We start from the raw sequence: 72,089 nt of genomic DNA on the forward strand, positions 1-72,089 counted from the left end.
ACAATCAAACCATCATCTCACTACCCTATCTAACCCCACATAATGAGGAAGTCTATCCAATTTGTGCGTTCCTTGCCAACACCAATAAAAACAAAGCACCAACTACAGCAGGCATCTAGATCTCAGGTCTATTTCTGAAACAGGCAGGATATATATACATACAGGGACCTATTAAAATACACATAAACCAATTAAAACTAAAAGCAGTTAAAACAACAGTCCCAAGTGTCAGGCTTAAACCCAGGATGAAAGATGGAACAAAAAGAGCCACAAAAGGAGAGCAGAGGGCAATGAGGAATACACCAACACAGACAGTACAAATAGGAGGAAGGAGAGGGGATTCATATAACACATCTCCGTTTAAATAAATGGGGCAAAACTATTGCCCTCATTCAGACCCAGAGGTGTAATTGTATTTAGTAAAAAAATCAATTTTGTTTCTTTTTGGGCTAATGTTCTTTTCCAGTCTCCTCTTCTTGGGGAGATAAGCACTCGGTCGATACCCCTAATCCGTAGCAGTGTACCATCCAAGTCATGCCTCTCCTTAAAATGTCTCTCCAGGGTCTTGAGTTGTGTGGTATTCTTTAGCTGCCAGAATAGAGAGTACATGCTCCCTGACGCTTCTTCTCAATTGTCGAGACGTCAATCCCACATAGATGAGATCACAAGGGCAACTAGCCCAATAGATGACCCCAACTGTCGTACAGGTGATCGTGTGTGTGATCTTGAACACTTTATCCCCTGCAGAATTATGAAAGTGGAGGATTAGGAAGGCAGGTTAGACATGCCCCTTGAAAAAGCCAAGCGAAAAAAGCATCGGGGTGCGCTCTCCAGAGGTCCAAGGTTTCGTCCCCTATTATATTTCATCAGGTATAGGTTTCCTATTTGTTGTTATTGGGTTCCACATGGGTGGATTTATGCAAGTGGTTTTTCCATGCTATTATTTTTGCTACCTTTGTTGGCTGCTATAACTTCTGTGGCTTTGTCTGCATTTATTTACCTGGATCATTGTAACATACTCCCTCCTTTGGCTTGCTGAGGAGGTCTTTTTTATCTCCTCATGCATGTTGCTGCTAAGCCATAAGGAGTGGTTTTTAGGGGGTATTGTTACCTTGTGCACCTACTGGTGAGCTGCTGATTTGCAGCGTTAACTGCATTACTGCTATTTATATCCATACAAGCTATTTATTTATATATTGTCTTTTATGATGTCATCCCAAAAAATTTACTATTATCATATATGTGTGTTTCTGTTTTTCAGTATTGCTTGAAAGTAATGGTTGAAGAATTACTCAGACATAGTCGTCACCTGTGACCCGGTATCCACTAAGCAGTCGACAGGGACACCTTCAAATTTAGCTGGTATGGTGGGACACCCTGCGACCAGGTGTTCAGAGCCATGCTGGGTAACTTGGTTCTCCACTTCCCCCGCAGTACACCCCACTACTGCGGGGGCTGGAAGTTTAACGGTAGTTCTGGGTGTCCAACCGGGTCACTCCGACAAAGTGTCCCTCTGGCAAAGTGTCCGTAATTTCCACACATCCAACACTTGACTGACTGGCCTCAGTGGAGGATATTGAGGAACTTGGTGAGAAGGTAAATTAGGGTGAGGATATTCTGGTGTAGGAACCCAATGGGTCGCATAATAGGTTTGTTGTCGTGCCGGATAGGCAGCGTCAGGGGTATAGCACAACCCAATCCATTTTTCCAGGTGCGTCAACATTTTGTGCATAGCACTCAGGGATCTCTGCAAGTCTTGTACAACCAGGACCTCTTCATTATTTGTAACCCCGAGGGGTGTGACGGTCTGGGTCCGTATCACTCCGGAAGCATAACTTTCTTCTTTGTTTCGTGCCACAGCCTCTGTCAATATTTGTCGAAAGGTTAGGGTAGGGTCCACCCTGACTCGTTCCCGCAGGGCCTGTTTCAGGGGAGTGCTGTAGAGCCCTAGAATGAATTGTTCTTGCAGTATCTGGTCCACAGGTCCCATGCCGGTTACTCCGTCTGCTTATTTTTTCTGTACTTTGGCCAATACTTCCTGTAGCGCAGTCGCATATTATGAGACCCCTTCATCTTCATGCTGAATCTGGTAAAATAATTTTGCACGGAGGTGCCCTGCACTAGCTGTCTCACCATACATTTCTTCCAGGAATCGTACTATCTCTTTCAACGCATTGCTTCTGGTTGTTGGAACACATATCTTCAGGCCTCACCCTCTAGATCGGTCAAAGCGATTTCTAATTGTAGTTCTGAGCTGACATTGTAAATCCTAGCAGCGCTCTGTAACCTTGTCACCCAGTCCGACAGTGACATGTTCTGGCCATTAAATTTGGCCAGCAAGTTAAACAGCGTGCCCATAGGGAGGGCTCTTGCAGGGGTTCCACCATTGCCTGAGGTACTCACATTAGCATCATGCACATTGCCTTCAGCCGCCTCCATCTCTGTGACTGCACCCTGCTCACAGTGCCACTTGCAGCGGTCAGGAGAGGAAAAGACAGCAGGGCAGGATTCAAATACAGTACAGCAGACAAGGAGGCTGAAGCAGATACCGGCTTTATTAAAGGTCAAAATATAACGGCCGGAAAATCGGATTAACAGTATTGTGCCGATGCACCAGAGGTGCAAACGACAAATGACAGAAACAGTGTAAACAGGTTTACATAAATTTACAGGAAGGATAACTGAACTTTCCATCCAAACAAAATGCAGTCTAAACAGCAAACACATAAAAAATGCAAGCTACTCTCCTCTAATATTCTCCTGTCGGCCCCTGCTAACCAGGGCACATTTCTAAAATGCACTCACTAAGTCTCCTGCTCTATGTTCTATGTAAGGGATCAGCTCTTTTTCGGGGTCACCACGGACAACCGTGTTGCATGTCCAAACAGTGCATTTATTGGACAGTCTTCAGACACAGCACAAATAATACAAAACAATAAACACTCGCCCGGCTGGGCTGTAACTAAACATTTTACTTAATCCCTGACTCACCTATATAATGGTGTTTAGACACAGTGTCGGGTATGGCTTCCTCAGCCGCTTGTAGACCAGGCTGTAGCAATGTCAGTCCAAATAAGAGTCCCTTTGAGGGATTGTGGCCAAGCAGTCCTCCCGACTGTGGCCTTGTGACCCTTGAGCCCAGGTGTCATGGCGTCCCCAAACATTCTGGCTAGCGCCTAGCCCTGTGGCTCCTCAGACAGCCTGGCTGAGACCACTTGTACAGAGTATCCAGCAGGACTCCGTTGCACAAAGACTTTCTCCTTTTGACTAACAGTCTGGGCTGGGCTCTTATCCCAGACTGATTGCAGCACCTGGTGCTACCTCAGATCTGATGATTGCCAGGGAAGGCATGGAAACATCTGCCATAATCTCCCCTAGTAGTCATGAAGCATGTCACTGCCTTACACCTACCACAGATTAGCACAGGTGCACACTTAGTTCTTAGTTAACTAGCTTTATGTCCCAGTTTGCAGGGCGGCGCATGATGATGAGACACAGTTGCAAATAAGTCAACCGCAATTAGTGTCTCAAGAGGCTGATGATGAGGATGAACACAGTTGTCAATAAAGTAAGGAGGATGAGCAGAGTGAGGAAGTGGAAGAGGAGGTTGTGGACGATGAAGTCACTGACCCAACCTGGGAAGGTGAAAAGCTGAGCGAGGACAGCAGTACAGAGGGGGACGGATCCGCAGCACCATAACAGGCTGGAAGAGGTAGTGGGGTGGAAAAAGGGAGAAGGCACACCCCTTGCCAAGGGGTAGGTGTTACGCAGTCTGGCGCTTTTTTGAGGAAAGTGGGGAAGATAAAAGAATTGTCATTTGCAACCTGTGCCATACCAAAATGAGCAGGGCGTGAACACTAGCAACCTCACCACCACTTGCATGATCCGCCACATGGCATCAAAGCACCCTAATAGGTGGGCCGAACACCTGTGTCCACAATCTGTGTCTGTTTGTCACACCACTGCCTCCTCTTTCCCTGTGTTACGTGCTGGCCAATCCCCTGTCCAAGACACAGGCCCAGATGTCTCCCACCATGCACCTAGACATTTGCAAGCACCATCAGCTAGCGCATCCACTTCTGTGTCCCAGCACAGCGTACAGATGTCTATACCCCAGGGCTTGCAACGAAAGCGAAAATACCCAGATACCCACCCACAGGCCAAAGCACTAAATGCACACCTTTCCAAGTTGCTGGCCCTGGAAATGTTGCCATTTAGGCTTGTGGACACTGAGGCTTTCCATAGTCTGATGGTGGCGGCCTTCCCGCGTTACTCACAATTAAGGCAGACGCTTTGCATGTGGAAGAGGAGGAAATGGGGAAGACAGTACATAGGGTGATAGCCAGATCACCCTCAGTTCCTCTTATTAGCATGAATTGGATGATGATGATGAGGAGGAGGAGCAGGAGACGGTTGCCTCCGCTACAGAGGGTAGTACCCATGGAAGTTTTATTGCATCTGTTCAGTGTGGATGGGTAGAAGATGTGGAAGAGGATGAGGAGATTGAAAGTCATCCTCCTGATGAGGATAGTGAAGGCTTGTCTGTTGGGACTCATGGCTGATTTTATGCTAGGCTGTCTTTTCCATGACCCTCGCGTTGTACGCATTTTGGCCAACACCGATTACTGATTGTTCACCCTTCTCGACCCCTGCTACAAAGAGAACTCATCTCTCATTCCTGTGGTGGAGAGGATGAGCAAAATGGTGCAATACCAGAAGGTCCTTGTAAAAAAATTGCTCCAAAAATTTCCATATAACAACGCTGACTGCAGAGTACATAGTTCCTTGGCCAACCGAGGAGGGGAGACGAGGGGAACACACAGCAGTTCCAAGAGAGACAGGGCAACACTGTCCAAGGCCTGGGACAGTTTTATGACACCGCACCAGCACCCTCAACCTGATGCGCGGCCTAGTGTGACAAGGAGGGAAAAAGTTTGGAAGATGGGGAAGTAGTACGTAGCAGACCGTGTCAGCGTCCTCAGTGATCCCTCTGTGCCTTACAACTATTGGGTGTCCAAGCTGGACACGTGGCACGTACTGGCGCTCTACGCCTTGGAGGTTCTGGCCTGCCCCACCGCCAGTGTTTTGTCAGAGCGTGTATTTAGTGCTGCTGGGGGCATAATAACTGATAAGCGCATCCGCCTGTCAACTGTTAATGCTGACTCTAATTAAAACGAACAAGGTCTGGATTTCCCCTGACTTGTCTACTCCACCAGAGGAAAGCGGCTGAACATATTGGCACTCTAAATGTGGCTTTTATGGTGTATTGAATACACTGTATTCCCATGCACCCCTTCAACCACTAAAAAGGGTATATGGTTCAATCTCCCTTATCTCCTCCTCCTCCTCCATCATATCAACATGCCTATTAGGCTGCCCTCAGCAGCAGGTTCTCACCCATAATGTTTTAGAGGGTCAGCTCAGCAGCAGACCCTCACCCCTAATGTTTTAGATGCTCAGATCAGCAGCAGGCACTCGCCCCTAATGTTTTAAGGGTCAACTCAGCAGGCACTCGCCCCTAATGATTTAGATGGTCAGATTAGCAGGCCCTTGCTCCAATAGTTTTTGAGGGTCACCAGCAGGCCATCAATCGTAATTTTTCAAGGGTGTGCAGGATGCCCTCCTTTATGTGTAATAAAGGGTGTATTGGAGTGCCAGTTCTTTGTAATTTTTGGCAGCCCTTACTACTAGGAGAACATTGTTCCCAGCAGCGACCTGGGAGTTCCCGAACCATTTCAGTGGTGTTTCCATCAATTTCTGACCTTTTCATGTCAACCAGACACCCTCCCCTCTTCAGAGCAGGGGGTGCCTGATTTAATGCTCGGGTTCTCCCATTGACTTCCATTTTGCTCGGGTGATCGGTAGAGCACCTGAGCATCCCAAGGTGTTCTACTCGATCACCCAAGCACTTTGGTGCTCGACCAACACTAGCGGTGACATCACCGCAGGTCCTTTTGCAGGTCCTGAAGAAAAGAAGATACCGGCTGTGCGATCAAGTGGACGAGGTGAGTTTATTTTTTTATTTTTAACCCGTAATAGATATTTTATTTAGCATTCTGTTTTAAGAATGCTATTATTTTCGATTATAACCATGTTATAAAGGAAAATAATAAAGTGAAGTTCAGGTCCCGAACCTGAAGTTTGGCCGAACCCGGCAAACCTGAATTTCTAATTATATCCATTACCTGATGTGACCCATTGCAGTACCTAAGAAGTGACTGTTCAGGCACCACTTGTACCACATCAGTTATTTAGCATGGTGCCTTTAATGGTGCCTTTTTGCATAACATGTTCAGTTATGCAAATCTGTACTCCGCCCAATCTGGAAATTCACTCTATTGCAGTAAATGGTAAAATATCTTGTTAGAATGATTCCATTGTTGGGTTTTAGCGTAATCTGCCTTTCTTACTGTAGCATTATATTTCACTGAACCAAACACATTGGGGTCACTTACTAAAATCTCTATATCAGGCTCTGTTGTAATAAGTTTCAAGACTCTTCTTAATCGTAATGACACCTCAGCACACGTCTAATTTGAATGGCTTTTGTGGGTGCTCGTCTCTTGTTACCTCCTTCCACCCGCGGAGTGAGATTGTAGCTTTAAATAAATTTTTTCAGAAACAGCACACCGATGTAGTTTGTAATTCAACCTTTATTTACCAGTGGTATATTCTCAAGTTATTTTATGACATTTATTGCTGTCTGCAACGTTTCGGGCCCATTTGGTGCCCTTTGTCAAGCTGGATGGCCGGTCTGTATTTTCACGGCGTGAAAATACAGACCGGCCATCCAGCTTGACAAAGGGCACCAAATGGGCCCGAAACGTTGCAGACAGCAATAAATGTCATAAAATAACTTGAGAATATACCACTGGTAAATAAAGGTTGAATTACAAACTACATCGGTGTGCTGTTTCTGAAAAAATTTAAAAAAAAAAATTTATTTAAAGTTTCAAGACTCTGTTTTGCAACTTTTTAAACACCTGTATGACAATATTTTGTTGCACAGGTGTTTATATGTCATTCTCATCACTGGGAGTTGGTGTGGGCATGGCGAGGGCCGGACTCTAGAAAATTCATTAAAGAGGCTATGTCACCCGGATCACTCCTAATAACCCAAGCACATAGCCTGGTGATCCTGCAGTTTAAAATGATAAATTCCTGCTCACGATGCCACGGTTGTTGATACAATCTTTTTTTTATATTCCTTTGCTGGCAGGCAATTTTGAGCACCAGTAGGCGGGCTTTTTCAGTACGAGCACCACTATGCGACACCTACTGATGTCTAAACACCCCCTCCCCTTTATTGACAGCGCTAGCCCAAGTCAAAGTTATACTCTAGTGCTGTCAATCAAAGCCTCTTTAAAGGGGTTCTGCACTTTCATTTAACTGAGCTTCTGATCGGCGGGGGTCCGACACCCAGGACCCCCGCCGATCAGCTGTTTGAGAAGGCAGCAGCTCTCCAGCAGCGCTGCAGCCTTTTCACTGTTTACCGCTGTTTACTAGTCGTGACGTCAGTGGGCCGGCGGCCCGGCGGTAAACAGTGAAAAGGCTGCGGCGCTGCTGGATTGCCGCTGCCTTCTCAAACAGCTGATCGGCGGGGGTCCTGGGTGTCGGACCCCTGCCGATCAGAAGCTGATGATCTATCCAGAGGATAGATCATCAGTTAAATGAAAGTGCAGAACCCCTTTAACATTTACGCCTGCTTATAGGCACAAATGACATCTGAAATATATTAAAATCAGGGACTGGAGTTGATTTCAAACTAGACACACAGACTGCTGGAGGACACTCCAAATGTGCACGCCTCATCATAAATTAGATGCACCCTCTGACAGCACAGTGGCTATGAAAGACTGGTTTAAAAAGCTAGTCTTTGATAAATGACCACCATTGACTGTTAGCACACGGCCACGCCATCAGGTTTCTGTATGCAGTTTTGGAAGCCCAAAATCAGGAAGGGTTCAAAAAAGATTTTTTTTAAATTCTTTTCTGGTTTTGACTTTTAAAACTGCATACAGAAACCTGACCGAAGTGAACAGCTGGGGCACTATTTGAACATCACCTTTGCAGAGCACTTCGCATAGCTGTGTTCATGCTTGATAAAATACATTTTATTTGCCTAATGTTTTAGAGTTTTATTTGAGGTATGTAAGTAATTTTTCTTTTCTATGGTTCGAGTTAGAAAAGTAGATATCCCCATGCGGAGGCTGGCAATAAATGGAAGTAAACATCTTGAAATGTCCAAAATCTCAGTGGTAAGTCATATGGAACCATTTTAAATGGAATAGTACTCCCATAGCCAAGTTCTGGCAATAAAGGTTTCCTTTGGAGAAATCTGCAGGACTATGCTTTGTTGCTCTAATGGTTAACCCTTGCAACCCCGCACATAAAATCAACGGATGCCATACAGGCTGCTTTATCATATAATATATTTATTGTTAGGCACTTCATTGTTTACTTCTTAATTCGGTCATATATATGCATTTTCCATGTTCTTTACAAAGGACAATAATTTCTGTATTGCACTTTGTGAACTTATTAATGGAAATTACTGACAATCATAAGGGTATGACTGAATTTGAGTACCATGTCAACCGAAAAAGCTGCTGCAGGCTCTAATTAAACTAATGAAGACTGCATTTTTTCCGTGGGTCTGTATTGTTAATGGCTTTTAGGTACTGAAGGTGGAGCATGGCCATTAACAATAGAGATCCAACGAACGGTGCAGTCTGCATTAGTTTAATTAGAGCCCACTGCAGCCCTTTTTGGACCAAGACATGACTGTGCTGTTCTGTCGTACTCTAAAGGTCCCTTTACACAGGACGATACAGCAGGCGATTGTCAGGAAGGAAGTGTTCCTTCCTGACAATTGTCTGCTTGTCAGTGAAGGCGACCTCTTCATTTACATGTAGTGATCTCCTCCACAGTATGGGGAGGATTGATTACTAATGCTAACGCTTGTTCCCATACAGACTTGTTGTTTTGCCGGGAGCAGAGTGTGTTTACACAGCATGATCTGCTGCCGGCAAATGATGATTTTTGTGTGCGCATGAATTATATATTACCCAATGAATGAGCGTTTCATTTGTACATTGGGTAATCATTAGTACCTTTACACCATCAGATAATCGTTAACTAGCGTTCCTATGAACGGATTGTGGATTCTCAGCCCGTTTAAAGAGCCCTTTAGTCTGTGGCTTTAACTACTCTGTAAAGTCCTTTGTTGTCATAGTGCAAATAGAATACAACACAGATGAGAGACCACCTGCCATTTTCAAGTTTCATTATTGCCTATGACGGACTGGATTGCTGCTGTGACAAAAATGCACTAACCATTTAGTTACCACACAAATATATTCAAATTTTACAATAACATAACACATGTCTTGCTGGTAGATTTGTACAATTTACATAGCTACATGTGCAGTGAGCTGGACCGGGGTATGCACTCTGACGCCAAATTATGCAATGGGTCAGGATATGGATATAATAGTCTATAATTTTGTTATAAATTACGCCCCAGGTTAGGAATGCCAGAGTGGTGTAATGTCTCTTTATGGTAGTAGTAATGGTGTCAACGGTGTCTCCTACCTGGGTAAGGCTGGACTCCTGGATCCTGGCTCACTTGCAATAAATTGAGTGTAGTGCTAGCAGGAGAAATAGAGGAATGTGCAGCAGAAACTGAGATCCAGACCTTGGGTGAAGTTCAAACTTGTCTTTACTGAATGTAATTTTCATTCAAGCAAGATACAGTGCAGTATACGGGTGGGTTACCCGACACTGCTATATTATAATGTGTAGCTCCCTTTAAGAAAGTTAGGCCTGTAGCCGGCAATTCATATTCCAGCCAGCAGAGGGAGCCCCGAAGTTAGTATAAATAGGCTAGGGCCTAACCCAGGAAGGTGAGTAGTTGAAAGTTCCTAGTTCAGAGTGGGTTCTGAGAGATTCAGGACTCAGTAACTAGTGCAGAAATTGCACCACTGGTGTGGAGGATCATTCCCACCCAGTTTTCCAGGTCAAGTATACCTGAGGTACTCTAAGTAACAGCCTGTCCACAGGAGAAAAGGGGAACCTCTACAAAACCTTTGCTCAAGGGTTATCACCGTGATTTGGGTGTCTGGACCTTGAGAGTATTGCTTACAGCCAGGAACTAAAGCAGGAGAGGAAGTAAGTGTACCCCTGCAGAGAGAATAGTTGCCTGAAGTGTATTGCTACATCTAGAGTAAGAGGAAAGCCCTGATCCTAGGAGGCCTGTCTTGAAGATAGCTTTTTGCGGCTGCGCTTAATAGCCTGAACCACTGCTCTGACTGTTTTGTAACGTGTGGAATATTATGGAACTGTACTTACTGACTGTTCATCTATCTTCAAGTATCTTCAGTAAAGTTACCCTGTTATTCAAATATAAAGATTCCTCAATTATTCCGCCTGTCACTACATGGTGTGCCACCGTTCAATTGGCACTGGCGTCACGACATTCATCACCTGCCTGTTCCAGTGCTGACCCGTTTGAAGATGACAGTGAGTCCCAGGTTAGTGGGTTACCCTGCACTACAAAGCCCAGCATACCTAAAGCTACACTACTGACCCCCTGGGACACTGCATCGCTCTTTTTGGCGTCACAAACAGGATCGCATACTTCTGGAGTGCAGAGAAGTGTGAACTGTGTGCTTTAACTATTCCATCACCGTATTGCAAGGACTGTACCCTTTATTCCCAAGTCTGTGGATTATAATTGTGCCTGGGAAGAATCGGAGGCGCTGCGCTGTGTTGCGCTACCCCCAGAGAGAAAATCGTGTTTGTGGATTGCAATTTATTGACTTTTCAACGCCCCTGCTTGCTGTCAGGGGATGGTGACCAAGATGGCCGCCGGCCGCATAGAGTAAAGTTTCCCGCGCTGCTGAGGACCTTCGTGGGCGGATCCCTTCAAAGACACAGAGAATCCCGCCCCTCTTCATCATCGCACCTCCGCGGCCCTGCTTTTCCTGCGTTAGCAACGTCACCGCGTACACAGGACGTCCGGAGTCTCACGAGACTTGGCCTGCACAACCCCGGCGATACCGGTAAGGACTTGTAACCGGAGGGAAGGGGATTGTTCCGGCCCTTTTAGTCGCCAGCGGCCGCATCTTATTAAACTAATATGTCAGAGCCAGGAGTTCCCGAGCAGCCGGCACCAGGAGAACTTGCGGCTTCTAATCCTCCTATAGCCCCCAGCATGATGCCCTTTACTATGCCTTACTATTTTGGGGCCCCATGGTTTCCCCGCTATAAAGGGGAGGCCCATACCTTAAGAGACTTTAAAGAAAAGTTGCTGGCATTATTCAAACTGTACCCCATAAATGCCGAACAGCAGATGGAAATCCTGCTAGCACAATTGGAGGGAGCTGCCCGCAGAGAGGTATTATCCTGGCCTGATGCTGAGCGGAGTACTCTAGAGCAAATATTCACCCGCCTTTAGGACCATTTTTGGAACAAGGACTGCCTCAGAGATAAAGATGCACTTCTTTGGCAAGAAGCAGAAAATCCGGTGAGTCCCTCCGTGACTATGCCCTATCACTTCAGGAGGCTTTGGGGGCTGTAATCCAGATAGATCCCAGGGAGGCTGATAATCAGGACCAGACCCTGAGGGAACAATTTATTACAGGGGTGTCTAGTGAGCAAATAAGGACTCAATTAAAAATGCTGTCAGCCCAACACCCCAGCAGTACCTTTCTGGATTTTAAAGAGCTAGCTATAAAAATTCTGGGGTCAACAGTATCTACGGAGGTGAGCATCCCACCTGAGTCGCCAGTCTGCAGGCCAAAACCGCTTGTCCCTAACCAGGCTGGGGCCGGCCAAGCTGTTCAAGCTTCAGCTACTGATACTATAGCCATGCTGACGGAACAGGTAAACCATCTCACTAAAAGTTTAGAGAGAGTGTGCAGAAAGATAGAAGAATGGGAAAAACCCCTAATGTCAGAGGAAGAGTTCCTGTCACCTCCTAAACCATTCTCACCTCCATACCAAGAGACTCACCCCAGGGATCCTGGGAGGCGTAATAGAGATCGTTCCAAAGACCGTAAACGGCCCGTGTGTAAATACTGTAAAAAGGTGGGACACACAGAATCCACGTGCTGGCAGTTAAACAGGCTACCCTCGAGGCTGAGGACCACCCCTCGGGAGGTAGAACATTAGGTCCAAAGGATCCAAGTTGGATGCCCCGGTATGTAGGATCCCATCCTAAAATCAATATAGAGATCAACGGGGTCCCCTTTGAAGCCCTACTGGATACTGGGTCCCAGGCCACTACCATTCAGCTGCCCACATTTGAAAAATTCTGGGACGCCAACCAGTTAGCCCAACCGCCTGAATCCTGGGTGGAGATTATCGCCAGCAATGGCAAGCCAGTAAAGGTTCATGGGTACTGGGAACCCACCCTGCAGGTGGGAGAAGCAACCTTGCCTCAACAGGGGGTGATAGTAGTACAAGCCAGCGACAGAGGAGGACATCCTGTCATTCTAGGCACCAATGTCTTCAAGAACTGTTATTCTGAAATACTTGACGCACTGCATCAGACTTTGCCCACTGCTTCCTCTGCATCCAAGAGGGTGATTCAGAAGACTATTACCGTGTTAAGTGCTCAGCAGAGGTTTGCTAATGGGAAAGGAGAAATTTGTACTGCCAGGATCCGTGATAATAAGCCTGTGACTCTGCCTCCTAATTCTCAAACTCTTTTATGGTGTCGTGCTGTCCTGGGAGTCCAAGGCCAAGATTATCCAGCCCTGGTGGAACCAATCCAGATGGAGAACTACCCTTATGTGAGAGCTGCCAAGTGCCTGGTGAACGTCTCCCAAGGTAAAGTGCCTGTCCGTCTGATTAACCTGAGTGATCATCCTGTTGCGCTTACTAAGCACTGCCCTGTTGCCCAGCTTTCCCAGGTGTCCTTCCAGGACATCATTCGTCTGCCAGTGACAGAAAAGCCGCCAGCTGCAGTCAGCGGACGTCCGCCGGTGACCCAGCCACAAGTACCCTGGTGGGAAGAGCTCCATGTCGGGGACGAGGCTACCCCCCAACATCAACAAGAAGGGATCCTACAGCTTGTCAAAGAGCACCACCAGGCCTTCAGTAAACATGCTACTGATTATGGAGAGGTTAGTGCCATACAACACACCATACCTACTGGCTCTCATCCTCCTATCAAGGAGAGATACAGACCCTTGCCGCCGACTTCATATCAGACTGTAAAAGAAATGATCCAAGAGATGAAAGACTCCAATGTAATCTGGGACAGCCGTAGTCCGTGGGTTGCACCCCTGGTCCTTGTAAAGAAAAAGGATGGTGGTATCCGTTTCTGTGTGGATTATAGAAAAATTAACCAAATAACCCACAAAGATGCATACCCACTGCCCCGCATTGAGGAGTCACTAACTGCTCTGGGCTCCTCCGCTTATTTCTCCACATTGGACTTGACCAGTGGCTACTGGCAAGTACCCATGGCCCCCGAGGATAGGGAAAATACGGCTTTCACCACTCCCATGGGCCTGTTTGAATTCAATTGTATGCCGTTCGGGCTATGTAATGCCCCAGGGACTTTCCAGAGACTAATGGAGCGGTGTTTGGGCCACAAAAACTTTGAAACAGTGCTGCTGTATCTAGATGATGTCATTGTATATTCAAAAACATATGAGGACCATCTGAAACATTTAGCAGAAGTATTTGAAATCCTTATCAAATATGGCTTGAAAGTAAAGCCATCCAAGTGTCACTTGCTCAAACCTGCAGTAAAATACCTGGGGCATGTGGTAAGCGCAGAGGGCGTGCAGCCTGACCCTGATAAGCTAGCGGCTGTCCGTAATTGGCCGGTCCCCACTACCGTCAAAGAGGTGAGGAGTTTCCTTAGCTTTGCAGGCTACTATAGACGTTTTATCCCCCATTTTGCTCAAATAGCTGATCCTATTCAGGAACTCCTGAGGGGGCAACCCAAGAAAAGCCCTAGGACTCCTGTGCCCATTGAGTGGAATGAGGAAAGGGAAATAGCGTTCCAATTGTTAAAAAAGAAATTGACCGAGCCTCCTGTGTTAGGTTACCCAGACTACAGCAAACCCTTCCATCTTTATACCGATGCTAGCAAACGAGGCCTGGGAGCTGTGTTGGCTCAGATCCAAGAGGGAAAAGAAAGAGTGATAGCTTATGCAAGCCGCTCCCTGAAAGGGGCTGAGAAAAATGATCAGAATTATAGTTCCTTCAAACTAGAGTTCCTGGCATTAGTGTGGGCAGTGACGGAGAAATTCAAAGACTATCTAGCCGCCACCCCGTTTATTGCATTCACCGACAATAACCCTCTGGCGCATCTAAATACAGCTAAATTGGGGGCCTTGGAGCAGAGATGGGCCTCCCGCCTCGTCAACTATGATTTATCTGTAAAATACCGTGCTGGACGTACTAATGATAATGCTGATGCTTTATCCAGGCTTCCCACAGAGACAGCTCCTGATGACGGGCGGGATGCTTGGGCAGATGTAGAAATGCCGGCCTTCTATAACAAATTTGCTCAACAGGATCAGGCTCGAGCTACCAATGACAGAGCCACCGCCCCTTCACCCTCCAGTAAGCCCGAGCCCAAAGAGGAAAGATGGGTGAAATTACAGTCTGAAAGTAGAGTGCTGGGTGAGTTGTTGGATTTTATTACTAGTGGCAGAGCCCCTGAGAGAATTAGACGTAAGACTGCAGATCCAGAGCTCACCAAACTGTGGAGACAGCGCCATCAGCTCTTCATACAAAAGGGCCTATTACTACGGAGAAGCCTAGACCCAGTATCCAACGAGAGAGTGCATCAGATTCTCATACACCGACGAGATGCAGGTATGGTGTTGGAGATTTATCATAATCAATCCGGTCATTTTGGGGTCCAAAAGACTGAGGCTAATATCCGCCAGCGGTTTTATTGGGTGGGCATGAGAGAGGACATTGAGAGATGGTGTCGGGAGTGTATAGCCTGTGCCTTAAAACGAAGTGAGCACCACGACCAGAGGGCACCACTACGACCCATTGTAAGTACCCGTCCTCTTGAACTTGTCGCCATCGATCACGTGAAATTGGAGCCTAGTCGCTCAGGGTATGCTTATGCCATGACTATTATTGACCACTTCACCAAGTTTGTCATAGCAGTGCCTGTGAGAGACCAGACGGCCAAGACTACAGCCGAACTGTTCTGGAAACACTTCCTCTTGCCCTACGGATGTCCAGAAAAGATCCTCACTGATCAAGGCCCTGCTTTTGAGTCCCATCTATTCCATGAACTGTGCCGTTTACACAACTGCAAGAAGATCCGGACAACGGCCTACCATCCTCAAGGTAATGGACTGTGTGAAAAAATGAACCAGACCCTGATAGAGATGCTGAGGGCCGTGCCTCCTGAAACCAGAGGGGATTGGCCCAGTCTGTTGCCACAGCTCATGTACACGTACAACCATACCATCCATTGTTCCACTGGGTATACCCCTTTTTACTTGATGTTTGGGCGCCAAGGGACATTGCCTGCTGATCACTCCTTGGACATACACGTACCTGATTGCATCAACCCATTACCTAACACCGACTGGGTTGCTGAGCACCAAAGGCGATTGAATACGGCCAAAGCCATTGTTCAGGAACGTATGGATTATGCTAGAGACCGACAGCAGAGAGACTATGATCAAGCAGCCCATGCAGAACCCTTGACAATAGGAGATGTGGTGTGGTTGAAAAACAACCGTCGTACAAGTAAACTGGACAGTAAATGGGAGCAGATTCCCTATGTTGTCATTGCGATCCCAAATGCTGGGACCCACACTTATGAGATTACCCGAGAAGGCAGGGGATCCCAAATTGTGCACAGGAACCGGTTAAAGCTCTGCCTGATGAAAGAACCCAGTGCTGAGAGTTCTGAATCTGAATCACCTGTGTCAGAGTCATCAATACAGCCTGAGGATCCTATGCAGGCTGTCAGTAATCTAATGTATGACACCGAACCCATGCATTGGCTCCTGACACCATGGTTGAATTTGTTGGTGCCCGCTCCGACACCTATGGTGCCTTTACCTCCAGAAGAGCCGGTTCAAAATGCCCCGGATCCAGTCCTCCTTATAAGGGATCCTGTTGTTCCTGTTGTTCCTGACCAGGGTCCCACGGGTGGAGACCCTCCTGTTGCTCGTCTCTCTTCTACCTCGATGCTAAGGGAGGAGGAGACCCCTGTGTTGAGAAGGTCCACCCGGATGAACAGGGGACGTCCGCCAGTCCGGTTAGGGGACTTTGATTATGCTGGTGGTGTCTCTTCCCAGGCAGTTGCTACTGGAAATAGCTTGCTTGACGTTTGTGCGCAAGAATGGACTCCTCCACGTGAGCCCTTGCCTGTTATACACCCGCAGGAAACCCCTGTGTAGTTCCCTTATTATACTTTAACCAAGAAAAATGGACTAACCTGGTTCACCTTAAGTCCGCTGTGCCAGGTCGGCGGCCGTGTCTAAGAAGCAAGAAGACGCCCCTTTCCCTTGCGTCGTCTGTTCATTAAGTTACAAATGTTATATCTTCTGTGTGAAATAATTATTTACCATATTTATAATGTAATGCTTAATTTATGTACCATTGGATGCCAGTTCAGAAAGGCATGTGTGTGAGTACGAGGCCTTACTCACGTTAAAGTCTGGGGGTGTGCAGTATACGGGTAGGTTACCCGACACTGCTATATTATAATGTGTAGCTCCCTTTAAGAAAGTTAGGCCTGTAGCCGGCAATTCATATTCCAGCCAGCAGAGGGAGCCCCGAAGTTAGTATAAATAGGCTAGGGCCTAACCCAGGAAGGTGAGTAGTTGGAAGTTCCTAGTTCAGAGTGGGTTCTGAGAGATTCAGGACTCAGTAACTAGTGCAGAAATTGCACCACTGGTGTGGAGGATCATTCCCACCCAGTTTTCCAGGTCAAGTATACCTGAGGTACTCTAAGTAACAGCCTGTCCACAGGAGAAAAGGGGAACCTCTACAAAACCTTTGCTCAAGGGTTATCACTGTGATTTGGGTGTCTGGACCTTGAGAGTCTTGCTTACAGCCAGGAACTAAAGCAGGAGAGGAAGTAAGTGTACCCCTGCAGAGAGAATAGTTGCCTGAAGTGTATTGCTACATCTAGAGTAAGAGGAAAGCCCTGATCCTAGGAGGCCTGTCTTGAAGATAGCTTTTTGCGGCTGCGCTTAATAGCCTGAACCACTGCTCTGACTGTTTTGTAACGTGTGGAATATTATGGAACTGTACTTACTGACTGTTCATCTATCTTCAAGTATCTTCAGTAAAGTTACCCTGTTATTCAAATATAAAGATTCCTCAATTATTCCGCCTGTCACTACACGGTGTGCCACCGTTCAATTGGCACTGGCGTCACGACATTCATCACCTGCCTGTTCCAGTGCTGACCCGTTTGAAGACGACAGTGAGTCCCAGGTTAGTGGGTTACCCTGCACTACAAAGCCCAGCATACCTAAAGCTACACTACTGACCCCCTGGGACACTGCATCGCCCCTAGTCTTAGGTCCCAGCAGGTATTGGCAATGGTTGGCAGGAATTTATCTACTGCTCTATCAACCTGGAGCTCGCAGGAAAGGGCGTCTGCTTTGTAGCTCTAAACTGTGGCAGGAATTTGGCTTCTGCACTTTCTATCTTCTGCTGTATGGGGACTGACTAGCTGAGGAGGAATATGGCTTCTCCTGGGTCTCTGGACTTTACTCACAGTTATCTTCACAGGGTATGGTTTTTTCCTGTAACTAGAGTTTGTTTGCTTGCTTAGCATCCAGCTGAGGCTGCAGGGCTCAGGCTAGGGATGATGATCAATGTCTCAGCCGAGACAAGATCCTGGCTTTGTTGCCTATCTCTGGGAGCTCCTAACATGCACACCCTACCCCTAGCAGGGGGTGGGCTACACTAACTCTAACTTCCTTCTCTCCTCATGCTGCAGGAAATGGGCACAGTCCACTCTGCTCACAGAGGGGGAGCTAAACTGGAATGAACTATTCCAGCTTAGAAATACTAAACTGAACTTAAGTCCTTGCTAACACATTGCTGCCACCTGCTGGTGAACATGAAAATTACAGCAATATACATTTAACAAGGTTTACAATGCACAGTTGTGAGGATATAATGTAAAATTACATCAGATGACAAAGTTAATGCTCTTAGGAGATTGTAGCGGGATAAAAGAGTTTAGTAACGCAACTCTGGGGTGTTACACATGCACAGTTAATTCAGACCAGGCTCCAAATAAATACAAATAAAAAAATAAATTCAGAACCCAGACCAGATGCTTGAATAAATATAGACCTACACCATAAAATACAGACTGCAAACCATATTCCTAAATTCTGACCACACATCAAACCCCTTAATTCAAATCCTAGATCACACCCCTTTAATTAGTCCACTCTGCTTGCCCCCAAGTCCTCTTCCCCAAGTCCTTTTCGGAAGGTCCAACTCCTCTTTAGCTCTGGACATGTATGCTTTCTATAGGGCTATTTGTAGAGCCAGTGGATAATGCACATAATCACTAAAGGTACTTTACACGAGGTGATGAACCGATGTGTCGATTATCATTTACAATAATTTTGATCACATATTCTATTGTTTGTAAAGCAGACTGTTGCATTTACACTAATGTGATTGTAATTGTGCGTGCAGTGAACGATTCCCATTTACACGCATAAAATCGTTAACGTCCAACAATGACTTTTCTGCCCACACAAACAATCGAACCAACGAGAAATCTACTGATTGTCACTCTATCGTTACTTGCCTCTACACTGCCCGATAATCATTCAGTTTGCTCAATTTAACAATAATTTACAGAATAATCGGCTCGTGTAAAGGTACCTTAAGGCACATTTTTACTTTTTTGTTTGGTGAACAAATATAAATTAAACCAGGAGGCAACTGAATTAAACAGGGTCCATCAAACTGCTCCTTCAGTATAAATCAGCACTCCCAAACCTGAGGGCTAATCTAATCTGTACCATCCAATATCTGCCACACCATACACTTAATGGACTTAGGGATCAAAGTTAAATGCCGTGGACAAATCAAAAAAGAAAGAAGACCCTGACTGAACACCGTGTATCACAAGGACACTCAATTAGCTACACAGTGTCTAACTTCTGCGGTTTACAACACGCGCTGCTAGTTCAGGCATCTGGCGTCCGCCTTAACACTGGAACCTGCGCTTATGTGATCAGTCAGGGATCTTATGATGAGGCTGCCGATAACTGCAAATATAGATGACTGAATTCCTGGACTATGCTAACTGCTTAGGCTACTTTCACACTGGCGTTTTGGTTTCCATTTGTGAGATCCGTTCAGGGATCTCACAAGCGGTCCAAAACAGATCAGTTTTGCCCTTAATGCATTCTGAATAGATAAGGATCTGCTCAGAATGCATCAGTTTGGCTCAGATTGGCTCCGTTCCAAACCTTTGACTGACACAATATGGCACAACAGAAACCGGATCCGTCCCCCATTGACTTTGAAAGATGTTCTAGACGGATCTTGGCTATGTTAAAGATAATACAAACGGATCCGTTCTGAACGGATGCAGATGGTTGTATTATCTGAACTGATCCCTCTGTGCAGATCCATGACGGATCCGCACCAGACGCGAGTGTGAAAGTAGTCTTAGTGGTATTAGGCTCGACGCATTTCCTGTTAATAAACTTCATCAGGAGCAATGCATTCAGGCAGCCTAGAGACAAATAGATATTTCAGAGCAACATTGTGCTGCCCGCCCGTATCTAGAGGCAGCGCTCCGGCACTTGTGCGGCTGTAAGGCGGCCGCGGCATTCGTGGGTATTTAAACCTATACTCCCTCCCAAAGGTAAGTATGTCAACGCCCACCCAGCGTAACATGATCGGAGCCAGCGCTCCTACCTGCTACACTGGCTAAAACAAAGGGGGACATAACTGGGGACAATTCCCCAATGTTAATAAAGGATCATTTTAAAAATGGGCAAGCAGGATTGTTACTAAAGGGACAGAATAATGAGGATGTAAACAACTGATGCTCAAAGATGTATATATAGTTGTCAGTAGCGCATGGATGTAATATCCTACACATGTAATGTAGGCATGACGTCACATACGACATATTGTCCATTCATAACCAGTGCTGTAAAGTAATGACCTGAAGTCTAACCAATCTAACCAAAATGATGTCAAATAGTGTGCCTATATATTGATGTTCTAATCCATCATGATCAAGATGGCTCAAATGTATGCGCACTAAGGAGAAATATATATATATATATATATATATATATATATATATATCTCCATGTACATGGAGCTCATCATAAGAAAGCTATAAAATCACTAGGATATAAAAAAAAATGCAACACTAAGTAAAAATTGTAGTGCAACCAGTTATGCAACAACAACGGTTGACAAAAGGGGATACTCACATTGAACTCTAAATCCATTAACCTTAATGAAGACCCCCCAATAAGATCAAATTTCAAATGGCAATACCCTATTTACAGAAAATATGCAAAGGATATATGCTCGTTCAGACCATTGGGACGCACAGTTTTTAAACAAAAAATCCATTGTGCTTCCTTTCTGAGGAGACTTTGGTCAAAGTCGCCTCCTCTCGGGGATGGTCTTACCACCTCAATGCCCTGAAACTTAATACTGTAACACTTGCAGTCATTAAAGATACTGAGACACATGTTAGTATATTGGGTATTGTCCATTATGATGACATTGCTACAGGTCTGGTGTATTTGGTTACCTGTAGATGTGGTATACACTCGGAGGGAATTTAAGAGAAGGATAGGGGAGCACCTCAATGACGTCCGGAATGAAGCAAATACATCTTTAGCCCGTCACGTGGTTGAATGCCACAAAGGAGATTTGGGGGCAATTCATTTTCAGTGCATTGAGGTGGTAAGACCATCCCCAAGAGGAATGCAACTTTGACCAAAGTATCCTCAGAAAGGAAGCACAATGGACAGCATGAGGATCCGTCTCACAAATAGAAACATAGAAACATAGAATGTGTCGGCAGATAAGAACCATTTGGCCCATCTAGTCTGCCCAATATACTAAATACTATGGATAGCCCCTGGCCCTATCTTATATGAAGGATGGCCTTATGCCTATCCCATGCATGCTTAAAGCTATTTGCAGCTACCACTTCTGCAGGAAGGCTATTCCATGCATCCACTACTCTCTCAGTAAAGTAATACTTCCTGATATTACTTTTAAACCTTTGCCCCTCTAATTTAAAACTATGTCCTCTTGTAGCAGTTTTTCTTCTTTTAAATATTCTCTCCTCTTTTATCTTGTTGATTCCCTTTATGTATTTAAAAGTTTCTATCATATCCCCTCTGTCTCGTCTTTCTTCCAAGCTATACATGTTAAGGTCCTTTAATCTTTCCTGGTAAGTTTTATCCTGCAATCCATGTACCAGTTTAGTAGCTCTTCTCTGAACTCTCTAAAGTATCAATATCCTTCTGGAGATATGGTCTCCAGTACTGCGCACAATACTCCAAGTGAGGTCTCACTAGTGCTCTGTAGAGCGGCATGAGCACCTCCCTCTTTCTACTGGTAATGCCTCTCCCTATACACCCAAGCATTCTGCTAGCATTTCCTGCTGCTCTATGACATTGTCTACCTACCTTTAAGTCTTCTGAAATAATGACCCCTAAATCCCTTTCCTCAGATACTGAGGTTAGGACTGTATCACTGATTTTATATTCTGCTCTTGGGTTTTTACGTCCCAGGTGCATTATCTTGCACTTATCAACATTAAATTTTAGTTGCCAGATTTTTGACCATTCCTCTAGTTTTCCTAAGTCCTTTTCCATTTGGTGTATTCCTCCAAGAACCGGATCCGTCTGGCCGTTTGTCATATGGACAAACGGATCCATTTCTTTTTTTTTTTTTTCACATTTCTACTGGTCTGCGCATGCGTATTTTGAATGCTGGATCCGGTACTAATACATTCCTATGGGAAAAAATGCATTCAGGCAAGTGTTCCAGATTTTTGGCCGGAGATAAAACCGTAGCATGCTGCAGTATTTTCTTTATCCTGAACAGTCAAAAAGACTGAGCTGAAGACCTCCTGATGCATCCTGAACAGATTGCTCTCCATTCAGAATGCATGGGGATCAAACTGATCAGTTATTTTCCGGTATTGAGCCCCTAGGACGGAACTCTATGCCGGAAAAGAAAAACGCTAGTGTGAAAGTACCCTAAGCCGCAGAAGTGTGTAGCTAATTGAGTATCCTTGTGATACACGGTGTTCAGTCAGGGTCTTCTTTCTTTTTTGATTTGTCCACGGCATTCAACTTTGATCCCTAAATCCATTAAGTGTATGGTGTGGCAGATATTGGATGGTACAGATTAGATTAGCGCTCAGGTTTGGGAGTGCTGATTTCTACTGAAAAATCTGTTTGATTGAGGCTCCATATGTATTCTTTAGTCTGGCACTAACCATTGGTATATAATGAACTGTATAATATATCCCCTCTTTCCCGTTTTATTAAAAAACAATATAATTAATAAAGATTTTTTGTTTTTATTTTAGCGTCCCAACTTTGCTGTAATAATCTAAATTTATAGGTGACGTAAATCTGGTCTGGCAATAGTAGCCTTCTGTGAGCTAAGAATATATAGCTCCAGCACAAAAATAAGCACAGTCACATATACAGTGTATACAGGATGAAAGGTGATTCGGTTTAAGACTGACCCATGCAAGAGCAGGTTCTGGCACTAGGTTGGTTGCTGCTACTTTAAATTCAAAACTTTGTAGAAAAGTATGTAACGCTGAACATTTTATCCATTCTTCATTAGGGATATAGTTATTGCCTAAATAATATAGAATATCCCCATAATTGCAATATGTCATGAGTAGGGTTATTGGCTAAGCTCGGGTCCACTACCCCATCATTTAGTTAACTAACCTTCCCCTTTTCCTCTCCCAATAACCACACACAGCCACTGCTTGGATTAAATCGGCCACAGCAGCCGTCTTTTATTAAATAATATAAATAACATGAATAAACATAACACTTGATATAACAATGACATATATATATAAATATATACATGTCTAACTGACGAGGGAGGTCCTAGAAGCCGCCTAACTGCACCTTAAACGACCACAAACCACCACGGCAATTCCATCTTGCCCCCAGCCGCGTACCACAAGCTCGGGGACACCAACTGACGGACGCCATACCAAGCCAACCAGGTGCCCCAACTCTGAGAGTCCAGCCCCACCATTGAGGCCCTCTCATTCACCGTTACCATCCAGTAGCCCCAGCTTCTATGACCTCCCCCCGCCACGACTGCTGCGACAAACGCAACACTTAAAGACACACTCCGTCCACCACCCCTTGTCAAATTATTATATATTATTATTTTTTTTTTTTTATTATATCTTTATTTATTTAGAAAATACACCTATTTTATTTTATTACTTTGTCCTATATGCAACCCTCTATAATATACCGTTGCCGCCCTGAAACATCCCAGTACACACTACGGGAGGGAGGGAGGGAGATGCTGCCTCTCTGCTCCTAAAATGGCCGGCGCTGACCTGCCTCACCACTACTACAGCCTGCCGCTTCCCGCCCCTTCCTAGCTCCTCCCCCCTTTCCCTGCACTCATCCACTTAACCCTTACCTTCCCTGACCCTTGCTCACAAAACCCCTCATGCCGGCCTCCCCTGAAGCGTGCCGCTTCGTACGGCCTCACTTGAGTAGGGTTATTGGCTAAGCTCGGGTCCACTACCCCATCATTTAGTTAACTAACCTTCCCCTTTTCCTCTCCCAATAACCACACACAGCCACTGCTTGGATTAAATCGGCCACAGCAGCCGTCTTTTATTAAATAATATAAATAACATGAATAAACATAACACTTGATATAACAATGACATATATATATAAATATATACATGTCTAACTGACGAGGGAGGTCCTAGAAGCCGCCTAACTGCACCTTAAACGACCACAAACCACCACGGCAATTCCATCTTGCCCCCAGCCGCGTACCACAAGCTCGGGGACACCAACTGACGGACGCCATACCAAGCCAACCAGGTGCCCCAACTCTGAGAGTCCAGCCCCACCATTGAGGCCCTCTCATTCACCGTTACCATCCAGTAGCCCCAGCTTCTATGACCTCCCCCCGCCAACAACGCGCAGCTTGACAGCCCTTAAGCTCGCGCGTTCCGCCACACCCGGATGGCTGTTTCGATACCTCCCTGTAAGTCCAGTGACCACAAATCAATGCCCACCGCATTGAGGTGGACTCCATCCTGTCTCCAAAAACCTCCTGTTCCTGCTTCCAACTCGGGGTGCCTCACCACCACCGCCCCATGTTTGGCACAGAACCGCCCAATCACCCTGTTCAGCTTAATCCTAGCCTTATTCAGCCTTTCAACCGATCTCGCCTCCCTCCAGACCTTCCTGGGGACAATGTCCGACCACACAGTGACAACTGACGGGAAGAGGGACCACAAACGCAAAAAATCAAAACGAATATCCCTGATCAACTCTCTGCAAGGTCGGACCCCTAGGTCATTTCCCCCAACATGCAACACCAAGATATCCGGGACTCTATCTAACCTGGCTTGCCGATGAACCTCCTGCAAAACACTACCCCACGCCATACCTCTGCGTCCGATCCATCTCACTATGGCTGTCCCCCGATCAAACCCCAGCTGCCGCCCATTCTGCCGAACATCCGCTCGTAATGCCCCCCAGAACACGAACGAATGGCCCAGGATCCAAACTAATAACGGGGCACCACCTGAAAAAAGAACGAGACAAACTTGGTTAGACACAGCCTTAAACTGCCCCTAAACGCACATACAGCCGAAAACGCTCCGACTCCCACCTCCCAATACGCTTAATCACTTCATCTCGCACCCCCAAGCGAGCAGCCTCCGTGGCAGCACCTATCCTGAAGGAATGACCCGTAAACTTGCCAGAGTCCATTCCTAGATTACGCAAACATTTCTTGAATACCGCTATAAATTGAAATCGCGATAAAAAGGAGCCATCCTCGTGTCTGAGAACCGGGCCCGCCGCGACCCCTGCTCTTGCTTGAAAATCCCGCAAACACCGTACTGGACACAATAGACATCCCGGCACCTCAAACAATGAGACTAAATGACCCCTCCCCTCCTGATCCGTCTTTGAAAATCTCAGATAAATCACCACCCTGTCGTCATATAACGTCACGTCCTCGCTCCTCAGACCCCCTTCCCGCCGCACACTTGCACACACTAACTCCCCTAAACGAAAGGCTCCGAAAAAAGCCAGAGCGAAGGCTAGTCTAAATAAGCTCACCTCCCAAGCCGAGCGACACACTCCAGCTACCTGCTCCCCTAACTGTAACAATAACGAAAAGGACACCGGTAGGCGGGAATCTTTGACACGCTGAAACCTTCTATAACCCTTCAAAATTTGACGGACCAAAAAGGACTTAGTAATGTCCGGGGAATTCCGCAACTTGAATCCGAAAGCCAAGCCCGCCATGCAACCATTGATCTTGGCAACCGACCAACCTAGATCCTTCACGTGGCCAATGAACAGTAACAACGGAATTTCCCCGTCCAGTACCTCGACCCCCAGGTCATTACACCACTGCTGCCACCTACTCCAAGCCCTATCGTACATCCTCCACGTGCCTTCACTCAATGATGCCTGCAACAGACAAGCTACGGTACCTCCAGGATCTCCCACAACGACTCTGGACACACCAATCCGACCTGACTCGCCTCCGGGGCCAGCTGGCGAAACCGCTCCCACTGAAAACGAGAAAGTGCGTCAGCTATACAGTTAGAGGAACCAGGCACATGCACTGCAAACACCCAAGCATTAAGGGACAAGCACCGGAGAACCAACCGCTGCAACAGGCAAATAACTGGGGGGGGAAGAGGCCGTTACACTGTTGATGGCTTGCACAACTCCCAAGTTGTCACAATGGAAACGAACCTTCTTGTCCCGAAACTTCTCCCCCCAGAGTGTGACTGCCAACACAATGGGGAAGAGTTCCAACAATGCCACGTTTCTTACCCACCCGTTTCGGACCCAGGACTCAGGCCACCGACCCGCACACCACTGCCCTTCACAGTACGCCCCAAAACCCGCTCCACCCGCAGCATCCGTAAACAATTCGAAATCAAACGCATCAACCACCCCCCCCATAACTAATGCTCTGCCATTAAACTGTTTTAAAAAGGAATCCCAAACTTTCAAATCCCCTTTCAACTCACTGCCTAGTCTAATAAAATGGTGAGGAGACACCACCCCTCCTGTCGCCGAAGCCAACCTCCTACTAAAAATGCGGCCCATTGGTAGGATTCTGCATGCAAAGTTCAATTTGCCCAACAAAGACTGCAGGTCCCGCAGACGAATCTTCTTTGCTCCCAATGCCGCCGCCACCCCTGTTCTTAACTCTGACACTTTGTCTACTGGTAGCCTACACTCCATCCGCTGTGTATCGATGACGATACCCAAAAAACTTAGCTCAGTAGCCGGCCCCACCGTTTTGCCTACCGCTAACGGGACTCCGAAACCCTCAAAAACAGACTGTAATGTGGATAACAACAACGAACAAACCCTAGATCCCCCCGGCCCCAAACACAGGAAATCATCCAAATAATGAATGACAGAGTGACAACCTGATTCCTGAACCACCACCCACTCCAGAAAAGAACTGAAACGCTCAAAATATGCACACGATATTGAACATCCCATTGGCAAACACCTGTCCACAAAATAAGCGCCATTCCAAAAACAACCCAGTAAATACAAACTATCCGGGTGAACTGGCAACAACCGAAATGCCGCTTCAATGTCACATTTTGCCAACAGGGTACCCGGACCCAGCTTCCTTACCCATTCCACAGCCGCATCAAAGGAAGCATAAACCACAGAACAAAGTTCCGGGTCAATGCCCTCATTGACCGACGCACCCTTAGGGAATGATAAATGGTGGATGAGCCTAAATTTATTAGGCTCCTTCTTAGGGATCAAACCCAAAGGGGAAACTCGCAAGTTACTGATGGGTGATGTAACAAACGGCCCATCCATCCTCCCTAGGGAAACCTCTTTAGCTAACTTTCCTGTCACTATGTCCGGGAACTGCAATGCCGAGCGCAAATTCTTCCGCTTCTCTAAGACTGGTAACGGGTGCGAAGGTATATGAAAACCGAACTTAAACCCCGAATACAAAAATCCAGCTAACTCCTGGTTCGGATATCTATTTAGATGCCCCACCATCCTTTCCACTCGCACTGGGGTCTGCCCCTTTTGCAAAACTATCCCCTCCCCTTTGCCTACCCCCTCTAAAACATCTGCTAGCCCCATGGCCCCCGCCACACACGGAACATTCGTGCCTAAATTTGCATTTTTGGCCGAATTTGCAACTTCCCTCATTGAAAAGGAAGCAGTATCCTCTTCCAACTGGGGGCGGCCCTGTACCTTGCTGTACCCCAACCCCTGACTCACTCCGAAAGGACTGACCACTCCTACCTGGCGCTGTCACCCTCATCCATAAAGCAATGTCCTTATGGTCCCATCTCATATTAGGCCGGACCGCTTTCCTCTGACGAAACTGCTCGTCATACCGTAACCACCCGGAACCCCCATACACTCTATAGGCCTCCCCAATAGCATCCAGATAGCAAAATAAAGGGGAACAGCACTCCGGACTCTTCTCCCCAATCACACTTGCTAAAATAGCAAAGGCCTGCAGCCAATTACTAAAAGACCTAGGGATAAGGCGATAGCGCCGCTTATCATCATCCTCCTTTCTTACTCCGTCCTTTTTTACCACATCAAGGTTGAACCGCTCCAACGGAAGCAGCGAAAAAATTTCTATATACTCCCCCTTCCAAATTTTCTCACGCACCTCCGTTTTCAAATGCGCTCCCGGGGACCCTCAAAGCAGACATACACCTCCCCTTTCGCGGCGTCATCTAATCTGGGCCTATCCTCCTCACCTCCCGCCTGCGTCTGCACTGACACTGATTCGGCTACACCTGTGCTATTGGCCACTGTTACATTACTATTGTTAGGGGTCGCCGGTACATTGCTATTTTCTGCCCCCAACCCCCACGCTGCTAAGGGGGTAGCCCCCACTGCCCCCCTATCCTGACTAACTCCAGCTAAACCACACAGCAAGCGCCCCAAACCACCAATAATAGCACTATTGCTCCCACCCGCCCCAGGCGCCACATTAAATAGAGATAACAGTGTTCCCAGTGATGTCTCACCTAGCTGCCCGGGTGCTGTGAACCCGGCAGCCGCAGGTCCTGATTCCTGACGTACGACTCCTGGATCCGCGACGTTCCTCTGGTGGGTACTTGCGCTGTTCGCCGGCAGCACCCCAGCCGGATCACTGCTGGGTGCGTTAGGAATGGCTCTGGGACGCCCTCTGTCTTCAACGGTGTCAGGACCAGTAGCAAACTGTCCGCCCTCAGGAAATGGCCTGCGCCTGTCTTCATGCCCAAGAGGCCTGCTCTGGGGCGGGGAGCCGTCCAGAACAGCCTCGTCCTCCTCCTCTGAAAGAAGCGCATCGTGGCGAGGCCTGCGCCCGTCCCCGGCACCTACAGGCGCAGCCTCGTGTGCCACTGAAAGGGGCCCATCCTGTAAGAGCCTGCGCCGGGCCGCCCTGGCCGACCGCGCAGCCCCGCTGCTGCCTCTGCTGCCACTACCTCTCCCACGCTGAGCAGGCCTCCCACTCCTGGGGACAGGAGGGGATCCTGCAGAACCAGGTCCTGACTCCCTTGTAGCTGAAGTGGTGGGCTGAGGGGGAGGCCCCGCAGCCTCTGGAGGGTCCCGCCGGACATATGGATTCCTCCCACGCCGGGAGGCCGCAGTAGCCTTAGAATGCTCCCGGCGTGGAGGGTCCCTTGTGGGGCTCCTGACACGGCGCCGGACCCGGGGGGGTAAATCAGGGCTCAGGCGCGCCGGCGGCCGTGCCCGCCGCGACCGTGTAGCTGCTGGAGTAGGGCCAGACGTACCCACCTCCGCCCCCCTTAGCAATGCAGTCACCTGCTCCTCCAGCCAGTCGCTGCCCCTGGTGTCCGCTGCTTCCCTCAAGCGCCGCAGCATCACCTCCACCGCTTCTGCCATTGCTGTCTCTGATGCTGCCGTTCAGAAGATGCTAGATGCTGCCTCTCTGCTCCTAAAATGGCCGGCGCTGACCTGCCTCACCACTACTACAGCCTGCCGCTTCCCGCCCCTTCCTAGCTCCTCCCCCCTTTCCCTGCACTCATCCACTTAACCCTTACCTTCCCTGACCCTTGCTCACAAAACCCCTCATGCCGGCCTCCCCTGAAGCGTGCCGCTTCGTACGGCCTCACTTGACTGTTATTCTTACCTTACATAATATTTAGAGTAAGGATGAGTTCACATGAGCGTTCATACTTTCCGTTCTCCTGCTCCATTATAGGAGCAGAAGAACGGAAAGGACGGATTCAGAACATAACTGAGCCGAACTGAGCCTACGGACCCCGTAGAATATAATGGGGTCCGTTAGGTTTCCGCTCAGAGAAAGATTTTTGAAGTGCAGACAAAAGTCCTGCGCGCACAACTTTTGTCTCCGCTTCAAAAATCTTCTTCTGAGTGGACGATTATAGTCTATGGGCTCCTTAGGTTCCGTTCGGCTCAGTTATGTGCTGAATCCGTCCTTTTCGTTCTCCTGCTCCTATAACGGAGGCTATAAATGCAGATGTGAACTCAGCCTAAGAGGACATAATATAAATACGTTACTTTAAAGTTGTTGTCTCATTACAGCAATTCAGCAAATGGCATTTATCATGTAGATAAAGTAAATACAAGGCACTTACTAATGTATTGTAATTGTCCATATTGTGTCCTTTGCTGGCCTGATTAATTGTTTCATCAGACTATACACTGCTCGTATACATAGTTACAGCCACCCTCCTATGCATCATTGGTGGCCATGCTTGCACACTAGAGGAAAAGACACCAACCTCTCTGGTGGCTAGGACCATGGGAGTGCACATAGGTGGTGCATTTACTCTGTTTTCATTACTGTTGAAATATTGGGTGTTTGACTGTAACACCTCTGTATAGATAAGGCTTCTTTCACACTTGTGTTAGGCTTGTCTGGCAGGCTGTACCGGCAGGGGAACAGCCTGCTGGATCCGTACTAACGCTTCCACACATGTGCTGCCAAAACTCCAGCCCCATTCACGCTGTGTTTTTTGTCCGGCCGCCTCTCGGCATGTTTGCCGTGCTGCAGCCGCATCTCCTGCCCGTCCTCATTATTGTCAATGGGGCCAGGCTGGATTTCCGGCAGCACATGTGTGCAAGCGTTAGTACAGATCCAGACAAGCCTAATGCTAGTGTAAAAGAAGCAGAAAACAGTATCCATCATTCACAATAGGTGATATTACAGCTTAAGACCTCTACACAGGTCACAGAACATGCCTAGAAAGTCTCCCATAGAAGTCAATGGGGACCCCTCTTGTACAGTGTGTCTATGGCTTACGTAGATGCTATCAAAGGACAAGAAGCCTTAACATATTTTGGCCTAGTGACCAGTGCAAAAACCGCATAATTTTAGGATTTTTTTTTTAAATATGGAGATATAAAAAAAAAATAACCAAACGTTTGAAAAAAATATATATCTTTTTAAAAGAGTTTTCTAAGACTTTAATAGTGATGACCTATCCTTAGGATAGGTTATCAGTATCAGGGTGGCCGTCTCAGTTTTCATTTTGTACGACTGTTTTAGGGTACTTTCATCCGGAAATCCGTATCATAACGGAAAGCTTTTCTATCCGGATCCGGTGAAATACCCGATATGTCTCATCTGAATCCGGAACAGAACTTTTTTTCAAAGATCAAAAGAGAAACCCGCTCCTCCTATATACCGGCGCATGAGCAGACCAGAAAACCGGATCCGGCAATTTCCGGAACACTTGGTACCGGATCCGGCATTAATAGGAAATTAATGCCGGATCCGCCAAGTGCGGTATCGTTCCGGGATTTTGGCAAATACCGTACAAGGGACGAAACAGAAGACATCCTGATGCATATTAAACGGATCGTTTTCCATTCATAATGCATTAGGACAAGACTGATGCGTTTTTTTCCGGTATTGAGATTAGTGCTGGGCGAGCATGCTCAACCAAACACTAGTTCGGCTCGAGCATCGCTATGCTCGGCCGAATATCGCGTGGGCTCAAGTCAGTTTATTTAAATCTAATTTAGCCTCTATTTCTGAAAAGTTTCTGGCGGGATTCAAACTCACAACCTTCTAAATTACAGCCAAGAATGTTAACCACTACAATATAGAGCTGCATTGCCAGTTGCTTAAAAATAAAAGAAAAACATATTTATATAAATATCTATGCTAATAAAATACTGCCACCAATGATGGGGGGGAGGAGGGGGACCCTGTGGCCACTGCCACCAATGATTAATACTGGGGAGGGGGGGTGGGTTTTAGTTACCAGTGGGGGCTGCTGATGGGTCCCTGCATGCCCACTATAACAAATGGCACACAGACGATTTTATGTGATGGGGCCGGAGTGTAATCCTACATAATAAAATCCCTGTGTGAGTGCCCTGTGTCCGTGTGTGTGTGTGCGCGCCGTTTGTTATACTGGGCATGCGTGGCGCGGGGACATATCAGCACACAGCACTCCATACGCCGCCCGCACCTGCGCCCAGCTCCGCCGTGGCTCCTCCTCCCCCTCCAGCTTCATCTACAGACGCCTTACACTCCAGGATCCCCAACATTATACACATAGTACACTCCAACCTCCATCATTACACACATATTACACTACAACCCCCATCATTACACACATATTACACTCCAATCCCCATCATTACACTCCAATGAAGGTTGTAGTGTAATGATGGGGGTTGGAGTGTAATACATGTGTAATGCTCTCTGCCTGTGATAGCTTCTCTCACATGCTACTGTGCGGCCATTTCCTGACTTTGGCGGACGGGGTTAGGGTGAGATAGGAGCGAGTAAGATGCAGCCGCTGCGGAGACTAACGTGTCTAATAGGAGGTCCCCATCCTTAGCGCTCCCAGCTTTGTCCTCCAAGGCTCTTTGGGAGTTCTATGAACTCCAGTATGCAATGCTGCAACAGGTATGGGCCACTCTCTGCCCGGTGTGCAGGTGTGTGCAGTGCATAAGGGTGCCGGTGAAGAATACGTTGTGGCAGGCAGCGGTTGCCGGGCCCAGATCCCGGGGTGTCAGTCAGCTGCAGAGGAAGCCGGAGGGGGAGGAGGAGGCACGGTGGAGCTGGGCACAGCAGCTGGGCGATGCGTAGGGGTGGGCGGTGCGTGCGGAGCGCCGTGTGTTGATTGGCCGCTGCGCATGCGCACTTAACTAATCGTCACACTAATCGCACATGCACACAGGGACTTGATTATAGAGGATATATATCTATACTAATAAAAGCCCTGTATACGTGCTCAGGGATGGTGTCCGTGTGTGGATGCCGATTATAGAAGTGTGCATGCGCCGCGAATGGACACACACACACAGGCTGCCCCCCGATAACAGTGTCATCCACAGATGCCCCCCCATAACAGTGGCATCCACAGGTACCTCCCCATAACAGTGTCATCCACAGGTACCACCCTATAACAATGTCATCCACAGGTACCCCCCCATAAGTGTCATCCACAGGTACCCCCCCATAAGTGTCATCCACAGGTACCCCCCCATAAGTGTCATTCACAGGTACCCCTCATAAGTGTCATTCACAGGTACCCCTCATAAGTGTCATCCACAGGTACACCCCCATAAGTGTCATCCACAGGTACCCCCCATAAGTGTCATCCACAGGTACACCTTATAACAGTGTCATCCACAGGTACCCCCCATAACAGTGTCATCCACATGTACCCCCCCCATAACAGTGTCATCCACAGGTTCCCCCATAACAGTGTCATCCACAGGTACCCCCCATAAAAGTGTCATCCACAGGTACCCCCCATAACAGTGTCATCCACAGATACCCCCCATAACAGTGTCATCCATAGGTACCCCCCATGACAGTGTCATCCACAGGTACCCCCCATAACAGTGTCATCCACAGGTACCCCCCATAACAGTGTCTTCCACAGGTACCCCCCATAACAGTGTCCTCCACAGGTACCCCCCATAACAGTGTCATCCACAGGTACCCCCATAACAGTGTCATCCACAGGTACCCCCTCATAACAGTGTCATCAACAGGTACCCCATAACAGTATCATCCACAGGTACCCCCAATAACAGTGTCATACACAGGTACCCCCATAACAGTGTCATCCACAGGTACCCCCCCATAACAGTGTCATCCACAGGTACCCCCCCATAACAGTATAATCCAAAGGTACCCCCATAAAAGTGTCATCCACAGGTCCCCCCCATAACAGTGTCATCTACAGGTACCCCCCATAACAGTGTCATTCACAGGTACCCCCGATAACAGTGTCATCCACAGGTACCCCCATAACAGTGTCATTCACAGGTCCCCCCCCCCATAAAAGTGTCATCCACAGGTACCCCCCCATAACAGTTAATGAAATATTGAGGCACTCAGTCTGGGAGTTATGCAAATTAAGTGAATTTTATTCTTTCATTCTTTCTATGCCATCCATAGGCCCGTTATATGTTAAAGAATTCTTTTCTGACCAGACGTTTCGGTCACGGTGGACCTTCATCAGTGGTCATGTTATCTGGAACATTATCAAATACATATATATATATATATAAGGTACTTTTACATGGATGGCAGAGTATGAAATTACATAGATATAAACATAATAAAAATGAAACAATAAATAATGTACAAGTAATATTTGATAGGGTTATAGCAGCAGAGTAGATAGGAGCCCAGAGGTTATATATACATATAAAAATACATATATAAATTCATATTTACGAACATGATTATATGGGTATACGCAAGGAAAACATGATTCTATTGGGGTTCCATGAAAACATAGTTTAGAATGTGGTTGCGTCGTCTATGTCCACTGCACTTGATGTCAACGTAGAATATGACAAAAAATACACTTGATGTCAACACTTGATATCAACGTAGAATATGGCAAAATACATAGATAAATTCATATTTATGAACATGATTGTATGGGTATACGCAAGGAAAACATGATTCTATTGGGATTCCATGAAAACATAGTTTAGAATGTGGTTGCGTCGTCTATGTCCACTACACTTGATGTCAACGTAGAATATGGCAATGTTTGCGGGGGTTTGCTAGTTAAAATTGTGTACATCGGACTCCATGGGTACTTGTGTAGTTGGCATAGACGATTAACCACACGCTAACAACATTAAAGCTAATAGGAGGGGAACAGAAAGGCGGAAAGATACTGAGTAAATCGGTTGTCATATGGATATATAGGAATACACTGTTGTAGTATGTTGTAAACAAATACTCAAGCCTCATGTGGTATATTCTGCATATAGAAGTTGGCAGGCATGGAAATATCCCATGATACTATTGTGGCCGCATAGTTGATCAACATAATCAGAAGAGATGACATCATTATGGCAACCTGTGAGAAAAGGAGTAGAGGTAGTTAGTTACCTGTGTGTGGAATATGGGTTTGCCTGGGCGCTGGATGCAGAGGTGTATAAGGTCTGGGACGCTGTTTAAATATCATGCTGGCCGGTGAGCAGGGTCACATGACAGGAAGTTGCGCGCTGTGTGGAACGCACGTATGCGTTCCATAGAGCGGAAGTGCTGGCTGATGTAGTGGGGCATGGTGATTCCGGTCACCTGGCCGGAAGTGGTGCGCGCTGTGTGGAACGCACGTATGCGTTCCATAGAGCGGAAGTGCTGGCTGATGTAGTGGGGCATGGTAATTCCGGTCACATGGCCGGAAGTGGTGTGGTCTGGAAGTGTTCATGCGTTCCATGTGATGTCATATGGGTGGAGTCAGTGTAGTTTATGCGTTCCACTGTGGATAAAGTAGAATCTATGTGCATATACATATATGTTCTAGTTGATTGTATGTTATTAGGCTGTGTTGTAACATCCAGTTTGGGAGATAAAATCTTAGTAAGATAATTGGATATAGTGAAAGGGAAATATGGGGAAATATGGGAAATATGGTAAGATCTAGAGGAGGAAATGGCGTAAGTCCGGGATTGGATGTAAATTATGGGTATTGGGTGAAAGTATAGACTATAAACATAGACTGAAGAGGTTTAAGTTTGGGGGTGGGGGGTGGTAAGTAGCTCACTTGGTTTTAATTATATTGTTAACTCCCTCGGCTCCTATAGAGGACAATATCATAGTACATTGTGAGACATAATGTTATTTAGGTAGGAAAGAGTTCTGAGGGAGAGCGGAGGGGGGGGGGTTGGGGAGGAGGGGGGGGAAGGGAAAAGGGGGGAAGGAGGAGAGGGAGAGGAGGGGGGGGGAAGGAAGGTGGGGGGGGCTAAGGAAAAAAGGGGGGAGGGAGAAGGATGGGTCATTGGGAACAGGGGCCAATACATCACCCTCACCCGTTGTAGACAATTCAATGCGTCTGTAAAGAAAATGAGAGACATATATGTTAATATACATTAATACTGTTACAGGTTTATAAAGAAGTCGCATTCACGATTCAGGCCATGTGGTGTTAGTGTCCCCAGTTTATGAATCCAGTAAGCCTCTCTCTGTCTCAGGAGGAGTATACGGTTTCCTCCTCTCCTTGGTTGATCGATTTGTTCCAAGATCTGGAAGCGCAGTTGAGAAATCTGGTGTTTCATTTCCAAAAAATGTTGAGGTATGGGAAGGAAGGTATGGCCTAGTCTGATTGTGGACTTGTGTTTGCTTATCCGGTCCCTGATGTGTTGTGTCGTCTCGCCGACAAATCCAAGGCCGCAGGGACATTTTATTAAGTAAACCACGAAGCTCGATTCGCAAGTGTAGAAACCTTTAATTGCCAAAGCTTTTCCGGTGCGTGGGTGTGTGGCGTATTCACCTTTGATGACGCTGGAGCAGTGGGCACAGTGTAAGCACGGATATGTCCCTTGTCTTTTACTGCGTAAAAAAGTTTGTTTCGGGGGTCTTGAGAAACTGCCTACATCTGCTTTAATCAGTTTGTCCCTAATATTGGCTGGTCTTTTGTAACAAGTCAATGGATATTGTTGGAATTCTTTAATGTCTGGGTAGGCTTTGGAAAGTAATGACCAGTTCCTTTTGAGGGCCTGCTGTATTTTGGGCATAAGGGGATGATAGGTGGTTATACAAGCTATCCTATTGGAATTATCCTGTTTGGTTTGGGGTAACATTGATGGGTTTTTAAGATCATGGAGAGATTTATCTAGGATGGCTTTTGGGTAACCTCTTTGTATAAACCTGTCGGTCATGTTGTTGAACCTGATGTTTTTGGTAGTAGTATCTGTGACTATCCGATTGACCCGAGTATATTGTGACCGTGGTAATGATTTTTTTGTGGCTCTTGGATGACAGCTATTGTAGAGGAGGAGACTATTGCGGTCTGTGGGTTTATGGTAGAGGTCTATATTGAGAGACCCCGGTTGGTCAATTTTAACAAGGGTGTCGAGGAAACTGATTTCCTTTTTGCTGGTATGTGAGGTGAATCCTAGCTCGCTATGGATGTGATTGAGATCTTTGATGAAACTGTCTATGGTGGAGGTTGGGCCCTTCCAAATGCAGAAAATGTCGTCTATGAAGCGAAGCCATATGTGGGCATGTTGTTGAAACAGGGGATGCGTATAGACGTGGTCTTCCTCGAAATTAATCATAAATGCGTTTGCATATGGAGGGGCCACATTAGACCCCATGGCGGTACCCCTCTTCTGGCCATAATAGGTATCCCCAAAGAGAAAGAAATTTTTTGTCAGTAAAATTTCAAGTCGTTTTAAACAGCATTCCTGTTGTATGTTGCTGAGGGTGGAATGTTTGGTGAGGAGATTAGCTGTGGCCTGTATGCCTTTCTCATGTGTAATGGATGTGTAAAGGCTATTAACATCCAATGTCAGCAGGTTACAATCAATTGGGACATCCATATTGTGTAATTTTTGTAGAAAATCGGAGGTGTCTAGTATAAATGATTTAGACGTTTTAATCAGGGGGGTCAGGATTTTTTCTAAGTAGATTGCTAGGGGAGAAAAGATGGATTCGGTAGAGGCAACAATAGGACGCCCTGGTGGTTTAGTTAGGTCTTTATGTATTTTCGGTAGAGTATAGAATACCGGGGTGATGGGGTCCTGCTTCGTTAAGAAACTAGCAGTTTTGGGGTCTAGAATGTCTGCTGTCGAATATGAATTAATGGTATGTGAGATTTGTTCCTGTATTCGTGGTGTGGGATCTCTTGGTAATATTTCATATGTCTCAGTATCAGACAGTTGTCTGTGGATTTCTGTAAGATAATCCTGTGACGAAACCAACCTCGCCACGGTGTTTTGGAGGGGGCTGGTTGCCAGCCTCCTGCCTCAGGATTATGGCCCATACTAACTTTAAAGAAGACAGGCCGGCCGCACAGCTTAAATCTGTCTTTGGAATCGTATTTTATTATGTGAGGGTACCCAGATGGCTAGTTTAATTGTATTCGTGTGGTCTGAGTGTCATTCGCCTAATGATATGCACTCAGACTTGAGCTATCTGGGAATATGTTAAATGTCTGTGGTTGCTGGGAGGGTGTGACATTGTGTGTTTAACTGGTGATTTCTGTCCTGTTGTCCCTGCATGTGTATTGGCGATCTCCCCTTTGTCCTGAGAGATAATTGGATTATCCCTCGGTTGTCTCTGGGGCAGAGAGAAGGAAACCATGATGCATTGTGGGGATCTGTTCGGTGTGTCGCAGTCTCCATTCTGGTCCCCTGGGGGCGTGTCCACCAGATGGAGACCTGTATAAATACGGGCGGGTAGCCCTCAATAAAGTGTTCCTGTTTTATCCTTCATCATGCTGAGACTGGTGTTTGGATAACTGATCAAACTGGGGGATTGCTATACACTGAAGATTTGCTATACTCCCCTGGCATAACTACTAGCTCTTGTAAGAGCTGTTCCTGCTCTCTGGCTGTAGGAGAGGTTCACCCACTGGAGCCTGGAGCCTTGTCGTAGGTCCAGCGTGGGTGGAGGACAGTGAGACCCCAACCAAGCTGCGGCGGTTCGTGGGGTCTGCAGGGCGTACGGTGTCAAGTGGAGTGCTTGGAGTCCTCGGAAAGCACTAGGAGCATCTATCGACGGAGGTACCCGGTCGGGGTGCTAGGCGTTCCGTTACATTGGTGGCAAGCAGTGGGATGGCGTCCTAGTGTGAGGAGAAGCAGCTCGGAGACACCGTTCGTGGAGTATATTGAGGGCAACGCTAGTATCTGTACAGCGCCCCTGGCTACAGCAGGATGGAATCGGCTAGTCTTCGAACAGCGTTCCACTACGAGGAGGATGATGACCCGGACTGGAGGGATGCAGACAGAAAGGAAGTCTGGTATGATGCCCTGGAAGATGCCCAGCGGCGGCGAGGTGAGAGTCTCCCCAGTTATGAGCAGCGGCTACAAAAGCGTGTGGCGATGCGGATGGGTCTCTTGGGAGAGCAGCCCCTGGATGACTGGGTAACAGAGCTCCAGAACCTGGTATGTAAGGAGCTTTGGCTAGAGGACGCTTACCAGGCCCTAAGGTGGCATGTCATTCAACATTCCCCCTGGATGGCTGAGCACGACAGACCCGAGGGTGAGGATTATGATGGACCTGGGTTACTATGGGATGCCTTGGAGGAGGACATTGATCTTGGCAGCACGGAGGAGTCTAGGTTTTGGGACATCTACGACTACCGGATGGGCATGCATGATTATGCTGATGAAAGGGAGGTGAGCAAAGACATGATCCACCTGGTAACAAGGGAGTGGGAGCTGGAGCAGACCTACCAACACCTGCTCAGCTCTGTTCATCCCCAACCTACTCGACAAGTAGAGCCAGATCTGCCCTCCTACAACTGGGAAGACTTGCCGGCGATACCCCCTGCTTCCCTACCAACTCCCAAAGTAGGGAACTTCATTGACTGGTTCTGGGAAGACGTCCCGACGGCAGGTAGAGATGGGACCGAAGTCTCTCCACCGGCCCTACAGGGATGCTGGGTAGCCGGCCCAGATCCCCAACTACAGCCAGCATTACCTGGAGTCCAGACAGTTGGTCTGACTTCCCATCAACAGCTTAACTTACAGGGAGAGATGACAACCGGTCTCTCTCCCCAGCGGCAGACAGGATCACAGGGAGAGGAGATTGTCAATCCCCCGTCCCTGCAGCAACCAGCATTACTAGGAGTGGAGATGGTCGCACCCACTACCCAGCACCAGGCAGCGTTACAGAGAGTTGAGACAGTCGGTCTGACTCCCCAGCAGCAGTGTGTTGTAATGAGAGAAGAGACAACCGGTCTCTATCCCCAACCACAGGGGGACAGCACCCCTAACTTCGATGGTGCATATGGGACCGCGGTCTCTGCACCAGGCCTACCAGGATACTGGACGGCCGGTTCAGATCCCCCACCAACCCTGCAGGAATGCCTGGAGGAGGAGGTAAGCGATTCCTCCTCTCCACAGCCGATCTGCAACAAGGTCCTGGGGATAGGATTTCCTGACCCCATCCCAGCGGAAGAGCTGGCATCTGGGCAGAGCGCAGTCGGCCTCTGCCCTCCCCTATCCTCTACTCCAGAGCCGGACTTCCCACAGGCTACCCCAGCGGAAGAGCTGGCCTCTGGGCAGAGCGCAGTCGGCCTCTGCCCTCCCCTATCCTCTTCTCCACAGCCGGACTTCCCACAGGCTACCCCAGCGGAAGAGCTGGCATCTGGGCAGAGCGCAGTCGGCCTCTGCCCTCCCCTATCCTCTTCTTCAGAGCCGGACTCCCCACAAGCGACCCCAGCGGAAGAGCTGGCATCTGGGCAGAGCGCAGTCGGCCTCTGCCCACCAAGTACCTACAGCTCCAAGCTGGAGAACCACAAGGCAGCAAGGAGTCGCAGATGCCCACTCAACAGCTGGGGACATACGGAACAGAGCCAGGCCCCAAAATTCAACAGGTCCAGTATGGGGTTGTGGTTGGACTGCCAGACTAACTCAGGTACTGACCGTGAGGTCAGGTATCTGGTTAGTCTTCCCTGGAAGGGGGAGATGTGTGACGAAACCAACCTCGCCACGGTGTTTTGGAGGGGGCTGGTTGCCAGCCTCCTGCCTCAGGATTATGGCCCATACTAACTTTAAAGAAGACAGGCCGGCCGCACAGCTTAAATCTGTCTTTGGAATCGTATTTTATTATGTGAGGGTACCCAGATGGCTAGTTTAATTGTATTCGTGTGGTCTGAGTGTCATTCGCCTAATGATATGCACTCAGACTTGAGCTATCTGGGAATATGTTAAATGTCTGTGGTTGCTGGGAGGGTGTGACATTGTGTGTTTAACTGGTGATTTCTGTCCTGTTGTCCCCGCATGTGTATTGGCGATCTCCCCTTTGTCCTGAGAGATAATTGGATTATCCCTCGGTTGTCTCTGGGGCAGAGAGGAGGAAACCATGATGCATTGTGGGGATCTGTTCGGTGTGTCGCAGTCTCCATTCTGGTCCCCTGGGGGCGTGTCCACCAGATGGAGACCTGTATAAATACGGGCGGGTAGCCCTCAATAAAGTGTTCCTGTTTTATCCTTCATCATGCTGAGACTGGTGTTTGGATAACTGATCAAACTGGGGGATTGCTATACACTGAAGATTTGCTATACTCCCCTGGCATAACTACTAGCTCTTGTAAGAGCTGTTCCTGCTCTCTGGCTGTAGGAGAGGTTCACCCACTGGAGCCTGGAGCCTTGTCGTAGGTCCAGCGTGGGTGGAGGACGGTGAGACCCCAACCAAGCTGCGGCGGTTCGTGGGGTCTGCAGGGCGTACGGTGTCAAGTGGAGTGCTTGGAGTCCTCGGAAAGCACTAGGAGCATCTATCGACGGAGGTACCCGGTCGGGGTGCTAGGCGTTCCGTTACAAATCCTTTTTATCCATGACAACGAGGGCCCCACCCTTATCTGCCGGTTTAATAATTATGTCCTTATTTTGTTGTAATGAGTTTAATGCTATCTTTTCTTCTTGGGACAAATTGTTAGTGTGTTTGAAGTGGCCCTCCATGTTTGCTGTGAGAATGTCACCCACTAGTTTCTGGGAGATAGAGATATATGTCTCAATGGGATGTTTGTTCTTAGGGGGCATGAAGGAACTTTTGTTCCTGAGTCCCAGGTTTTTGATTGAAAGGGGGCCTGATGTGGTGTCGAGGGTCGATTGTTCTGGTCTTAGTTCTTGAAAATGGGCCTTTAGCCTTAAAGTTCGGTAGAACTTTTGCAACTCTTGTTCTAGTGAGAACGTATTGAATATAGGTGTAGGACAGAATGATAGACCCTTCTGTAGGACTGTGATTTGTGTCGGTGATAGGTTAGAGGATGAAATGTTGATGACTAGGTTGTCCTCCTTACCTGGGAGCGTGTCTGGATGTGTCCTTCTTGATTTCCTCCCGCCCCTCCTGGTCCTCCTCGTCTTGATCTGCCCCTCCTTGGGGCGTTGCCTAAAAAACGTGGTTCGTAGTGCCCGGATCGGTCGCTGTCAGAAGCCGAGGAACCGGAATAGTGTGGGTGTCTGTATCCTCGATAGAACTGTTGCTGCTGGTTGCCTTTCCAACGATAGACCCTGTCTAGTCTATAGTCCTCGGCGTCCCTTATAAATTTCTGGCGTTTTCCTTGCTCTGCGTATTTCTTGTATTCCAGTAGTTGTTTATCGATTCTTTCTCGGGTTTTAACCAATTCTTCTTCCGGTGTAGTCGAGGTAAAACCAAGTGAGCTACTTACCACCCCCCACCCCCAAACTTAAACCTCTTCAGTCTATGTTTACATCTATACTTTTACCCAATACCCATATTTACATCCAATCCCGGACTTATGCCATTTCCTTCTCTAGATCTTACCATATCTCCCATATTTCCCCATATTTCCCTTTCGCTATATCCAATTATCTTACTAAGATTTCATCTCCCAAACTGGATGTTACAACACAGCCTAATAACATATAATCAACTAGAACATATATGTATATACACATAGACTCTACTTTATCCACAGTGGAACGCATAAACTACACTGACTCCACCCATATGACATCACATGGAACGCATGAACACTTCCAGACCACACCACTTCCGGCCATGTGACCGGAATTACCGTGCCCCACTACATCAGCCAGCACCTCCGCTCGGTGGAACGCATACGTGCGTTCCACACAGCACGCACCACTTCCGGCCAGGTGACCGGAATCACTATGCCCCACTACATCAGCCAGCACTTCCGCTCTGTGGAACGCATACGTGCGTTCCACACAGCGCACAACTTCCTGTCATGTGACCCTGCTCACCGGCCAGCATGCTATTTAAACAGCGTCCCAGACCTTATACACCTCTGCATCCAGCGCCCAGGCAAACCCATATTCCACACACAGGTAACTAACCACCTCTACTCCTTCTCTCACAGGTTGCCATAATGAGGTCATCTCTTCTGATTATGTTGATCAACTATGCGGCCACAATAGTATCATGGGATATTTCCATGCCTGCCAACTTCTATATGCAGAATATACCACATGAGGCTTGAGTATTTGTTTACAACATACTACAACAGTGTATTCCTATATATCCATATGACAACCGATTTACTCAGTATCTTTCCGCCTTTCTGTTCCCCTCCTATTAGCTTTAATGTTGTTAGCGTGTGGTTAATCGTCTATGCCAACTACACAAGTACCCATGGAGTCCAATGTACACAATTTTAACTAGCAAACCCCCGCAAACATTGCCATATTCTACGTTGACATCAAGTGTAGTGGACATAGACGACGCAACCACATTCTAAACTATGTTTTCATGGAATCCCAATAGAATCATGTTTTCCTTGCGTATACCCATACAATCATGTTCATAAATATGAATTTATCTATGTATTTTTGCCATATTCTACGTTGATATCAAGTGCAGTGGACATGACGACGCAACCACATTCTAAACTATGTTTTCATGGAACCCCAATAGAATCATGTTTTCCTTGCGTATACCCATATAATCATGTTCGTAAATATGAATTTATATATGTATTTTTTATATGTATATATAACCTCTGGGCTCCTATCTACTCTGCTGCTATAACCCTATCAAATATTACTTGTACATTATTTATTGTTTCATTTTTATTATGTTTATATCTATGTAATTTCATACTCTGCCATCCATGTAAAAGTACCTTATATATATATGTATTTGATAATGTTCCAGATAACATGACCACTGATGAAGGTCCACCGTGACCGAAACGTCTGGTCAGAAAATAATCTGTTATTCTTTAACATATAACGGGCCTATGGATGGCATAGAAAGAATGAAAGAATAAAATTCACTTAATTTGCATAACTCCCAGACTGAGTGCCTCAATATTTCATTACCTGGATACGGCCTAATAAGCCCTTGATCGGCACCGGTATCAAGACTTGAACAGAGTGCGGTTCCTCACCTCTTCACAGACCCCCCCATAACAGTGTCATCCACAGGTACCCCCCATTACAGTGTCATCCATAGGTACCCCCCATAACAGTGTCATCCACAGGTACCCCCATAACAGTGTCATCCACAGGTACCCCCCCATAACAGTGTCTTCCACAGGTACCCCCCCATAACAGTGTCCTCCACAGGTATCCCCCATAAAAGTGTCATTCACAGGTACCCCCCCATAACAGTGTACTCCACAGGTACCCCACCATAACAGTGTCATCCACAGGTACCCCCCCATAACAGTGTCATCCACGGGTACCCCCCATAACAGTGTCATCCACAGGTACCCCCATAACAGTATCATCCACAGGTACCCCAATAACAGTGTCATACACAGGTACCCCCCATAACAGTGTAATCCATGGGTACCCCCTCCATAAGAGTGTCATCCACAGGTACCCCCCCATAACAGTATAATCCAAAGGTACCCCCATAACAGTGCCATCCACAGGTACCCCCATAACAGTGTCATTCACAGGTACCCCCATAACAGTGTAATCCACAGGTATCCCCACATAACAGTGTCATCCACAGGTACCCCCCATAACAGTGTCATCCACAGGTACCCCCCCATAACAGTGTCATCCACAGGTACACCTCCATAACAGTGTCATCCACAGGTACCCCTCCATAACAGTGTCATCCACAGGTACCCCCCATAACAGTGTCATCCACCGGTCCCCCCCATAACAGTGTCATCCACTGGTCCCCCCCATAACAGTGTCATCCACAGGTACCCCCCATAACAGTGTCATCCACAGGTACCCCCCCATAACAGTGTCACACACAGGTACCCCTCCATAACAGTGTCATCCACAGGTACCCCCCATAACAGTGTCATCCACCATCCACAGGTACCCCTCCATAACAGTGTTCTAGCGCCCATTATTGTAACGGGCTTAATGTCTAGTATATATATATATATATATATATATATATGTACAGTACAGACCAAAAGTTTTTTATTTTCATGACTATGAAAATTGTAGATTCACACTGAAGGCATCAAAACTATGAATTAACACATGTGGAATTATATACATAACAAAAAAGTGTGAAACAACTGAAAATATGTCATATTCTAGGTTCCCTAAAAGTAGCCACCTTTTGCTTTGGTTACTGCTATGCACACTCTTGGCATTCTCTTAATGAGCTTCAAGAGGTAGTCACCTGAAATGGTCTTCCAACAGTCTTGAAGGAGTTCCCAGAGATGCTTAGCACTTGTTGGCCCTTTTGCCTTCACTCTGCGGTCCAGCTCACACCCAAACCATCTCGATTGGGTTCAGGTCCAGTGACTGTGGAGGCCAGGTCATCTGGTGCAGCACCCCATCACTCTCCTTCATGGTCAAATAGCCCTTACACAGCCTGGAGGTGTGTTTGGGGTCATTGTCTTGTTGAAAAATAAATGATGGTACAACTAAACGCAAACCGGATGGAATAGCATGCCGCTGCAAGATGCTGTGGTAGCCATGCTGGTTCAGTATGACTTCAATTTTGAATAAGTCCCCAACAGTGTCACCAGCAAAGCACTCCCACACCATCACACCTTCTCCTCCATGCTTCACGGTGGGAACCAGGCATGTAGAGTCCATCCGTTCACCTTTTCTGCAGCGCACAGACACGGTGGATGGAACTAAAGATCTCAAATTTTGACTCATCAGACCAAAACACAGATTTCCACTGGTCTAATGTTCATTTCTTGTGTTCTTTAGCCCAAACAAGTCTCTTCTGCTTGTTGCCTGTCCTTAGCAGTGGTTTCCTGATTCACACAGTCTCCTCTTAACAGTTGTTCTAGAGATGTGTCTGCTGCTAAAACTCAGTGTGGCATTGACCTGGTCTCTAATCTGAGCTGCTGTCAACCTGCGATTTCTGAGGTGACTCTTGGTCTTCCTTTCCTGGGGCGGTCCGCATGTGAGCCAGTTTCTTTGTAGCGCTTGATGGTTTTTGTGACTGCGCTTGGGGACACTTTCAAAGTTTTCCCAATTTTTCAGACTGACTGACCTTCATTTCTTAAAGTAATGATGGACACTCGTTTTTCTTTACTTAGCTGCTTTTTTCTTGCCATAATACAAATTCTAACAGTCTATTCAGTAGAACTATCAGCTGTGTATTCACCTGACTTCTCCACAACGCAACTAATGGTCCCAACCCCATTTATAAGGCAAGAAATCCCACTTACTAACCCTGACAGGGCACACCTGTGAAGTGAAAACCATTTTAGGTGACTACCTCTTGAAGCTCATCAAGAGAATGCCAAGAGTGTGCAAAGCAGTAATCAAAGCAAAAGGTGGCTACTTTGAAGAACCTAGAATATGACATATTTTCAGTTCTTTCACACTTTTTTGTTATGTATATAATTCCACATGTGTTAATTCATAGTTTTGATGCCTTCAGTGTGAATCTACAATTTTCATAGTCATGAAAATAAAGAAAACTCTTTGAATGAGAAGGTGTGTCCAAACTTTTGGTCTGTACTGTATATTAACATTCTGGGCTGTAATGTAGAAGGTTGTGAGTTTGAATCCCGTCATAAACTTTTCAGAAATAAAGGCTAAACAAAATTTATATATTTTATATTTTTCTTAGTAATTGTAAAAAATGTGCAATTACAAAAAAAATATTATATATATATATATATATATATATATATATATATATATATATAAATATGCGGAAATGGGACAGCACTCCAAGACTTGAAAAGAATAAATATCTTTATTCACCCATGTGAAAAAATTGCAGCAACGTTTCAGCTCACAACTGAGCCTTTCTCAAGCAAAGAAACACAAGCTTGTGCCTATCTTACATAGCACTTTCAAAAATCAAGTGACCAGTGAACTTGCAGATCAAAAACATGTGACTACTTGTCATGTGAAAATAATTAACCTAATTAGGTCATGTGAACAATTACATATGCAAAGTATCCTACTATTGTATACACAGAGCTGTACCCATTAGTATTGCATCCAAACTCTTAACATTTGAATAGTGCATTTAACAAAGTGCATATATGCATAAATACAGTGAATGAAAGCACAAAAGGATAAATAGTACATAGATAATTAAAATCATACACCACGGAGACTGCGGAAGAAAAAAAAGCGTTTGACTATGTCCGACAAAATCGCGTGTCCATGTGAATACTGGCCCAGAAAAGCACTTTTAACTAATACTGCAAGTACCACATGATGTCAAAGACAGACCTCTGCCTCCAATATGCGCACGCAGCTCAGCTCCACTACATCGCTAGCAACCTAGCTTCATGATGTTGCTGTGTAAAAGCTAATGCACGCGCATAATGTGACATTACTTAAAGGTGTCGTCTCAGTTTCAAACAAGGCACTTATCATTGTGTCGACCTCGCTATCCGGGCCAATCGGAAAGGGATCCAACCTCCCGGGTGGATCAACCCCTCCAAAATTGTGGTCAGGTAAGGGGGACACCACATGTGAATGTAGTGTACCCAGAACCATCTCACTGTTTCGGTCCATAGACAGTGTAATGGGGATCTCCCATATAAACCACTTAATAGCAGAGATTAATTTTGACACAGCGTGGATACAGTAACAGAGGAAAATCTATCCAGTTAATTTTATACACATAGAACACCGCGAGCTGTCACATGTGTCCAAACTTCTATGTTCGCCATTTCCACATCAGTCTGCATGGTGTCTAAAAAGCAAAGAGAAGAGAAAATTACTTATATGCTTGTGAATCTTATCAAAATTCCACCTTTACTACAGGAATCGTAATCGAAAGCATCACATTTAACCCTTTAGGTTTTAAGCTATCAAGAGTATAAATCCACCACATTTCTTTATTTTTTAATATTTTGAGTCTATTGCCCCCTCTCCTGGGGGGAGGTACATGGTCTACAATCCATCATTTTAATTCACGTTCTGTATGTTTATGTTCAGAAAAATGCTTCGGCACTGGTAGATCACGCCGTTTTTGACGTATTGAAAATCTGTGATTATTCAGCCTGGTTTTTAAATCAGTTGAAGTTTCTCCCACATATATCATATTACATGGGCAGGTTAAGACATAGACTACAAAATTCGAATTGCACGTCAAATGAAAATTGATGGGGTAGGTTCTACCAGTGGCAGGATGTGTAAAGCCGCGTCCCTTGCCAATGTATTTGCAATTTACGCAGCTTAAACACGGAAAACTGCCCAATCCATATTTTGTCAATTTCATTTGATGTGCTCGCTGTTTGGAACCACAATCCGCTCTTACCAATTGATCCTTCAGACTGCTAGCTCTCCGGTATGACAACAGGGGAGGCAGTCTGAATTCTTGAATATCACTGAATGTGTTTCCCAGTATACTCCAATGCTTTTTAATGATCCTACTGATGGCCGCACTTTCTTCCGTGTGTGTGGAGATAAAGGGAATCCGACGTTGGAGATTTTCCGTGTTTTTCCTCGCTAGAGTTACCATTCTATCAATCTCAGAAGCCTATTCGCAAACGTTGGAGCCACATTAGACCCCATCGCTACTCCCTTAATTGCTTGTAGAAGCAGTGTTAAATGCACTATTCAAATGTTAAGAGTTTGGATGCAATACTAATGGGCACAGCTCTGTGTATTCAATAGTAGGATACTTTGCATATGTAATTGTTCACATGACCTAATTAGGTTAATTATTTTCACATGACAAGTAGTCACATGTTTTTGATCTGCAAGTTCACTGGTCACTTGATTTTTGAGAGTGCTATGTAAGATAGGCACAAGCTTGTGTTTCTTTGCTTGAGAAAGGCTCAGTTGTGAGCTGAAACATTGCTGCTATTTTTTCACATGGGTGAATAAAGATATTTATTCTTTTCAAGTCTTGGAGTGCTGTCCCATTTCTGCATATATAGTAAGGGTGAAGCTCATTCTCTTGGACATAGCACCTGAGCCAGCGTACTGGTGCCGCCGAATTCCCTTTTGTTATATATATATATATATATATATATATATATAAAAAACAAAAAAGAATCACAGCAGCACAAGACCAGAGATACAGGTGCAAGTCCTCTCAGCCGCAGGCTCAGACGGCTATAGATAAGTTTAATATCCAAAGGATGAGGCAGCACTCCAAATAAAGTGAAAAAATGGTGGATCTTTTATTCCCCTCTGCAACGTTTCAACCGTCTCAATGCGGTCTTTCTCAAGCATTGAGAAAGACTGCATTGAGACGGTTGAAATGTTGCAGAGGGGAATAAAAGATCCACAATTTTTTCACTTTATTTGGAGTGCTGCCTCATCTTTTGGATAATATATATATATATATATATATATATATATATATGTATATATATATATATATATATATACATACTTCTGATATATATGAATGCATAATATGTGGGAAACTACTACTACTACTACTGATGTTTTAGCCATAATACATTTACATATATTATAATATATTACAGTTGCAAGAAAAAGTATGTGAAGCCTTTGGAATGATATGGATTTCTACACAAATTGGTCATAAAATATGATCTGATCTTCATCTAAGTGTCACGGACAGTGTACAGGAAACAAGACAAAGCAACATGCATATATGACTCACTGGATCCAAAGCTAAGGAACCAAAAGGGAGACCCCTGCACAAGACCTCGTACTTTCCCTGGCTGCTCAGCCTATGCAAAGATCCCAAAGGTGGATGGTTGCATATCCACGTACCTCGACTATATAACCCCTGAACACCCTACTATAGTGAGGGGACACGACCACCGTCTCCCTACACCAGACACGGAGGGAGTCAGGGTCACCTGGGATCCAGCAAACAGAAAATAACAGATAAATGTACAGCACTTAACTTTGTAGCAGACTGGGAAACAGGATCAGCATGCACACACACTCCAGGAAGAAGTATAAGCTGCCCAGTAAAGCATTATGGGGAGGAATTTAAAGGGAAGCAATCAGTCCAACTACATGACAGCTGAGAGAGGCTAACGAGATGAGGAACTGAATACCACAACAAAGAAAACTCAAGGAGGAGGTTCTGAAAGGCCTCTGTCAGAGCTTCTCAGCTGTCTGGTTGTGACACTAAGTCACAACAATAGACAATCACAGTCTGCTTAAACTAATAACATACAAAGAATTAAATGTTACCATGTTTTTATTGAACTCACCATGCAAACATTCACAGTGCAGGTGGAAAAAGTATGTGAACCCCTAGACTAATGACATCTCCGAAAGCTAATTAGAGTGAAGTGTCAGCCAACTGTAGTCCAATCAATAAGATTGGAGGTGTTGGTTACAGCTGCCCTGCCCTATAAAAAACACACACCAGTTCTGGGTTTGCTTTTCACAAGAAGCATTGCCTGATGTGAATGATACCTCACACAAAAGAGCTCTCAGAAGACCTACGATTGAGAATTGGTGACTTTCATAAAGCTGGAAAGGGTTATAAAGTATCTCCAAAAGCCTTGCTGTTCATCAGTCCACGGTAAGACAAATTGTCTATAAATGGAGAAAGTTCAGCACTGCTGCTACTCTCCCTAGGAGTGGCCGTCCTGTAAAGATGACTGCAAGAGCACAGCGCAGACTGCTCAATGATGTGAAGAAGAAGCCTAGAGTGTCAGCTAAAGACTTACAAAAGTCTCTGGCATATGCTAACATCCCTGTTAGCGAATCTACGATACGTAAAATACTCAAAAAGAATGGATTAGATGGGAAGATACCACAGAGGAAGCCACTGCTGTCCAAAAAAAATCATTGCTGCATGTTTACAGTTTGCACAAGAGCACCTGGATGTTCCACAGCAGTACTGGCAAAATATTCTGTGGACAGATGACACCAAAGTTGCGTTGTTTGGAAGAAACACACAACACTATGTGTGGAGAAAAAGAGGCACAGCACATCAACATCAAAACCTCATCCCAACTGTGAAGTATGGTGGTGGGGGCATCATGGTTTGTTGTTCTGCTTTGCTGCGTCAGGGCCTGAACGGATTGCTATCATTGAAGTAAAAATGAATTCCCAAGTTTATCAAGACATTTTGCAGGGGAACTTAAGGCCATCTGTCCACCAGCTGAAGCTCAACAGAATATGGGTGTTGCAACAGGACAACGACCCAAAGCATAGAAGTAAATCAACAACAGAATGGCTTAAACAGAAGAAAATACGCCTTCTGGAGTGGCCCAGTCAGAGTCCTGACCTCAACCCGATTGAGATGCTGTGGCATGACCACAAGAAAGCTATTCACACCAGACATTCCAAGAATATTGCTGAACTGAAACGTAAAGAGGAATGGTCAAGAATTACTCCTGACAGTTGTGCACGTCTGATCTGCAACTATAGGAAACATTTGGTTGAAGTTATTGCTGCCATAGGAGGTTCAACCAGTTATTATTTCCAAGGGTTCTCATACTTTTTCCACCTGCACTGCGAATGTTTACATGGCGTGTTCAATAAAAACATGGTAACATTTAATTATTTGTGTGTTATTAGTTTAAGCAGACTGTGATTGTCTATTGTTGAGACTTAGATGAAGATCAGATCACATTTTATGACCAATTTGTGCAGAAATCATATCATCCCAAAGGGTTCACATGCTTTTTCTTGCAACTGTATATATTTTAAATATATAGTAATATATGTAAATATACTATGGCTAAAAACGTGTATATATATATATATATATATATATATATATATATATATATATATTAAATTTAGCCTCTATTTCTGATGGGATTCAAACTCACAACCTTCTACATTGCAGCCCAGAATGTTAACCACTACACTATAGAGCTGCATGGCCAGTTACAGACTTCTGCTATATAGGAATACTTACTAGTATTTACTTACAATTTTTTTATTTTTATTATTATTATTTTTTTAAAGTACAGTAACTGGCCATTGAGCTCTATAGTGTAGTGTTTAAGATTATTGGCTGTAATGTAGAAGGTAGTGAGTTTGAATCCCGACAGAAACTTTTCAGAAATAGAGGCTAAATTAGATATAAATACACTGGGTTTCCCCAAGCACTGACTTCATATATGGACATAGCTATATATGACGTCAAAGCAGGGACTCCTATGCCGAACTAGAGTACCGTCACCCTCTCCTCTTCAGAGCAGGGGGTGCCTGGTTTAATGCTTGGGTTCTCCCATTGGCTTCCATTGTGCTTGGGTGCTCTGTAGAGCACCCAAGCATCGGGAAGTGTTCTACTCGAGCACATGAGCACTTTGGTGCTCTACCCTTTACCAGATTTCAATGCTGGAAAAGAATAACGCTAGTGTGAAAGTACCCTTAGTCATAAAAAATGGTCTAAATTTAAGGTAGCAGGGAAGCTGGCTTACATTTAGACCGGTGGTGGATGTGCCAAAGTTATGTAGAGGCCAGTGCTTCTTCACAACTTTGGCGGATTCACCGCTTGCGCAAGGGTTATGAAGACTGCCTTCTAAAACGCCGGTCTTACTGTCTAATGCATTGGAGTCTATGACAAAGGCAATGCAATGATTGCTTGTTATAGTTCTCAAGGGAACTTTAAAAAAGTGTACAAAAAAAGTTTTTAAAAATATATTTAAAAAAATACACAAAAAATATGAAAATTCTAATCACCAGCCCTTTCCCCAAAATTAAAAGTACATAACAATTTAAGAAATAAACATAATGGGTATTGCCATGTGTGAAAACACTCGTATTAAAATATAAAAATATTGATCCCAGGCGGCAGCAAATAGAGAAACTGTTCACTACAGCTCCCACAATTTTTTTTATAAAAAGTTATCAAAAAGTCATACGCACCCAAAAAGAATCAATGAAAAGTACAGATCACCTCACAAAAAATAAGCCCCCACACAACCCCATACAGATACAAATAAAAAAGTTATGGTGGTAAGAATATGCTGATGCAAATATTTTTTTTCAAAGTTTTTTTGTTTTTTTTTGTATTAAAACACAAGGAAAACTATACAAATGGGGTATCTTTGTACAAATCGATAAAAGGTAGTCAGACGCACAGGGTTGTTGAACCACCAAACAGGGTGCCCACAGTCGAGTAGTAGCACCCCACTACTCAAATATGTAAAGAATCTATATATAAAGGACTGGGCACACCTCAGAATATTGGGCCACTACGTTTTAATGGGGTATAGTACAACGGTAAGACATACTTAAAATCACATACGTTTAAAAAATATTCCCTCTTATACAACAATCACTAATGGACAAAAAACACCAATAAAGGAAACAAGGAATCAGCTCACAAGTAATATAATATTTCATAAAAAGTCGTACCAAAATAAATAATGAATTAATATATAGCAGCGTGATCCGCTAAAAATAATGATAACCGGGTGCAGCAATTATTTCAATAAAAGCAGCAAAACAAATTCAAGTTCGTAACACAGTCCTATTTAGCAGCAGCAGATAAGGCACAAAGTCTGTCACTCCTGTATATCGCACACTATCTTGGAACAGAAACACTTGATCAGATACTGATAGGCACAGTAAAAGCCGAACTGATGTGCAGCAGCGTCCCGCTGTATACCTGACCTAACGGCGTCTCGCTAAAGGTAAGTATATAAGTTTGTACTAGTCACACCGACCTCAGTGTCGGAACGGTTTTACCCGAAAAATGCGACCACAGCCGTCCTGCAGACTTCAGTAGGGTATTCTCTTTGTCTCCAGCAGGCTGTTTGTTTGCCGCAAGGTGGATCTCTGCATATGGGCCCGCCGATTTGGCTCCGGACTCGATATAATATTGCCTTCCACGCGGACCTTTAAACAAATACTCGGCACCGATCTTTCTCCTTATTTGTGTACTACCTTTCAAGATATGGGGGGTCTGACCAGACGCGTTTCGGGGTTGGAGTGTCCCCTTCTTCAGTGGTAATTGGACCCCCCCCCATCGGCCTCTTTTATATGGTTATGGTGTTGAAAGCAAAACCCGGCATGAATTCCGAACCGAAAATGATCTCAATGTTTCTATTTCTCGTATATGTGTCACTTTCCACCTTTTAATGTATCAAGTGTTGGACACAGTGTTTCATTGCTTTCAGACTTTTCCACTGTGTGTCTATCCATACAGTTTTAGTTTCCTGTGCGATATTTCCCTTACTATGTAAAACGCAGCTTGGGTTACTGCGTTATCTGTGGTTTTATGCTGCTAATTACCGACCTGGATCACTAAATTCAAAACAACTATATATTCAAAGTCCAAATATTCAAAATCAACATATTAAACGTTGCCTTGAAAAATCTTCAGAATAGAAATATTCTAAATTAAAAATATATATATCAGATATATATAAAATATTCTAAATAAAATATTTGAGATGAAGAATAAATGTGTTCAAGAATAAAACCATCTAAAACAAAAATAAATTATTTGAAGTGGAAATATTAGGACTGAAGAATAAAACCATTCGAAATAAAGATAAATTGAGCATTTCTTTCATTAATGGAGCATCATTTCATATATAGCACACAATTAGGATTAAAATGCACCTATACTATAAATTTATAAGAGGCCAATATGCCATACAGATAATTTAAAAGAGTCAATTTGTTCAAAAAGCAGTGGTCTCTACCTTGTTTCCTTTATTGGTGTTTTTTGTCCATTAGTGATTTTTGTATAAGAGGGAATATTTTTTAAACGTATGTGATTTATCTTTTTATTGGTTTCAAAGATAAACATATAGGGGGTTACAAACAGTCTGTAAATCAAGCTATCAATAGTCACATTCCATAGTACCTTTGAATAGTAACAGAGGTATTGTGGTGTACATACAAAGAATCATAGTAATAAACCCTAGTTATCAAAGATAGATACATGGGACTTTTACGCCCGTAGTGAGTAGTTAAGCAAGGGTAATTAGTCTGTTGACTTATATTAGGAGGCAATAGAAATTAATAGCCGATAGGAGACAGTAACATCAATAGCAAGTTTACATTGATAAGAACAAAAACTTAACAGGTGGGAGGTGGGGAAGAGGAGGGGGAGGGGGGGTGGGGGGGAGTACCTTTTAAAGAGCAAGATATGCAAGTATCTGATGAAGGGGAGGGAGTAAACTATGTCTTTATAGTCCAAAGGGGAATGTCTGTTTATCTAGAGATAGAGTTTGTGGTCTTTTGAGTCCGGGACCTTATAATAGGGATTGAGGTAATGAGGATCTCCAATTGTGCCAAGGGGACCAGATTTTTTTGTATTTATGATGTGATCTCAATTCCCAGTGTGACAGTTCTTCAAGTCTGGAAATTGAGGCGACTTTGAGAAACCAGAGTGTCTCAGGTATAGGGCCATGTGATTTCCAATTTGTAGCTATGATAATTCTGTCTGCATGCAATAAGTGGTCTTAAAAGACTTTTCTCTAAAAAGGATATTGAGCTTGGCATGATGTTCAATAAGGCGATTCTTGGGACAACTGATGATCCTCTTTGAATCTTTTTTGTCTAAATGCAGTTAATGTGACTAAACACCCGGTTCCAGAATGTTTGTATATGTGGACAGGACCACCATATGTGCAAAAAGGTGCCTCTCTCTTTTAGGCATCTCCAGCACAAGTCTGAGGTAGTGCTATACATCTGGCTCAGTCTGACGGGTGTGAGATACCATCTGGATATCACCTTGTACGTGTTTTCCTGTATATTAGTACATCTTGAGGAAAGTTTGGGTGAGAGTAATATTTCTTTAGTTTCTTCATTTGTGAATGAGGTATTTAAGTCTCTTTCCCATTCTTTTAAAAAGTAGAGGGATTTTGGAGTACCGCATAGGAGCAAGTTTTTGCTTATCATATGTGTGAGTTTCCTTGGAGTCTGTGTTTGAGAAACTAATTTTTCAAACCAGGAGGGTTCTCTGTTCGGATGATCTTGAGATAGAGCTATTTTCAGGGATTTTAGTATGATGTTATGTTGGAGGTAGCTCAATTTAGGTGTGTCGAAATGTTCTCTCATAGCTTGCAGGTTCAGTATCGCTCCATCCGAGTCTAGGAGATCAGCTGGCGCCACATTGCTATTACGTATTTGAGCTGGTAGAGTTGTATATCCTTCACCAGTTGTGATGAGGAGGTCACTAAGATTACTTAAGTGAGAGAGGAATTTTGAGCAAATGTCTCTTATGTATTTTGTTTTCCAGATTGATAGTTTGGCTTGAACTAGTATATTGTCCTTATTTATAGGGGGGGGGGGGTTTCCGTGGGTCTGAGAGCGCTAGACCTTTTAAGGGGAATTTGGTTAGTTCATTCTCTAGTGAGATTCAAGTTTTATGTTCAGGGTGTCTCATCCAATCTATGATTCTGCCCAAGTGAACAGCGTTAATATACTTGTCTAAAGAAGGGGCGCCAATCCCTCCTTTAGTTATGGGTAGTTTTAAAATGTCATGTGAGATCCTTGGTCTTATATTACCCCATATGTAGTTGGAGCAAATTTTCTTGAAGGAAGTCAAGAAGTGCTTTGGGAGTTTAATTGGGAGTACCTGTATAAGATATGTGAGTTTGGGTAGAACTAGAGTATTAAACATATTTTTTCGTCCTAGCCAGGATATAAAGTAGGTTTCCAGGAGCTCAATATGTTTGGAATGGTTTTAATAAGTGGGGTGTAGTTTAAGGTGAATAATTTGTTAAGGTCAGGAGGAATATTAACCCCTAAGAATTTCAAGGAGTTTCGGGTCCATTGGAAAGGCGAGTCTTTTTCTAGACGTTTGAGGGCGTTGTGGGAGTGTAAAATGCCCATTGCTTGTGACTTGGAGATATTAATTTTGAAGTTGGATATTTCTCCAAATCTATCTAGCGTATCAATTATAAGAGGGAAAGCTTGTTTTCGGGTTTGAAATAACTAGCAGTAAATCATCTGCATATGCAGCTTGTTTTATTTCCAAGGTACCACATCTTAAGCCTTTTATGTCAGGGTTCTGTCTTATGGCTTGTAACAGGGGTTCCATTGATAAAATAAATAATAAGGGAGATAGGGGGCATCCCTGTCTAGTTCCGTTATTAATAAGTACTGCTCGGGACAGAGTATCATTTACTTTTATGTACGCACAAGGGGATGCATACATAGAGAAAATGGCTTTGATAAATGTAATAGGGAATCCAAATTTCTCCAGAGTGCTATTGATAAAGGGCCAGGCCACTCTATCAAAGGCCTTCTTAGCATCTGTCCCGAGCAGTACAATAGGAGTTTTATTCTTTTTTGCTAGTGAAATAGTATTGATAATTTTGTACATACCGTCTTTGCCCTCTCTGCCCATAACAAAGCCGGTTTGGTCAGGATTAATCAGATCTTGGAGTAAAAGTTTTATTCTAGCTGCTAAGATTCTAGCGTATATTTTCAGATCTAAATTTAATAGGGAGATGGGTCTGTAGCTTGAGTGTATGATCTTTTTGGGGTTTAGGTATTAATGTAATATGAGCACTTAAAGTTTGAGGAGTGAAGGGTGAACCTTTTAGAGCTGCATTGTATGCCTGTACCATATGGGGGACAAGGGTATCTTTGAACGTTACATAATATAAGGCTGGTAGGCCGTCAGGTCCTGGGGATTTCCCTTTGGCAATTGACTTTAGAACCTCCATGACCTCTCCTTCAGAAATAGGGGCACATAGTCTTAGCTTGTGGTCTTCACTGATATTGGGAAGGATAAGTTTACCTAGAAAGTCAGAGGTAAGTTTACTTTTGTCTTGTTTAGTTCTTTCAGGATCTGCTGTATTAATATTGTATAATTCGGAGTAGAAGTCATGGAAAGCCTGTGCAATTGCGGGGTCATCCTTATGTAATGTCTTGTTGCGTTTCTGTTGGCGTAGCATAGCGATCATAAATTTAGAGGATCTGTTACCGTGTGCAAAGAATTTCTGTTTTAAGGCTAAGTATAATTTTGCCGATTGTGCATTAAGATGAATTTTTAACTCTTCTCTAGCTTTGTTAAGTTTATCGAGGGTGTCATTTTTCTTAAGGCGTTTATGATAGCACTCTAGTTTGGATATTTTAGAGAGCAGTTCATTTGTCTTTTTCTGTCTAATTTTGTTTAGGTTTGAAGCAAGAGAAATGAACTCTCCTCTGATTACTGCTTTATGTGCTTCCCATATAAATTGTGTGGGTGTTTCACCTACTGTATTGTCTATGAAGTAATCCTTTAGTTTTTTATTTATGGCATCATGTACAACAGTGGAGCTAAGTAAGGTTTCGTTCAGGCGCCAATTAAAATATTTTGGTAAAGAGTTTGGTATTTTAAAGGTGAGGGGAAAACTGGTGCGTGGTCTGGGTGTATAATAGAGCCTATTTTGGTTTCCGTACAGAATTGGAGGATGTTAGTTGGTATGAAGATGTAATCAAGCCTTTGATAAGAATTGTGTGGAGCTGAGAAATGAGTGAAATCTCTTTCTTTTGGGTTAAGAGTCCTCCAAACATCAACCAGGGAGTTTTTGTGTAAGGATCTTTTTACGAGTCTCAAGGATCAAGGGCTGATTTACCTGTTGAGGAGTCAATGTGAGGATTAATTGTCACATTAAAATCCCCGGCCACTATAGTTAAGCCTTCACGGAACGCCTCAAATTCAGGCCAGAAATTGTCTAACCATTTTCTTTGGGTAGTGTTAGGGGCGTATATGTTGACCAAGGTGAATAATTGGGAGTTAATTTCGCCTTTGATCATCAGATACCTCCCTTCGTCATCAGACTTGGTAGATTTGTGGAGGAAATCTGTATTTCTATGTATTCCTATGCTAGTTCCGGATTTGTTGGAGGTTGATGATGCGTTGTGAAACCAGAGATTGTATTTAGTCTTGGATAGTTCAGGTATTTTGTTGTGTTTATAGTGTGTTTCTTGTAGAAATATTATATTGGCCTTTTCCCTATTTAGTTGGTTAATGATTTGACTTCTCTTCACAGGAGACTTAAAGCCTCTAACATTGTAGGTAGAAACTCTAAGTTCCGCCATGGGGAGAAGTAAGTGTAGTGTTTTGTGCATATAATTTACTCACTGATGCGGTACTCCATTCAGCCTCCACTGGATGTTCATGTCTTCCGAGGACATTCATTGGTACTTTGGGTACGTGTGGGGGAGAGGATAGGTACAGGGGAAAGGATAAAGCTTTTCTAAGGACATAAAAATAAAACTAAAATAAGGGTTAAATGTAAACAAACATTTAGAAAATTTTCCCGAAATTATATTTCGGATAGGAGAATCAGTTGGAACACGTAGAATATAGGTCTTAAGAAGACCTAAGAAAAGGTGGTATAACATGTTTAGAAAAACAAACTCTCAAAAACGTATCATGTACGGCATAGGCGGTGATACGTAGTAATCTAACTACTAGTAAATCTGATATCGACAACTTATACAGTGGTATAATGGTAACATATGTGGTGGAGAGGATTTACTGAGCGGCTCTGGGTCCTGATCCCAATCTGCAGCGCAAGGTGCCCCCCCCCCCCAGTGGAGGGGAAGAGTGGAAAGACGACCTCACACTGCACAGTGGGACCAAAAAAAAAACGGGAGTACATCTCCCTCATAAATTAACAGTGGAAAGGTTAATAGAGCTTGGTCAGCAACCTCTATGTAACTGAACAATTGCAGTGTATCTAACTATCATGTCTTCAGTCTTCATCTGCCATAAGACGTCTGGGGGTCATCTTCCCTTGTCTTCTTTTATTCTTCAGGGCTTTGCTGGAAAGGACGGTTTCCCATGAAGATGGGGGTGGAACTTCAGATGGTATAAGGACGTCTGTCGTGATAGACCAATCAGGAATATCAATGTCTGTAATTTCCAATGCAGCTAAGACATCTGGTAGATCTTTGGGTGTTCTTATGGTGTATCTTCTTTCCCTCCATGTGATTAGTATCCCAAAGGGAAACAGCCATCTGAAAGCGATCCTTTTGTATCGTAAGTAATCTGTTAGAGGTTTCAACATACGTCTCTTGTTCAATGTTACTGGTGCAATATCTTGGATTAATTGAATTGTAGCTTCTTAGTATTCAATGCTTTCCATTTCTCTGACTTTTTTCATGATTGCTTCTTTTTGAGCGAAGTTCAATAATTAGCAAATAATGTCTCTGGGAGGGTCGCCTGGCTTTGGCTTGGGACGTAGGGCCCTGTGGGCTCTTTCTATGACAACGGGATTAGGAGGGTCCTCTGCTAACAGGGATTTGCATATTTCTTCCACTGCTTTGGGAATTGCTTCATTTGCCACTGATTCAGGGATTCCCCTAAAGCGAATGTTATTCCTCCTATCTCTGTTATCTTGATCTTCAATGTAATCATGGAGGTGGTTGATATGTTGTTGATATTTAGAAAAGGCTTCTGAGGCCTGTTTAGTGTAGTTAGTAATAGCAGTCTGCGTGTTTTCCAGTGTTTCGACTCTATTGCCAATCTTCCTCATTTCTCTTTTTATTTCGGATAGTTCTTCAAGCACTGGAGTTAAGGCGTCAGATAGAGCCTTAGATATGAAGGATCTGGATAAAGGTAATTCAGTAACAGGTTCTGAGACTTCTTCATCTTCACTATCTCCTTCTGTGGGTCGTATTATGAGTTTCTGTGTGGCTCCTTTAGGAGTTGAGACTTGTGCCCCAGAGGAGGTTTGCGATTTTTTCATCATGTACTTGTCTAGACCTGATTGGGATAGATGTGGAGGTTTTGCTGGGACAAGGGAGTCTTGGCTGGTGCCTCTGAATCTTCCCACCTTTACCATATGGGCTTCTTAATGGAACCACTTGTGAGAGTAGTCGCCTATGCCTGTATCTGAAAGGCTTGTCAGTTAATACATCCTCTGTCCTTTATTGCAGGTTGCTGAAAAAATGTCACCAGATGAGGATGCTAGTATAATTAAAACTTGTGGGTGGAGAGAGATGTTATATAGACTGTGGGTGGTACAGTTTGTTGTTAAAGGTGTATTCCTGTTGATCTATTAGAATAGCTATGCGGTATCACCTTTGATAATGCTTCACCACTAAAGGGGTCACTGTGCCTTTAAATGTCAATTGAGGCAGATCTTCTTATTTTCCCTTTAAATGTCAGAAACTTAGCAGCGGGGAAATGTAGATGTGTAGGGGCGCAAAGAAGGAAAGATCGCTGGTCTTGTTTAAACTGAGGTTAACCAGTGACAGTGCGATATTCAGTCCTGATACTTTGCGGTGGTGTGCACAGGGTATGTGGATGGAAGCGCGGTACTCCGGACACTGCTGTATCACAGCGGTTCTCTCTTGTGAGCCAGGTTCTTTTGCGCTCACTGCAGGTAAGGCGCTTGTTCGATTCGCGCCGATCGGCTGTAGTATGCTGGTAACAGACGAGTGCTGCAATATGGCGGGATAATAACCCCAGGGCCCGGGGATTGTGTAGCGCTTATATCAGAGTAGCTTAATAAACTCCTCTTACCGGTAGATGATCACCGAGCGCTGCTTGCGGGACCCTGTTATCGGGTTAGCTGCTGTGTAGATAGCCGAGTGGGTAGTGCTGCAAAATAGATCCGAGGCTCCGGCTTTGTAGCTAGGCCGCAAATGGCAACCGGTTGTTATCGGTCTTACACTCCCAAGAGAGGGCTTAAAATAATCCGCCTGGAGTTTGTCGTCCAGCAGGGTGGATCTTGAGCAGTTTCCAGCTGTTATATCCACTGGATGTCTCTAGATAGAGATTCAAGCTCAGGAGCTCTGTGAAGACGCTTCCTCCCTGTTCGGCAGTTAGCCACGCCCCCCTAAACGTATGTGATTTTAAAGGGCTTCTGTCGGCCCACTAAACCGTTATTATTATTTTTTTGTTTACTAATAATCCCTATACTGCAAGCTCTGCATACATAAGTTAAATAATCATTTTGGTTCAGTAGAATTTTATAAAAAGCTATTTTTAAATATGCAAATTACCTTGCTACCAGCAAGTAGGGCGGCTACTTGCTGGTAGCAGCCGCGTACTCCGATCCTAATGACGCCCCCTCCACATTGTGATTGACAGAGCCAGGGAACGGAATTGTTCTCTGCTTGCCCTGCCTGTTTGCACTCAAAATCTGGCGCCTGCGCCGCGACCATACCTATCTTCAATCTGCGCAGGCTCACTGAGAGGCGGCCGCTCGCTCGGCCGCTCCATCCTCAATGCGCCTGCGCCCATGACGTTACATCTACACCCGGGCGGGCGCATTGAGGATGGAGCGGCCGAGCGAGCGGCCGCCTCTCAGTAGCAGCTATGTTGGTCTTAACACTGAATGCTGCCCCCCAGGATTTTTTTAATAGACTGTCTGCCTTCCTCTCCGTGGTGTCCTTTAACTGAGAGGAGTCCTCGAATGGTAGCAAGGTTTTTTTAATTAACTTTGGCCACCTGGACGTTAATTCTGAGAACCTCGTCAAAGAAGTTAGAGTCTGATGGGTCTAATACTAGGAGGTTCCTGAATTCCTTGGAAATGCCTTTTCTGGATAGGCCCTTTCATCCATCACCTTCTCTTTAATATTTTCATTTATGGGGAATACACAGGAACGCTTGACCTTCAATCCCCCAAACATCTCTTCCTGAACTGAGTGGGGTCTCTGGATGTCTTTCACCCCCATTGTATCCCTGACCGCTTTTAGAAGGTCACTCATCTCGCTAGGAGTGAAGAAGAATTTTCTAGATTCCTCAACGATTTTGCCCTCTGATAGGGGGTACTCGTTGTCCTTCTTTGTGGAAGATGAGGCCTCGCCCTCCAAATCCTCGGAGTCCGAGGAGGAGATGTCCGCCATTCTGGGATGCTTGGGTGGGCGAGCCCCCAGGGTGTCCTCACGGAGGGAGGCTAGAGAAGATTTAACCTCCTCCTGAATCATAGTTCTAAATTCCTGCATAATTGAAGGTTGTTCTTCTCTCACAATCCTGGCAATACAATCCTTGCAAAGTGTCTTAGGATAATCATCGGGAAGCCTGACGGAGCACTGGATGCATCTGGTGGTCTTCCTGGGCTTTTTCAAAGCTAGTGTCACGACCGCTATCCCAGCAGCAGTCGTGTCGCACCAGACGGAGGGGAAGGGGGACCCTATTCTACGGATGGGAAATAGAATGGTCACCCCTGACTAACCCTAAGCTGGCACCTGTCTGCCCTGATACCCTAGACGGGATGTGAACCCGTGCGGCGAGCAGGATGCCTAAACCCTTAGTCACCCTAACAAGACTAGCCTGGGGAAAGGCAGATGGGAGCACTAGTCACCATCACTCATGTCTAGGAGAACAACAGGGGAAGACAGCAACAAACAAACAAACAAACAAACAAACAATCTATAACATAGACTTATCCAGTCACGAGCAGAGAAGGTGATCCCAGCAACGACAGTCCACGCCAGACCAGAGCTCCACGGCAATACCGTCAAACGATCTCCTCCAAAGGTCAGAATAGCACTGGAAGTAAGGACTATATCTGGCAATGACTGCAAGTGAAACTGAAACTAATATAGTAGCTGCGAGTGGCAGACAGGACTCACCTGAGAAGGATGCCTACAAACTCCCAGTCAGGACAAAAAGGTTCACAAGGCAAAACCCGGATGACATACCCTGAACCACGGAGCAAACTCACAAGCTATCGCGAGTAGCAAGTCGCTGCGACCTTCTCCTCCCAGACCTGTCTGGATCAGTCAGTCGTGACAGTACCCCCCTTTCTACGAGGGGCCACTGGACCCTCAAGACCCGGCCTCTCCGGATGGGACCTATGAAAAGCCTGAATAAGTCTGTCCGCCTTTATCTCTGATGCTGGCACCCACATTCTCTCTTCGGGACCATAACCTCTTACGGTGCACCAGGTACTGAAGAGAGCGGCGAACATATCGTGAATCAACAATCTTTTCTACCTGAAACTCAAGACTGCCATCAACAACCACCGGTGGAGGCGGTAGTGGCAATGGTTCAGGAGGTTCTACATATCTCTTAAGCAGAGATCTGTGGAAGACATTATGGATCCTTATAGTCTGAGGTAGCTCCAGGCGAAAAGCCACCGGGTTAATGACCTTAATTACCCTATAAGGACCAATAAATCTCGGACCTAATTTCCACGAGGGAACCTTCAACTTGATATTTCTGGTAGACAACCACACCAAGTCATTCACCCCAAGGTCCGGACCTTCAGAGCGTTTCTTATCAGCCGCACGTTTGTATCTACCACCAATTCTCTTCAAACTTTCTTGCACACTCTGCCACACTGATGAAAGTGAAGACGCAAATCGTTCCTCCTCGGGAATCCCAGACGGCCCCCCCTCACTAAACGTACAAAACTTAGGATGGAAACCATACGCACCAAAAAATGGTGACTTATCTGTGGATTCTTGACGACGATTATTAATGGCAAACTCGGCTAACGGTAAATAAGATGACCATTCCTCCTGATTTTCGGAAACAAAGCATCTCAAATATGTCTCTAGGTTTTGATTGGTACGTTCAGTCTGACCGTTGGACTGTGGATGGAAAGATGAAGAAAACGACAGCTGAACCCCTAAACGAGAACAAAAAGCTTTCCAAAATTTAGAAACAAATTGGGTACCACGATCCGAAACAATATCGGAAGGGACCCCGTGAAGCTTCACGATGTGGTCAATAAAAACCTGAGCCAGTGTATTAGCATTAGGCAATGCGGTAAGAGCAATAAAGTGCACCATTTTACTGAATCTGTCAACAACTACAAGAATAACAGTCTTCCCAGCTGATACTGGTAGATCCGTAATGAAATCCATTGATAGGTGCGTCTAAGGCCTGTTGGGGATGGCCAGAGGTAAAAGACGCCCTGCTGGACGAGTATGATCTACCTTAGAACGAGCACAGGTAGCACATGCAGACACAAAATTAAACACCTCCTGGCGCCACTTAGGCCACCAGAACCGACGAGACACTAATTCAGAGGTTGCCTTACTACCTGGGTGTCCTGCCAGTGTGGAGTTATGGTGTTCTTTTAGTATCTCCAGGCGTAAATTTTCTGGCACAAACAGTTTACCCGAGGGGCAGGAGGCCGGGGCGTCCCCCTGAGCTTCCAACACCCTCCCCTCTAAACCTGAGTGTAATGCAGAGACCACCACCCCCTTTTGCAAAATAGGCTCTGGTACCTCAACATCACCCCCTCCAGGAAAACTTCGAGACAATGCATCCGCCTTAGTATTTTTTGCCCCCGGGCGATAGGTTATTACAAAATTAAACCTAGTAAAAAATAACGACCACCGAGCCTGTCTAGGGTTGAGACGTTTAGCAGACTCCAGATATAATAAGTTTTTGTGATCAGTAATCACTGTGACGGGATGAACCGCCCCCTCCAAAAAATGACGCCACTCCTCAAAGGCCAACTTAATAGCTAAAAGTTCCCTGTTGCCAATATCATAGTTCCTTTCTGCCGTAGACAATTTCTTTGAAAAGAAAGCACACGGACGCCATTCACCAGGGGACGGGCCCTGAGAAAGTACCGCTCCCACCCCCACCTCTGATGCATCAACCTCTACAATAAAAGGAAGCGAGACATCTGGCTGTACGAGAATAGGGGCCGAGGTGAATCTCTCCTTCAGAGATGTAAAGGCAGTTTTGGCTGCATGTGACCATTTGGAAAAATCTGATCCCTTTCGGGTCACGTCAGTCAGTGGTTTGACCACCAAGGAATAGTTCTTTATAAACTTTCTATAAAAATTGGCAAACCCCAGGAAACGTTGCAATGCCTTCAGGTTCTCAGGCAGATCCCAGTCCATAATCGCCCAGACTTTCTCTGGATCCATGCGGAAACCTGAATCTGACAACACATACCCCAGAAATTGCAGTTCTTTTACGGCGAACACACATTTCTCTAATTTAGCAAACAATTTGTTGGCCCTTAATATCTGCAGCACTTGTCTCACATGGATCTTATGTGTCTCCAAATCCGGAGAATAGACCAGGATGTCATCAAGATATATCACAACAAATCTCCCGATAAGGTGACTAAAAATATCGTTGACAAAATGTTGGAACACCGCAGGCGCATTAGTAAGACCAAATGGCATGACCAGATTTTCATAATGCCCTTCTGGAGTATTAAAAGCCGTCTTCCACTCATCCCCCTCTTTGATGCGAACCAGGTTATAGGCTCCTCTGAGATCCATTTTAGAGAACCATTTAGCACCAGCAACCTGATTAAAGAGGTCGGGAATGAGAGGAAGAGGATAGGGATCTCGGATAGTTATCCGGTTTAATTCCCGGAAATCCAGGCAAGGACGCAGGCCCCCATCTTTCTTTTTAACAAAAAAGAAACCTGCAGCCACGGGTGAAGAAGAGGGTCTGATGTGTCCCTTAGCCAAACTCTCCGAAATATAATCTTTCATAGCCTTCCTCTCCGGGCCGGAAAGATTGTATAACCGGGTTTTAGGTAGTTTTGCCCCAGGTACAAGATTAATCGGGCAATCATATGGACGATGAGGTGGTAACCCCTGACAACCCTTCTCAGAAAACACATCCATAAAATCTGACAGAAAGGCAGGTAGAGATGTTACAGAGAGTGTGGAGAACCTACTACTCAAGCAGTTGTCCTTACAATGTTCACTCCACTCCACAATCTCCCCGGCCTGCCAATCCACCACTGGATTGTGGGTCACCAGCCAGGGAAGCCCCAATACCATAGGAGCCGGGAGACCGTCCAGGACATAACAAGAGATAATTTCTTTATGGAGGTCCCCTACCTGCAGATGGATATTATGGATGATCTGAGTTAACTCTCTCTGAGTAAGAGGGGAGGAGTCAATGGCAAAAACAGGAATAGTTCTGCGTACCGGTTCCGGAGTAAAACCCAGAGCCTGAGCAAACCGTGAATCCACCAAGTTGACCCCTGCCCCACTGTCCAAAAAGACGGAACAGATCTCAGTCTTATTGCCCACCTCAACGGTAGCGGACAACAAAAACTGAGACATGCGTATGGAGGAAACAAATACGCCCAGACTGTTATCCTCCGCACAATCTGGGGACTCTAGTTTTTCCGGCGGCTCCTTTGTTTGTGGTCTCTTGGGTTCTGAGGTACATACCTTTACAACATGACCCCTCCCCCCACAACGAAAACAAACCTCTGACCTACGGCGGACCTTAGGAGGATTCACCCGTCTAGTGGCGCCCCTTATTTGCATTGGTTTGACTGGATCATAACAAACTGATCCCTGCCCTATAGAGGCCTCTGTAGAATTTAATAGTCTCTCTCTGAGTCGTCTGTCGATTCTTATGGACAGAGACATAGCAGCCTCAAGAGACCCAGGGACCTCGTATACCGCCAGCGCGTCTTTTAATTTTTCAGACAACCCCTGGCAGAACTGACTCCTAAGGGCCGAGTCGTTCCATAATGTATCAGTAGCCCACCTACGGAATTCGGAACAATATAGTTCAGCAGACCGGTTCTCTTGCCGAAGTCTACGTAGCTTAGACTCAGCCAGTGAGACCCTGTCCGGGTCATCATATACGAGACCCAGGGCTTCAAAAAACTCCTCCACTGATCGTAAGGCCGGAGAGTCTGATGGTAGGGAGAAAGCCCAAGCCTGCGGATCTCCTTGCAAGAGCGAAATTACAATTCCCACCCGTTGTTCCTCACCACCGGAGGACCTAGGGTGTAACCTGAAGAACAATTTACAAGCTTCTCTGAAGGTTACAAATTGGTCTCTTCCTCCTGAGAACCTATCAGGTAAAGCCACTTTTGGCTCAGGAGTACCCTGGTTTCCCGTAGCAACGGTGGAACCCAAGGATTGCTGCTGCTGCTGCTGCAGAACAGTTGCTTTTAATCCTGCCACTTCAAGGGATAACCCCTGGAATTGTTTCGCCAAAACCGTAACCGGATCCATAGTGGAACAGAAAAATACAAAGCAAAACAGCAAGCAAAAAAAAAAAAAAAAAAAGAAATGTCACTTTTTTTTTTTTTTTAAAAGGCCAGATATACTGTCACGACCGCTATCCCAGCAGCAGTCGTGTCGCACCAGACGGAGGGGAAGGGGGACCCTATTCTACGGATGGGAAATAGAATGGTCACCCCTGACTAACCCTAAGCTGGCACCTGTCTGCCCTGATACCCTAGACGGGATGTGAACCCGTGCGGCGAGCAGGATGCCTAAACCCTTAGTCACCCTAACAAGACTAGCCTGGGGAAAGGCAGATGGGAGCACTAGTCACCATCACTCACGTCTAGGAGAACAACAGGGGAAGACAGCAACAAACAAACAAACAATCTATAACATAGACTTATCCAGTCACGAGCAGAGAAGGTGATCCCAGCAACGACAGTCCACGCCAGACCAGAGCTCCACGGCAATACCATCAAACGATCTCCTCCAAAGGTCAGAATAGCACTGGAAGTAAGGACTATATCTGGCAATGACTGCAAGTGAAACTGAAACTAATATAGTAGCTGGGAGTGGCAGACAGGACTCACCTGAGAAGGATGCCTACAAACTCCCAGTCAGGACAAAAAGGTTCACAAGGCAAAACCCGGATGACATACCCTGAACCACGGAGCAAACTCACAAGCTATCGCGAGTAGCAAGTCGCTGCGACCTTCTCCTCCCAGACCTGTCTGGATCAGTCACAGTCGTGACAGCTAGTTTGGCCTAAAGTGAGAGAGCAGCCCATCAATTTTGTGCAGATCCAGTATAGGTGCATAATACCAGAAGACCTTAGGGGGGCTCCTACCCAGTGGTTACCTGAGGTTCCCTCCCCCCCCCCAGATCAGCATATGTCAAGCTGCCGGCATGCCCAGGTGGGCTACTCACACAGGGGCGCTCTTAGCGCGGTCTGCTCTTTCTGCTGCGGCTCCTTTCCCTGGTCCGACATCTGGCCCAGCAAAGCAGAGAGCGCAGCAGGAAAATGCATGTGAGTTTTTGAAGACGTCCACTTCCAGGTCTCGCCCCGGTGGCCCGGAAGTGACGTCAGACACGCGGGCCTGCGGGGCCAGCTACCTACACAGGGAGGTAGGCGACCCCACGGCAGCTCAGGGCAAGCTCCCGCACAACAGGGAGCGTGACCCCGGCGTCTCCCTGTCAGCTTTGGAATGGAGTCTGCCGGAGAGCAGGGGACGCAATCCTGGGTGGGAGGCCCGCAAGTGAAGCAAAATTTCTGCCGATGCGGCACCCAGGTACCGAAAAAATACAACTTTTCCCACAAAAACAAGCCGTCTTACGGCTATATAAATGGAAAAATAAAAAAAGTTATGGCTTTGAGAAGGTTGGGAGTAAAAAACAAAAATGAAAAATAAAATGCTAAATGTACTGGTCATTAAGAGTTTAAGGACATTCTGGACATAAAGTGTGCTTTGTTTAAACTCCATAGACTGTTAGTTTTCTATAAATACTACACTATACCTCACCAGTTCACTGATTACAGGATGCACTGTATGAGGGGGGAAAAGAGCAGGCAAGGGGCAAAGCAGAGAGGAAGTGCTGTACACAGAGGGCACAGCATGCAGGAGGCACTATACACAGGGGACACAGACAACAAGCACTATATGAAGGGATCACAGGCAAGAGGCAGTATATTAAGGTGGCACAGACTACAATACAGGGGGCACAAAACAAGATGCACTATATAAAGAGTGCAAAGAATCTTGTAGCTTATGATTGGGCGCCATCTTTAAATATTCCACCGTCAACGTATATACCCGTTAGGCGGTCGGGAACAGGTTTGAAAGGGAATTTCCATCTGAGACAATGAGGGCATATTGCTAGGATAGATGCGGGTCCCACATCTGCGTCCCAAACCTACATCGAGAATGGAGCGGAGAAGGTGGTGGCTGGACCCAGTGAAACTGCTCTCTCCACAAAAGTGAATTGAGCGCGCTGTGCTTGCGCAGCCACCCTCCCATTCATTTCTTTGGGGCCGACGGAAATAGCCAAGCCAGTAGTGCACCCTCCACAACTTTTGTGTCTCCGTTCTCGGTGTAGATACAGGTCCCACAGGTAGGACCTGTACCTATCGTAGCAATATGCCTCCATTGTCTGAGATGGGAAAACCTCTTTATGGAGTTATCCAAGATTAACACAGACATCCCAGTGTGGTCATACTTGGTTGTGAAGCAAGGGGAGCAAATCACTGCTGCAACCTGTGATTGGCTGCAGCGGCCATGTGTCCTCCTGTCAACGTTGGACGTTGATTTCAGCGCTGTAGAAGAAGGAAAAGCCAGCTTGGTAGTAACAGACAACAAAGCCAGTGGCGGGGACCTGGTAACTATGATCACCACTGCTGGTCAGTCACACTTAGAGGTCTGTGTTAATCTTGGATAACCCCTTAAATCCTTTGCTAACCACCTAACATATACAGTATATATGTCAGCAGTCAGGTATTTAAAGATGGCGGCTGCTTGCAAGCGCAGCAGGTGCCATAGCTGCTGTGTGCCGGCTGTTTAAAACAGCAGGCACATGGGGTTAATGTATGCAACAGAGACCGAACCTAATGGCGGGGACCAGGTAAGTATGATCACCACCGTGAGTAAGCCACTCTGGGAGATCTGTGTTAGTTTTGGATATACCCTTTAAAGAGGACCTTTCACTAGAATAAAAAATCTAAACTAACTATACAGACATGGAGAGCGGAGCCCAGGGATCTCCCTGCACTTACTGTTATACCTGGGCGCCGCTCCGTTTTCCCGGTATAGCCTCCGGTTTCTTCATATGTTAGGCTCCACCCAGTTGAACTTGCCGGCGTCTCATTCTCCTATTCTGTAGCGCTGGCCAATCGCAGTGCTCAGCTCATAGCCTCATAACGACTTTAAGTCGCTAATGTGTAAAAGTAATGATTAACAATAAAATAAGAAGAAACAGCATACAGATTACCTGAAGATGATCAAATGACATTGACATTTGACAATTTTTGCCATCGGGATTGAAAAAAAATTTACTTTGTGGTCTGGAAATTATATATTTTGAATTTTCCTTTATTTTTTGCATAGTATGTAAAGAAAACCAAAGCAGACTGTGAAAGTGCAAGATATTTTTTTTCTCCTGCAAAAACACATATTGCTTCAAATTCTGGTGTTGCAGGAAATCCTATTCCACAAATGTTGAACGAATGAGAATTAAAATAGAGATAAAGCGTATATTAATGCTTAATTTAAGTGTAATTGCCAGAGCAATCATCTTGATAACACATAATGAAATTATATACCAGACTGTAATCATTTCAATAGGCAATCATTTGCTTTTACGTAGTGCAATATTTGCTATTATCCCTTTGAGTACTGAAGTTCTATTCTCTGTTAGCATCTTCATTCAGTCAATTAAACACCAAGACATGCAGGTATGTCACATAAGGAGAACTGACAGCCACTGACAACCATTATCATATATATATATATATATATATATATATATATACATATACACTACGTGCAGAATTATTAGGCAAATGAGTATTTTGACCACATCATCCTCTTTATGCATGTTGTCTTACTCCAAGCTGTATAGGCTCGAAAGCCTACTACCAATTAAGCATATTAGGTGATGTGCATCTCTGTAATGAGAAGGGGTGTGGTCTAATGACATCAACACCCTATATCAGGTGTGCATAATTATTAGGCAACTTCCTTTCCTTTGGCAAAATGGGTCACAAGAAGGACTTGACAGGCTCAGAAAAGTCAAAAATAGTGAGATATCTTGCAGAGGGATGCAGCACTCTTAAAATTGCAAAGCTTCTGAAGCGTGATCATCGAACAATCAAGCGTTTCATTCAAAATAGTCAACAGGGTCGCAAGAAGCGTGTGGAAAAACCAAGGCGCAAAATAACTGCCCATGAACTGAGAAAAGTCAAGCGTGCAGCTGCCAAGATGCCACTTGCCACCATTTTGGCCATATTTCAGAGTTGCAACATCACTTTAGTGCCCAAAAGCACAAGGTGTGCAATACTCAGAGACATGGCCAAGGTAAGAAAGGCTGAAAGACGACCACCACTGAACAAGACACACAAGCTGAAACGTCAAGACTGGGCCAAGAAATATCTCAAGACTGATTTTTCTAAGGTTTTATGGACTGATGAAATGAGAGTGAGTCTTGATGGGCCAGATGGCTGGATTGGTAAAGGGCAGAGAGCTCCAGTCCGACTCAGACGCCAGCAAGGTGGAGGTGGAGTACTGGTTTGGGCTGGTATCATAAAAGATGAGCTTGTGGGGCCTTTTTGGGTTGAGGATGGAATCAAGCTCAACTCCCAGTCCTACTGCCAGTTTCTGGAAGACACCTTCTTCAAGCAGTGGTACAGGAAGAAGTCTGCAAGGTAAGAAAAACATGATTTTCATGCAGGACAATGCTCCATCACACGCGCCCAAGTACTCCACAACGTGGCTGGCAAGAAAGGGTATAAAAGAAGAAAATCTAATGACATGGCCTCCTTGTTCACCTGATCTGAACCCCATTGAGAACCTGTGGTCCATCATCAAATGTGAGATTTACAAGGAGGGAAAACAGTACACCTCTCTGAACAGTGTCTGGGAGGCTGTGGTTGCTGCTGCACGCAATGTTGATGGTGAACAGATCAAAACACTGACAGAATCCATGGATGGCAGGCTTTTGAGTGTCCTTGCAAAGAAAGGTGGCTATATTGGTCACTGATTTGTTTTTATTTTGTTTTTGAATGTCAGAAATGTATATTTGTGAATGTTGAGATGTTATATTGGTTTC

The 72,089-nt window shown here is 45.4% G+C and overlaps 1 protein-coding gene across 3 annotated transcripts; it reads right to left on the reverse strand.

The window, feature by feature from the left end:
* Positions 1-23,807: 23,807 nt before the first annotated feature.
* Positions 23,808-29,172, reverse strand: LOC122942287 (translation initiation factor IF-2-like). 3 transcript variants are annotated; one of them, XM_044299823.1, is made up of 3 exons: positions 28,277-29,161; positions 25,724-25,804; positions 23,808-24,801 (listed from the first exon to the last, which is right to left on the reverse strand). In XM_044299823.1, exons 1-3 carry the CDS (start codon positions 29,136-29,138, stop codon positions 24,206-24,208), a joined length of 1,539 nt encoding a protein of 512 aa, XP_044155758.1. In that variant the 5' UTR covers positions 29,139-29,161; the 3' UTR covers positions 23,808-24,205. The 3 variants fall into 3 exon arrangements, with proteins under 3 accessions (XP_044155758.1, XP_044155749.1, XP_044155768.1); XM_044299814.1 differs by having other exon boundaries at positions 23,808-25,804; positions 28,277-29,172; XM_044299833.1 differs by lacking the exon at positions 25,724-25,804 and having other exon boundaries at positions 28,277-29,160.
* Positions 29,173-72,089: the final 42,917 nt, after the last annotated feature.

This window comes from Bufo gargarizans, chromosome 1 (genome assembly GCF_014858855.1).
Source record: "Bufo gargarizans isolate SCDJY-AF-19 chromosome 1, ASM1485885v1, whole genome shotgun sequence".
Classification (NCBI taxonomy): Eukaryota; Metazoa; Chordata; class Amphibia; order Anura; family Bufonidae; genus Bufo; species Bufo gargarizans.

Excerpts from the sequence above, each read along its gene's own strand:
- LOC122942287 (XM_044299814.1), bottom strand. The coding sequence starts at position 29,138 with ATGGCAGAAGCGGTGGAGGTGATGCTGCGGCGCTTGAGGGAAGCAGCG. Across the intron at positions 25,805-28,276 it reads CACAGCACCCGGGCAGCTAG|TGGGAGCGGTTTCGCCAGCT; the intron begins GTGAGACATCAC and ends TCTCGTTTTCAG.